The 72,089-nt window shown below is 43.0% G+C and overlaps 1 protein-coding gene across 1 annotated transcript; it reads right to left on the minus strand.

Moving 5' to 3' along the window:
- Positions 1 to 750: 750 nt before the first annotated feature.
- Positions 751 to 45,533, minus strand: JADE1 (jade family PHD finger 1). Its single transcript, XM_054514568.1, has 11 exons — positions 45,458 to 45,533; positions 36,467 to 36,544; positions 22,724 to 22,806; positions 19,211 to 19,368; positions 16,043 to 16,230; positions 11,901 to 12,112; positions 10,495 to 10,662; positions 9,214 to 9,330; positions 6,463 to 6,993; positions 4,760 to 4,877; positions 751 to 4,284 (listed from the first exon to the last, which is right to left on the minus strand). The coding sequence occupies exons 2-11, from the start codon at positions 36,516 to 36,518 to the stop codon at positions 3,380 to 3,382; spliced, it is 2,532 nt and encodes an 843-aa protein (XP_054370543.1). The 5' UTR covers positions 36,519 to 36,544; positions 45,458 to 45,533; the 3' UTR covers positions 751 to 3,379.
- Positions 45,534 to 72,089: the final 26,556 nt, after the last annotated feature.

The raw sequence follows: 72,089 nt of genomic DNA on the forward strand, positions 1-72,089 counted from the left end.
GTGGCTGTTTGCCAGAACAGGAACTGCAGGGATGACACAAAGCAAGGGGCAGCAGAGCAATTCCAGCAGGTGACAAAGGAAAAGAAAAGGTTTCTGTCTTGGTCACAAGAGGAATGTGGTGACATGAAGCTCATCATAGACCCACCAACTCCTTTATTTCCCTGAGGTGGCTAGAGGAGGCTGCTCCCAAATTGGGAGATCTGTTTTTTTCAAGATGAATTGCTCAGGGTGTCCTTTCACAGCCTTTTCTTGCTCAGCACCACGTCCATTCTGTATTTCTGCATCTGGAGTTTAGAGGAATCCTCATCTGGAAATCCTGCTGTACAAGAAAATGTTCCCTCAGTAATGCATGACCCCAGCCAGTTCAGAGTGTGAATGAACTTTCAGCCTGATTATCCCAAAGATCCACAGGTTCAAAGCTCAGGTTCCTTTTCCAGTGGAACAAGTACAGAGATCATGGACTGTGCAAGGACATCCTCTGTCTACAAATGTAAATGTTTTGAGGTAAGGAACATCTCTGTGAGGATGCCAAGGGGAAAACCACTCAGTGTGCTGCTGATGGGATGGGCACAACTGTCAGTAACTAAAAAAAACCCTTAAAAACCTTAAAAATGTACTAAATCTTGTAGCTGTAGTGTGCATGATGATACCTGTACTAATCTATAAAAGCTGTTCAGACCATTGCAGTGAAGTGGTTTTGTAAGAACCCAAATACAATTACAGGGAGGTCTACACCACTGCTGGCAAGGATACTGCAAAAATGTACAGCATTTATTCACATACAGACAAAAGGCACAATTCTACGGAATATTTTAACAAAAAATACAGCTGTTTCAACTAGGTCTTTAGAAATACTTCAAAAAAGGGAGAAAATAAATACAGGATTGGGCCATGTAATATAAAATAGTCATCTCTACATATACTTTTTTATTTCTGTTTCTCTTCATGCACCTTTTTTTTTAATTAATTTCAGCTGAATGGACACCAAAGCTAGGCACATAGTGAAAAATCTGTACAAGTTTTACAAATGTCATCACAATTGTCTCAAACTTTTGAAATCAAGATCTGTACACAACACGAACCCTTCATTTAGATCTGTGTGAGTTTATGACCTAACAAATGGCATTCCAGGCAACTCTACAGACATTCAACTAGCCTACGGTTGGACAGAACACACGGATCATATCAAAGATCTCTTGGTCAGTCAGCACAAGGAAAGGTCACACTTGGAAACAGAAATCCAGCAAATCCCAGTACATCCCAGGGGTGGGTTTGTCACTGCAGCACCTCCTGCTGAGGGCTAAGCACAGGGACAAAACGAACCTACAGAGCTGGTCGTACCACAGCCTTTTTGGTTTGGGGTCAGCTCCACTGGAAACCTCACAAAGCTTCCTGCCCTCAGTGCCAGGGGACAAAGCAGCTAAGGCATTCACTCTGCACAACACAAGTGTTCATCATATAGTGCAAATTAACAAGGTACCTCTGTCCAAGGGGGGTGAGGTTAAAGGTTTGCTCAGAATCCAAATTTAGGGCATTCCATCTATGGCTTGACAATTCCTGTGTGGTCATGAGCTTCTTCCTTACAGAAAATACCAGTGCCTGTCTGGAGAACGTTGCTGGATGTTCAGTAGAACTTACTGGCTTTTACCTTTTGTCTGTCTGCTGTTTCTATTTTGAAGACATCCCAAGAGTGGCTACGTAACCTCAGTCACCAGTGCCCTGCCTGACTTTCACCTCTGTAAATCATGTATTTATTCTTGGGACCAGCAACAGGATTTTGAAAGTGTATTATCTTACATAAAATTCCCCTTCCTCAAAAGGTTAAGACTTATGAGTTTTAAAACAGAGATGCATTCTGGTGAAATATTTAATTGATAACATTAACTTGCATAGCAAGATAGGGTGTTAAGCCTTTTTTACTTTCTGATTGAATCCTCAGTCCTATGGCAGAGGAATTCTGTGTTGTCAGTGTTCCCTCCTCGGGAGGCAAGGGTCAGGCATTCCAAGGTGAGTGGATGCCATAACAGCAGGCTGAGAGTGGGAAAGGGGAGGAGAAGGATGCCTGTCTTTATGCCTGTCTTTAACACATTGCTGCTGCTACTTTTTCACCAGTACGTACCTCTCCTACATCTATGAAAAATTCCAAAATGGACAGGCTCTTAATGCTCCACTGCAGTGTGTGCACTCAGTACAAAACAGTATCCTCACAACCTGTTCAGATTATTGCTCACAGCTTACTCATTATTGCCACTTGCAATTATTAAAAAAGTACACAGTCAGAATACAAGTTCCCTTTTCCATCAAATCTAATCCATCATAGAACGAAATAGTTTTTTCTTTGCTTGACTGTAAAGAGCTAATCACAATGTATTGCCTTTGTGTTTTATCCTATTTAAAAATATATATTTGTGTCCATTTAAAGCAACCTTTTAGTGTCATAAGCCTGACTCTCCCAGTACATATCATTAGTGCATCTGTGGTGGCCTTTGGGAAATCCTCCTAACTAGTGCCATAGAAAACTTCTGTCTGGAATTGTCATCACACTCCTGAAGGCAGGTGCCTGACCATGGGTGACAGGTTATTCCACGGAGTGCTGGAACCCCCAAAGCTGTCCCTTGCTCAGAACTGAGCCATTTGGGAACATCCTTTGTGTCAGTCCCCATCTCTCAAGCCCTGCCCTGTCCCTTTCTCCTCCTCCTCCAGTGCAACATCTGGCTGTGCCTGGTCATCACTGACATGTAAACTCTGGAGCATAGCGAGGGGTTTGAGCTGCCACCTGTGCTCAAACTGAACACAACAGAACACATCCTGCAAAGAGAGGAGAGAGAGCAGCCCCTGCCCAGGGATGGGGAGCATTTGTCATGGGACTTACCAGTGCAGTGCAGGATGGTCTAACCACCATCTTCCATTCAATACACACGAGTTAAATTAAGAGCTTGTGCTTTTCCAGAAGTCAGGGCGAGGGAGTAAAATTTTCAGTGCCTTTTAGCTAGAAGGGATGAACGCAGCCTGATTCCTCCTGCCCTCCCCCAGCCTCTTGTAAAACATTTTTTTTGAGTTGTGTGCATCCCAACTCCTGTTTTAGTAGTGATGTCACTCTCCTACTTACTCAAGAAAGTTGCACATAAGGGAGATTCAGCCTTCTCACAGAAATGGGAAGGATGAGGGGGTGTGGATGGGGCAGAAAGAAAAAAAAAAAAAACAAAACAAAATCAAAGAGCTTAAAACAGCTTTAAGTGCATGTAAACATACAACTCAGAAAAATGGGCTTTCATTTTGTCAGTCTGTAGCTCTAAGCATGCTCCTCTCTCACAGGGATGGGTAAGGTGGAGTTGGCTTGTAGGCAGTGTGACTCTGGTGACCCCATCCCCGCGTCCAGTCAGGTGGCCAGGATGCTCCTCCGGATAATGTCCGTCCTCCTGCCGATGCTGCTGCTGGGGCTGAGCCTCTGCTGCCTGCACTTCTTCTCAGCCACTTCTGGCTCCGAGTCGCTCATTTCGGCGTCGGGGACGTAACCATCGTTCTCACTGTCAGGCTTTAACTTGCTCTTTGTCCTCTCCTTGGCTGCAACTCTGCCCACGCCCAGGTAGGGGTAGCCCGAGTTCTGGCGGCAGGCCTCCTCCAGGCTCTCCCCCTGCTGCTGCCTCTCCCCCTTCTTTGGAATTCGGAATCCGCCCCAGTTTTTCCCCGGGCTCGTGGGCGTGGTAGGCACTTTAACTACTGTCTGATTAGAGTTCACTTTGACCAGACCCCCGTTACATTTAGGCACTATATCCCTCCGAGTGCCAGGCGCTGCTGACCTCCCACCGGAGTGGTTGACAGCCCTTTTGTTTTCCAGTTGCCTCTGAGAGAGTTCTGTGGGTCTCAAGGGTTTGTGGTTGTGTTTAGAAGTCTTTTCCTTCAGCTCTGCCTTCGTCCCCTCACACTGTGGGCGATTGTCCCTTCTCTTCCTGTGCTCTGCTAGAACGACGCCGTTCTTCTGCTGCGCCGACGCGATCCGCGTCTCGGCCAAGGGCTTGTCAAAACTGAAAAAGCTGCCTGGAGCTGCACCTCCTTCCCTTGGGCTGGGCTGTCCCAGCAGGGATTTGCTGTCGTTCCCAGACCTGTCTCTTACCCTGTCCCTCTTGTGGGGTTTCTTCAAGGAGTGGGCCAGAGAAGTGCCCATCTGCTTCCTGAAGAACGCAGAATGCCACTTCAGGTCCTCGATCTTGGGGGCGTCGGGGCCCAGCGACGGGCTGTTGAACAGCACCGTGCTTTCCATGGAGGAGAGTGAGGAAGGCACACCTGCATGGAAGCAAACTAAGTTCAAGTCAAGCAATCCCATAGCTGTGGGGATAAACAACAGTTTGCAGTGTACCTGTTTTAACTCTGCTCCTCATGCCTGACGTGTTCACATCAGAAATGGGGATTTGGCTGCCTGTCCTGCACTTTTAGGTGATAACTCTGTGGCTATGTCATGGTTTCATCTTCCTGTACCTGCACCTAATTACACTTGTAGCAAACACAAGTCCTAACACTCCCTGTCCTCAGAGACAGAGGCAAAAAGCAACCAGCAAGTGGATCTCCCTGGTGCTATCTAAAATATGGTTTATTAGTTACGCAACAGTTCAAGGATAATCTGGCCACTGCAGGAATTGTGAAGGTATTTATCTTTCTGAGGAATGAAATGAGAACAAATGAGGCCCTGTTTGTCCTTCACAGCCTGTAAGCAAACCTTGTCCCTGTGCTCTGACATGAGGAAGGGAACACTGAGGCATACCTGAAACTCTTTCTTGTTCCAACTGCTTTGTGTAGCTGTTGAATATCTGTTCCTGAACTTTGCAAACAGATCTCTTGATTTTTTCTCTCCGCGTCACCATGTAAGTGAGGTTACGCACCTGGAAGACAGCAAGGGCGTGGGTTTTACAGGAACTGTATTCCCAGGATACTGCCCTACCTGTGCTTTGAATTAATTCACCTGGAATACCATACACCATTTAAACAAATGGTGTACAATTGAATTTAAACCATTTCAGTTTAAACAATTTAAATGTAACTGCCTTCAACACAATTCTTAGAGAACAGTCTGTTTAACTAACAAATTATCTGTTGAATTGACAGACAATTTAATTGACAGATTATTCCACCAGATTTGGAGAACCACAGCACAGAAGTAATTCCTACAAACACCTGAGTCACAGACACACGAAATCTAGGGAAATGTTGGAAATCCTTGAAATGTACTCAGTATTTAATACTTCCCAGGTGAGGGAATGACTGAGAAGCAAGCACAGGTGGATGATTCTAAGGCTCCTCTGTCAGTGGTGCAAGGTGGTGCCCTGTGAATTACAACCTTGTGGCCTGATCTGGAGAAATGTAACAAGTGTGTTTGTTTTTGCAAAGGTCCCTTTTTTAAAATCCAAATTATCTTGAATGTACAATCAGTGGGAACAGAGTAGTCAAACATTAAAATATTACTAAAATCACATATCCTGGTTTGACATCACATTTAGAAATGAAAGGATTCACACACAATAATTTAAGATCCAGAGAACATAGTTACAAACTAATTATTTAGCTGATCAAAGAGAAGATGACAAGAAAGCTTGAGCACATGGAGCAGGAACAAAAGATCCCAGGTAACAGCTAGGATCTGGGCCATCTGAACAGCTACAGAAGGTCCTTGGGCTGGAGTTGAAACTAGGAGAAAAATCAAAAACTACAGCAATTCATTTTAAGAGTAATTAGGCATCAGGATCCTTTAGAAAGGATGCAGAACATCCATGAGAACCTGCTGTCCTGATTTAAAGATTAGACAGTATTATGAAAGAGAGGCTCTGGTTCACCTACAGGTTACTGAGGTAGGACCTCCTGAGCCGCTTTCGTCCATGGCCCACAGGAGCCACGTGCTGCAGGGACGTGAAAAACTAATTTCAGTGTTCTTTATGGCTCTAAGAGCTCCTAAATTAACCCAAAAAGAAAGGAACTCAGGATCAGATGTACTTACTGAAACACCAAACTGAGCTTATTGAACTGTTCTTCAAACATTCAAAATCTAAATAAATCAAACATCATTTACCTCCCTCCTACACTGATCATCCTACTCTGGTATGCCAAAGAGGAACAGATCTGCTGCAAAACAAGGTAAGTTTCATCATCCTTTTCACTGGGTGAAAGGAGCATGGAAAGCCCTTAAAGGCTGAAAAGGCTTCAGCTGGGGGCTGCAGTACAGTCAGAGTTAATCAGTAAAAAGGCACGGGCAAAAACACGACAGTGCAGTTGCAGGTGATTGAATGCTACACGCCAAGACCTGCTGGCCCCGTGACTGACCTCTGTGTGCAAAGGGCAATTGCTGTGCTCTGGAGAAATTTAGTGTTTAATGGCCTTGCCTGACAGCACAGCTCTGAGCCCAGCTGCACTCAGGCTGAGCACAGTCTGGGAACTCAGCTAACTGTGGCCAGCACGGGCAGTGCCGGGGCTTACCCGCTCCAGGTCCTGCCGGAGGTGTGTGAAGAGCTGCAGCCTCCTGAACAGAACATCCTGCTCCCGTTTAGCCAGATTGTCCTCCTCATCCTTCTTTGGGGTAATCAAAGGCTTATTGAAATTGGATTTCCTCTTCAGTTTCCAGTACTGGTAAAGGAATTCCACGGGCTCCTCAGGCAGCCGCAGCACTCTGGCCACTTCCAAAGACTCAACGAAGGTGTAGAACTCGTCCTCCAGCTGCTGGAGCTTCTGCTTGCGGACGCTGACCCTGTGGGCCTCCTCCTGGTTTTGATCCATGCTGTGGAAAGGGTCCATGTGGGCAGGAAGGGAGGTGTCCTGAATCCCATTCCTGTTCTCCTGAGCTGGGCTTTCACTCAGAGTCTCAGCATCCGCTTTCTTGGTGGAGCTGTGCTTGGGACAGTAGGACTTGAACTTCACCTCGTCGTTCTCTGCCAGGATGGTCTTCATCTCCAAGCCGCGGTCAAAGGCGCAGGTGACGTGAAAGGCTGTTCTGCAGTTCTTCACTGAACACTAGAGAACATGAATTACAATTAACCAAATAAATGTAGAAGTTAAGAAGCCACACTGCCTAAAACTGTCGGAGAAGTCGGGGCTGCTTTGGAAGAAGAACCCTGTCACCGCGCTCTGCTTCTAAGCTGCACGCACTTCCTTGCTCCCTTTACTTGGGGTTATGACTTAGTGCTTCCAGGATCAAGTGGCCCAGAGGGACAGGAGTGTTTAACCCCCCTCCAGCCCCACCACACTATTCCATGCACAAAAAGCCACAAGAGGAACATTCCCAGTGACACCAGAGCCACTTGTGCACAGCGCCATTACCAAAGTAAAGTGTTCCCCTTTGGAATGTGCCAGCACCAGAGGGAAGAAAAAACATTGTGGTGGCTCCAGGCCAGTCTGAGACTTTTAATTAAAAGTCTTTCCCAGCACCTGGATCCAAGCTATCCAAAAGGCCTCAACCAAAGGGAATTTTTTCCCCCATTATCCCACTTTTATAATGTCAAATATTAAATCACTGTCAACCATTACTTCATTTCACAGCCTTCACCTTGGAGAGGAGGAGAACAGGAAATTCAAATGTTGTCATTTTTCTCCTACTCAGTGAACTCGGCCATCATAGAGTGATGGGCACTAGTTCAGCTGATTTAGCACTTCATTTCCATTATATCTAATTTCCTTGTGCAAAATTCCATCACACACACCACCAGCTGAAAGGTTTAAATACGTATAAATATGTATATATACATAAACATATGTGTTTGGACACTCACACCTCTGGTGAACAGGATTTGAAGTGGAAATGAGCATTAGTGCTCCTAACTAGGAAACAAAACTATGTTTAACACAAGCCACCGACCCTGAAAGAGCAACACAGTGCACTGGGATGTTTATACAGTGCTTGTAAAGAAGCCAAATTTCTCTCCCCTCTGGGTTTTCCTGCTCAGGTTGACTCAGCAGCCAGATGGCTTATAAAGGTATGGCAGGGTTTAAACTGCACAGGTTTCAAATGAGCAGTCTTTAATAAAAGCAACATATAAAAGGAATTTAAAAATACCAAGCATCTTTTGCCCTTTCCTCTCCTACTAACAAACAGGCCAGGAGCATCCCAACTGGAACAGTGGGCAGTACACAGAGAAGTGCTTTAGCCATAATTAGCTCTTACTGCAGCTCACTTTTTGTTGGGAGAAGAGAGGAAAGGCTGTCTCACTGGGAGGAAATCTGCTGAACCTGGGGGAATAAGCAATCTTGCTTTTCCCAGCTTATTGCAGCTGCTCCCTGACCAGCCTGACACACACTTCCAGCTGCCACTTTTCCTAATTGTTGTGCACATATCAGAAAGTGGCCTGGAGAACAGACAAAACCAGCTTCAGCTAAGTAACAGCAGCCAAGAGGAAGGGGATGGCTCTGCAAGGAGGGATTATGGTTGCAAATTTATATGCTGTGGACAGATTTATTTTCTCTAGTTAACACTTACTATTTCATACATTCCTCACATGGAAGTGGCCTGTGATAGGTTTCACTGGAACTACTGCTGTGTTGCTGATTTACTGCTCTTCCTGGCAGCCTCAATCAAGTAACTTGGGGCAGAGGAGAAAAGGGAAATGGGGATAAACTCATTTCAAAGCAGTGTAGGACTTGAGCCATTTTTGTGTCCTAATGCTGGTCTGACCACTAGGCTAGCCCCAGAAGAAAAAGCTCCACTCCAGCCTCCTTATGAGACTGTAGTATCACCCCTCTCTGTCTCAGGGAGCTTCCTGAGGATTGTTTTGCTGCTGGAAGTGCTCTGAGGGTGAGGAGCATCACCACAATGGTAAATTACATCTTTCTGTCTTTTTCTACACAAACACAACACTGTTCCTAATGGGTCACCTGTCCTTACACTCCCTCATTTATTCTCAAGTAAAGGAGACCAACATCTTGTCTGTTGTCCCAGTGTCTCCTCTTTCAAAAAGCTGAGGTCTGGTAATATGTTTTCTCAGTCTTTCTAGATTTTAAAACTGTTCTTAAAAGGATTATTTAACATTTCTGAGTGGTTTTCCACTGTAAAGGGTCTACAGGTGCCTTACAGCTAACAACCCAAAATAAATATGCACATGAAACAACACTGCCCAGTGTAAAATGCTCTGGTGCAGATCAGGTCAGTTAAGTCCACAGTAACAATGAGCAAACACATTTTCCTATCTACTAAAAACTGACAGAAGAAAAGACATGTGGATATTTATGTGGTTCAATTACCTGTATAGAAGCTCCAACTTTTTCATTGCAAAGGCTGCACACCAGTGCCCACCTACTGCTGGGAATGTGGGAAACTTTTGTGATGGGTTCCATTTTTTCGGGGCTTCCGATGCTCACCTAAGAGAAAAATGGTCAAAAAACTGGAGTGACTATGACACCGTTAACTGAAAAGAAAAACAAATTTATTAAAGAAGTCAAATTCCTTGTGTATACACAACTAAGTGTGTCCCAAATTCCTCATTTTATCAGGATCTAAAACTCTTTTTTAAAAAAGATCAGTTTCTCACTTTGTGAACAAACCAACCAGTTTCAAGGTGAAGCCCATCAATTTAAGATTATCATACAGGATGAACACTTTGAATCTGACAGAATTCCTGTGGGTTCTCATAGTCAAACTTCCCTGATTCACCTTTAATGTTCTGTTTACAAAGTGAAATGCTATCTGGTGTCCTTGTTAAATGAGCTTTGCCAGCAGCAAAGGCCTCATTTTCCAAGGCCTAATTCTGACTGACAGAGGGGATTTAATTAGTTTCTTTACAGGTGAAGCATCATCCCCTGCCAGGCTTTTTACCTAACCAAGAAGCTTTTATACTACATTTTGAAATTGAATAATGCTTTAAGGAGGTTTTTTTTTCTCTCCCAGAATCCCAGGACCAGCGCCTGTGGAGTCTTTGCTTCTTTTTTTGCCAGGGTCAGGATTAAATGTGCAAGATGCTATTTCTTGTTGGGACTCAGATATTTATTTGTATTTATCTATATTACAGTCTCACAAACAGTGAGTTCTACAGTACTTCACTCTAACAAACTAAAAAATGGAGCTGTATCTCTCTTTCTACAAGGCCTGTAAGGATAAACTGTCCAATTAAGAAATGACACCTACATTATTTTTACTTTTAACCCAATAACTAATCACTCTAAGTCCACAATGCGGACTTTTCTGTCCAATTACACAAAACCACCCAAACCCATGAAGAAGAAGGTGAAGAAGAGGACCAAACCTCCATCTTGCTTTATATATATTACTATATTCTAAAACCTTAAACTCTTAAGTTTTCCACCCTGCGACATTCCACACTTCTATTCAAACTACACACCCATAATCCATGTTCCACGATTTTTACAATTCAATTTTGGAAACTTCGCCACGGCCTCAGGTCAAAAGCAGCTTTCTCTGGGGGTGAGCACAGAAAGTCTAAAACTTCTCAGCAGCCAGGCCGAGAATCAGCACAGAAAGCCTGCAATTCTCAGCATTCATGGTTCCAAGAAGCAAGCAGCACCCACCTCTGGGATCCAGAGAGCACAGCTGACGTGCACCCACTTGGTGCCACTGCGGGTGGGCTTCATGGCGCCGCCCTTCTTGGGGCACAGCAGGCACTTGGGCCGGACGCCCAGCGCGCAGGTCCGGCACAGCCAGCTGCCCTCGGGCACCTTCAGGATCCCGTAGCACGCCTGCGTCCCCACGGGCAGCGGGGCAAAGAGAGCACAGCAAACACCTCAGTGATTCTTTTACACGCAGCCTCACATATCTCTCTCCAAGTTGTTTTTACTCAGAGGGAAAAGTGCAGGATGGCAAATAATTAAGGGCAGGTTTTTCAGAAGGTCGCGTCCTTACGGAGCCCTCTATCCCCATTACCATCAGCTTTAATGCACTTAAGTTGCAGGTTTGATTTGTCAGAGAAACCCTACTGGTCTGAAAATACAACTTTGCTCAGTGTATCTTGTGGATGTATCTGTGTACCTGTCATTTGTACTTAGACCTGTCACAGGCCTAGTCCTTCATCAGAGAATCACAGAATGGTGAGGTTGGAAGAGACCTCTAAGATCATCGAGTCCAACCTATGCCCTAAGACCTCAACTATACTGTAGCACCAAGTGCCATGGCCAGTCTTTTTTTCAACACATCCAGAGATGGTGATTCTACCACCATGGGAAGAGCATTCCAGCACTTGATTATTCTTTTGGTGAAAAATTTTTTCCTAATATCCAACCTGTACCTTCCCTGATGCAGCTTGAGACTGTGTCCTCTGGTTCTGTCAGTGCTGCCTGGTGGAAGAGACTGATCCCCCCACCTGTCTACAGCTCCCTTCAGGAAGTTGGAGAGAGCAATAAGGTCACCTCTAAGCCTCCTCTTCTCCAGGCTAAACAACCCCAGCTCCTTCAAACGTTCCTCATATGGCCTGTGTTCCAAGCCCCTCACCAGCCTTGTTGCCCTTCTCTGGATGCATTAAAGCATCTCAACATCCTTCCTAAACTGAGGGGCCCAGAACAGGACACAGCACTCAAGGTGCAGCCTCGCCAGTGCCGAGCACAGGGGGAGAATGACCTCCCTGCTCCTGCTGGCCACACAATTCCTAATGCAGGCCAGGATGCCACTGGCCTTCTTGGCCACCAAGGCACATTGCTGGCTCAACCAGCAATGTTTCCAAACGCTGAATGACAACAGAAACTTGTTAAAACTGGAAAGGAAGGACAGGCTGATGGGAAGGCACCTGCCAGAGTAAGAAGTATCCATGGAAACAGGCTAAAACTGTATCTCTTATGTGAAGAAAACTTCTGAACTACCACACAAAGGTGTCACACAGCAGTGCTACCTTAGCACAGCTCTCTGGAATAAACCCCGCCTGTGTCCCTACTGATTGCCCTTTAGGAACAGTTTGCTACCACCTGACACCGTGCTGCTGCCATACCTGGTGCACACAGATATTGCATTTGTCACAGAACACCATTTCATTGCCGTCCTCTCCGTCTGGAGACTGGCAGACGTCACAGACAACGTCCTCGTCGTATTCGATGCCCAGCCCTTCCTCTGTCTCGATGGCGTGGCTCATGTTATCGTAGCAGCGCTGCTCAAACTCCTCCATCACCCTTTCCATGGTGTACTCATCCAGCTCCAGCATCCCTGAAAAACAGCAGTTGGTCACATACTTTAAGAAAAGAGCGATAAAACATCACCACGAGCAGCTCCACCTTCTTTCTGAACAGCTGAGTGGACACAGCCAATCCCCATGTAGGTGCATTCCATTCCTAGATAACCATGCCAGTTTCAGCATAAACCAGGGGAACTGCAAAAATATGGCAAAGTTGTCTTATAACTAACAAAAGTGGATGCCCAAGTCCTTCAAATTCTAAGAAAAACTTTCCAAGACTGAATCTGGCTTCCTGGTCTTGTTCTTATTTTTCCTTCTGGGACAGCACCATCCATGGCTTTTGCTCCAATTTTGCCACCCAGATGTTGACTCTTTGATGAAAGATTTGGAAGTATTTTGAACCAAAAGTGATTGAGCAGGGGGAGAAAATCAATGGCAAAATCTGCTATGATACTTGGAGGGAATCTGCAATTTCTAACAACAGTTGTTGGTTTATCACAAGTTCCAGCCCAACAGGATGCAATCCCAAATGAGGTCTCCATCAGATCCTACAACAATAAATTAATTTGTTTAAAAAAGTGAAAAATTGTACATTGAATCTGGGACAATAACTAAATGCAATATCTAATGTGAAATTTGCTCTTTTCCAACAGCATCCATCAGAAAATTATTCATGACACACAGCTACAGACCCATTATGTTGTGGCATTTTATAATTCAGATTTGTTTGGAAATTGAAAGGCCTCCCTTCTCAAGTAAGTCCCCCAGTTTATATCCTAGACATGACCATCTGTCATGGAGAATATCCCTTTAGGTCACTTTGGGTCACCTGTCCTGGCTATGCTCCCTCCCAGTTTCTTTTGCTCACCTCCTCCCTGGCAGAGCATGAAAGAAAAAAGAACAAGGGAAAAAAAAAAAAAAGCCCCTGACTTAGGATAACCACAGACCCCAAAACATCAGTGTGTTATCAACACCATTCTCATTCCAAATCCAAACCACATCACCTTGTAACAGCTACTGAGAAGAAATTAGCTCTATCCTAGCTGAAACTAGGACAAAGAGGAGATGGCAACCCCAGGATAGGTGTTTTAACAAGAAAACTCTTTCAGCTTTCCCTGTGAAAAACTGAGCCAAAAAATCCCACAAAACAAAGAATAAAAAACCTCTCTAGCTCCTCCAGATCAGAAGACCAACACTCCACAAAAGTACTTCCAGCTTCCCTTGCTGACAGGTAAATCCTTGCAGCAGGGATCAGTGCATCCCATGCTACCCAAACTGAGCAGCTGAAAAGTAGCAAGAGGGAACATTCGAAATCTGCTGATGAAGGATTTTGCCTTGCACCCAGAACTGCTGCACCAGCAAAGCAGATGATGGCAGGTTTGACACCAGCTTCCAACTGAATCCTATCTGCTCTCACTTTGTAAGTGACCCTTGGAGATGTGACTGACTGCCTGTGTGGAGTTTTTAGGGTCCCCAGGACAAGGAAAGAGATGAATCTGATTCCATGCTCTCAGAAGGCATATTCTATTCTATTCTATTCTATTCTATTCTATTCTATTCTATTCTATTCTATTCTATTCTATTCTATTCTATTCTAAAGAAAGAGAAAGGATACAGACAGAAGGCTTAACAAGAATGAATAATAAAACTCATGACTGATTCCTCAGAGTCTGACACAGCTGATGGTGGTTGGTCATTAAGTCAAAACAATTCACATGAAACCAATCAAACATGCACCTGTTGGCAAACAATGTCCAGACCACATTCCAAAGCAGCAAACACAGGAGAAGCAATCAGATAATTATTTTTGACATTTTTCTCTCAGGCTTCTCAACTTCCCAGGAGAAGAAATCCTGGCAAAGGGATTTTTCAGAAAATATGACAGTGACAGGCCTGTGCATTTGCAAGGGTTACAGAAAGGGGAGCAGGGGCTGCAGCTCCTGTTCAGATGTTCACAGTTATCCTTTTACAACAACCACTGCATGTTCTCAGTACCTGAAGCACTCCTACAGGGATCAAAGGAAACACAGGGAACTCATGGCCCCAGGGACACCATAAGGAAGTGCTCCAGGTGCAGATCAGGAAGCAGCTCACTTTCCAAATGCCCATTTGTAGTATCTGCAGTGTCTGACCAAGCACCCATGTACATGTTTCAAGACCCCCAACACTGCCTGGTACTGACATGAGCATTTCCTTCCCTCTGCATACAGCAAAACTGAGTGGGTAATGATTTAGAGCAAACAAACTCCAAGAAACTACAGCAAAACCTGAGATCCAACAAATTCTAGCTGTTCACTGTGCCATGTGCTGCATGTACTTTTAAAGGTTATGCTGGTGTAGCAGAATTGGGCTCCCTGCAGAGGTACAAATCTGCCCCTCTTGTGCTGCTCACACCCATTGTGAGCACAAGGTATAGGAGCCCTTGTCTGGTTTTGGCAAAAAGCAGATAGACTGGATAAAAGGATACCAAACAAACAATAAAAAGTACATTTTTCCCTTGAGGAAAGCCAAGGGAACTTGCTGCTGCTGTTCTCCTGAAGATAACTGGAAAGGTAACCTAAACTCTGGAATTGTAAACTGCAATCCTCTAAGCCCAACACTAAACCTGAGCAGGGCTGATGTGAGATCTGGAAAAAAGGCCTGGATAAGAGACCAGGCCAAGACATCACCTGTTTATTTCATGTGTTGGTTTAGAATGGAGAAACAGAGTTATAAATGGTCATTTTGTGGTTTACCAGCTCTTCAGCCATGCCACCAATGGGCTACAGCCAGGTAAAACATGTTTGACTAAACTGCAGCCCAAAGCAGGGAACTGCCACAGGGCCAAAACAAAAACCAAAAGTGTTCACCAACATGTCCAAACCTCTTCTAGCTGGCACAGCATTTTCCCTCTGCCAAACAATGTTTTGGAACTACAGCACACAGTCAGAGTGAGGCCTGGGAGCTCCCTCCAATAAATCAGTGCAGGAATTCCTTCCTGTCCCATTCCCTGTGCCACTCTGCTGGCACAGATTCTCTAAACCTGCCAAACAATTTGTCTTGCCTTCTCTGGACTGAACACCATGAGCTAAAATAATGAAATAGGACTGCCTGGAAAAACTACCAGAGTGGTCTCTCTGATGCTGCCTTTGAGAACCAAGATGGCAAACTGGGAACTTTGTGAGATGGAAAGCAGCAGAGAAAAAAACATGTGGCCAGATTCTGACCAGGTCTAAGCAGATAAAACACAGGAGTTATCAACATCTATCTTAGGGCTTAATCACATCAGCTCTGCTCACATGATTACTACTTGCTCATACACCTACTACTTCTTCCCACTGCTGCCTGTGGAGACCCAGGGCACTGGGAATATTTCTCTGTCTGCTCTGGAGTGGCCTGACCCCCAGGGGAGCACTGACTTTGACTCTCATTCATGGAGAAAGTTTCCTAGACTTCAAGATAGACTAAAATCCACAAAAGTGTGAAACAGATTATAGAGAGCAGTGTAAGTGCATCACTCAGTGAGAAATTTAAGTTTTGGGATTTTTAGTATGTTGTAAATAGAAGCAAGATGGAGGGCACAAGGTGTCGTCCTAAGTTTCTTCCTTCTTCTTCATGGTTTGGGCAGCATTTTATAAATGGGCAGAAAAATCCACATTGTGTGCTTCCAAAGATCAGTTCTCAGGATAAAAATGAAAATAATCTAGGTGTCAGTTCTTAATTGGATAGTTTAGTCTTAAAAGACCTTATAACAAGAGATTGTTGGCCATTTTATGCCTTCTAATGAAAAGCTGCTGAACTCACAGTAATGAGACTGTTTTACTGATGAGAAATAATAAACACTTGAGTCCAAACCCAAATTACTGTCTCGAGTGCCTTCAATCCAAACCCAAAAAAACCGACAACCGGTACCCCCTGAAATTATCCTTCAGACTTCCAGCTTTAAGAAGACACAGAAAGGCACCAAATCCCTGAGTGCTCACCCATTTCTTTGAACTCCTCATTGGCCAGCTGCAGCCACGCCACGTCCACGTCGTTGAGGTCGTAGCGGCACACGCTGTCCGCCAGGGTCCGGATGTCCACGTAGCCCAGCTCCGGCGGCTCCGCGCCCGAGGACACGATGAATTTCCTGGGCCGCGTGAAGGTGACGGCTTTTGTCTCAGACACCACTCTGAAACAGACAAGGCAGGCAGCCATGAGGAGTGCTGAGAGGCTCAGCTCCAGAGAATTCCAAAGTCTTTGCTCTAAGTGCCTAACAAGCAGCAGCGGCAGCCACCTAACTGTCCCAGCAATCACCTGGCACCACTGAGGTGGGAAAACAGCTCCATGCACTTCCAGAACTGATTGGGGGTATTGTAAGAACTTAACTGGAGTTAAGAGTTTAACTAGAGTTGTCTAGAAATCCAATTCATTGCCAGAATTCTAAATAAAATTAAATATTAGAGGACAGAGCTGTGCTTGCTCTTACCTGAAATTCACACTTGTTTAAAGCCAAAGCAGGGATGCTGTATTTACATAGTGCTGCCATATACACATACTTTAAAACTCTGGTTTAAGACTTTTTTTTTTTTTTTAAATCAATCTGTTTAACTAAAATAGTGACCACAAGAACATTCAAGGAAAAATGAAAAAAAAACATTTCTGGCTAACTCAGTAGAGTACATTGCCCTTTCTCTTAGTTAACAGCACACACTGAAATTGAGCTTGGATGAAACCCACCTCACAACACAACCCCAGTCCCTCCAGGAGCAACAGGCCACACTGCCAAATGCCTGCCTCCTGCACCACCACTGGAGGTGATTTTTTGGGGTGCTGGTGCCACAAGGGAGGAGATTGCACCACCCTGTGTTGCCACAACTCTGCTGGGAACAGCCTAAGCCCCACCAGGAGCATGACAGCCTCCATGCCCCACTCTATTCTGCCCCCAACGTGTTAACTCCTAGCAGAAACCCTGATCCTCCTGTATTTATACAAACAGATCTCTATAAATCCTCTACCTATTTCGGTCTTGCGCATCCCTCAAGCTTCCCCTTTTCTAGCTTATTTCAGGCAACGAGAAATGGTGAGCAAGAGCCAAATGCTGAATTTGAAGCTTCTGAGGTGCTGTGAAAAATACAAATGTGAATGGCCTTGCCGGCCTAGCTGCACTGCCCAGACTGTTTCTGGTCATATTGCAGTGTTCAAATGCTACAGACTTCACAATGTACTTTAAACTGGGCACTTCTCTATCATAAATTCCTTCCAGAGTCCCTCTCTGTGGAAACCATAACCTCTGGGCAGCACCTTGCCACAGCAGCGGCACAGAAGAAACAAGCATAGTGACTCTGACCTCAAAACATCTCCCTTTCCTGGCTTTATTTCTGGGCTAGAAAGAAGTAAAACAAAAAGGCAATCCTTACTACAGACTGAAAGCCATTGAGCTGAATTGTCATTCTGAGCACATGCTCACAGTGAATCTCCACACAGCCTCACTCCTGTCTCCTGCTCCTCTGCCCTCACCAGTCACTACCTTTTATTCACTGCTAAGTTCCTTACTAGCACCAGCTCCCTGTACAGCCTGGCTCCCATCCTACATCAGCTACCATCTATTGCTTATTCCATGTACAGAACCACCCCCTTCCCTCCCCAAGTCAGGCTCAGAGCTGTTCCTGCACTCCAGCAGCACCAGGGCAGAGCTCTCTGAGTGTTTTGTGAAAGAGCAAAGAAAACAAAAACCAGGCATCAAAGGGCCCCTCTGACCAGCAGGTGCACAGCAGGACTACACAAGAAAACAAGGAGTGGTGCCTGCTGTGCCAATACCTACACCTGTGATGCCTTCTTTCCCTGCCTCTCATCATCTTCAATTTGGGGCAACATCTCTATTGGCCTTTGGCAGAGAACAGCTCTCTCCCAAGTGAGTACCTGGACCTGCTATAGCCACCAAAGCCCACAGGGGCAGTGATCCCCTGGGAGGTTTTTCCTCTGCCCAAGTCCCCAGGAGGTGTGTGTAGCCCTCCCAGAGCCTTGGGAGATGCTGAACAGAGGAATCAGAGAGGAGCAGGCAGTGTGAGTGCACATGTACCATATGTGTGTGTGCTGCAGGGACTGGGATAGGTCAGTGTGGAGCAGGGAAAGGGTTCCCATCTCCTGCACTGCAGAGCAGAGGGCAAAATGCCACCTTGTCCTTGGAGCTCCAGGTGCAATCCTTCAGAAGGAGGATGGACAGGGCTTCCCTGATGTGCAGGTTAGCCCCTCCTAGTGGGGCACTCTGCAGGTGGCTGCACAGAACAAAATCAACGCTAACAAACTTTCCTGAGGCCCTCTTAATCCAAGGCTAAAGCTGGCACATACAGACCTTACAAAGAAGCAACCAGTGGTCCATCATCACAAGTTTTTTGCTGTATATCAAGGATTGAGCTGCTGTGGTCCCACCAGCACTGGTGGGATGTTTGGTAATGCCTTATGGGCCAGCCTGGACTGACTCAAAGAGATCTAGAATGATTAAATGGCAAAAATCCTTGTTCTTATTTTCTCCAACCCCTACTAAGCATAAACTGGGCTGCAGCACACTCCTGCCCTTAGGACTGCACTGTTTAATTTGAAACAGGAAATAGTATCTATGTGTAACAAACATGGTAAGGAAAATAAGGAGCTTTTGGATAAGAGCTAGAAAATCTCACATTATTTAGTTACATGAACATCTGGATGGTTTTTAAAACAGTTGAAACGTTGCACAATCAATTTCTTGGGTTAATAAAAGAAATCACAAAAAACCCCCTATGAAAACAAAATAAATGCTGTGTTTTCTCTAGCCCTTAAGCCTGGTTTGTCCAACTGTTCCTTGAAAAGAACCTATGGCTTGGAAATAAGCAGAGGGAACACCTGACAAGGGCTCTTCCAGCAATGATAAGTGAGCTCAAGTCTGGCTTAAAAATAGAAGCTATTTTTAATGTTCTCTCATCACCTCCCATTGCCAAAAACAGTTCTCTGACATTTGTGTTTCACATGGGCAGAACAGGCCTGACTCTTGACCTCTCTGACCATTCCAAAAGGTGATTCCAGGTTGCTGTTCATCTCTGAGAACCAAGACTTTCCTGTGCAACAAAGCTCAGGAAGCCAAAGCAATGCAGCACAAACATATGTGTATTTGTTCCCACTCCTCCAAATGATACCTGGCTACTGGTTCTGGGATGGTCCCTGGGCTAACTGGCACCTGAACTCCCTTTTCCCACTCCTGCCTCCAGGGATCTGCCAGCACATAGTATTCATCAGGGTTCAGCTGGAAGGAGTCATGTAACTTCATGGCAGTGATCAGGTCCGTTCTGAACACCTGCAAAGAGAGGGACCAAGAGAGAAAAAAACAGAGACACTGACATTTGATATTGAGCATTCACAGCTTCAGGGTAAGCACAGAGCACGCTGGGCAACAGGGGCACTGTACCACCAGCCCACTGCAGAAGAGGGATTGGCTTCATGGCAGGGAGAGGGGTGGCTGAGGGCACAAATACTGACAGGATCATCTCACCTAACTGCACTACACGTCCTGGAGCTCCTCCTGCACTGCACACTTGCTCTAAAAGGTGTTACTCACTTTCACCTCCATATTAGCTGCAATAAAAGCTACAGGAGCTCCAAGCAGCACAAAAAAAGAATCATTTTTGCTCCCAGGCTTTTTTGGAATTTTTTTTTTTCAATTATTGGAGCTCTGACTCATACCAAGACATTCTAGAAATTCCCTGTGGTAGAAATCAAGGCATGACTCCACCATGACCAGCCTCAAGAGGAAATTCTAAGAAGATGACTCTTTGTGCAAGTACTTATAAAAATAACCCAAAAGATAAAAAAATAAGACTCAAACTGGAATTCTGGTGGCAGCTCCACGTTCAGCACAGCTATTTATTCAATCAGCTACAGACACCTGTGTGTCACAGCTGTAATTTTCCTTTGCCTTTGCAAAGGCATCGAGCTCTAAAGCCAGCAGGATGTTTGGCAACCTGTGGGCTAGCAGCCACGAACAAGCAGCCATGCTGTCTTCAACAAGGCACAGAATGAACTAAAAAAGGGATTCACTCCTGTGGCAGGTCTGCTGTGGCAGCTTCAGCCTGCTGGCATTGCAGAAAGCCAAGTGCTGCTATCAGAGGCATCCCAACTACAAGCCTGCACTTGCTGACACGAGTTCCAGCCCTTCCCACCCCCTGCTCCCTGCAAAAGGCAAGGCCCTCCTCACCTCCACAACATTAATTGCTAACTACTCCATGCCTCATCCAAAGGAAAGGGTTTAAAAAGCAACCAGGTGACAGAAGATTAGCACCACCAGGACAAGAAGATGACAGGTAGAGCTCTCTGCAGACATCTCAGTCAGTGGTGGTCAGAAACAACATCCACAGAGCCCCACACTGCAGCTACAGCAGAAAAAACTCTGGATTTTCAGGGCAGTGCTCTTAGACTCCCTTATGAGGCTTCTAAGGGGGCAAAGTGACCCATGCTCCCAGCCCCAGAGCAATGGCCATGCTGTCACCTCAGCCCCAGCTCGCTGCTGTGTGTGGCTGAGGCAGAACCAGAGGTGCACAGAGAGCAACCCAGGCAGCCACTTCCAACACCCACCACCCACACACCTGAAAAGCCAGGATTTTTGGGAAGTATTTTAGTGTATCTGATGGCTAATTACATTTCTGAGAATGTTTTCAAGTGTGATTTGCCTTGCCACAGTGTGCATCTCAAAACCTCTCCTCCCTCCCAACACACACATACTGTCCCACTTCTGTCTACATATGTTTCTGTTTCTACACTGGTTTTGTCATTAAAATAGCACAAAATCATGACATTTTTCTTAACACTTGTCTTGACATGTTCAGAAAAAACTGCCAGCATTAAACAGTAAAGAGAAAAATTGCCATATGAAGAACAGGGTGAATGCTGGTAATGAAATATAATGAAATGTTTAAAACAATTAAATTACAAGTCCTGTGAGGCTTCAATCAAGAAATGAAAAGTAAGCCACAAAGTAAATGGGCTCACAAAACAAACAAGCACAGCTGGCCAGGGGATTCTGCACTTTTAAGTGATTTGACTTAAAGCAATCAAAAGTCAAATTAAGAGAAGACTAAAAATATAAAATGGGACGCAAACCTTGCTCAATCTCAGAGCCAAAATAACTCAGGCTCTTGGATAAATTTGTCACAAAACTCCCTCAGAAGCAAAGCTAATGCAGCACCTGACAGCCAAGAAACTCTTTTCCCAGGCCAGTGGCCCCATGACACCATTCTTTCTGCTCTAGCTGCTGATGCAATCAGAGTGCCTGGAGGAAAGCAGAGCTTACAGAAGTGCTGGCTCTCAGAAGCACTGAACACTTCAAAGCTAAAGGGTGAAACCCTGGCCACGCTGAAGTCAGTGGGAATTCTGCCACCAAGTTCAATGAGCCCAGGATTTCACCCAGGGAGTCCCCCTGAGTGTCACTTTCCTGCCAGCAGCGAGCAGGGACAGAGCAGGGGGGAGAGGCTGGGGAGCAGAGCTAAAGGGAAGCACAAGAGGAGCTCATCCAGACTGAGAAAACAGGAGAGAACAGCAAAAAATGCAGAGATTCTGACAGCAAAAGGTAAGGGAGAGGAGAAAACAGAAGCATACCAAAAAAACCAACAGCAGGACTCCTAATTATCTCAGATGATTTCTTGATAGCCTTTCACCAGGTGGTTCTCAAAAGGAGGTATAAGGGGCTACTTCTAAGAGAGGCATGGAAGGTAACTAAGGAAAACAAACCTATTGTTAACAAGAATAAATTCACCAGGGATCTCCACATTGGCAAAAAAAAAAGCTCTTTAATAGCCAACAATCAAAGGAGTTTGGAAAACACCAGTACTAGGCACAGTTCACAGTGAATGGCATTCTCCTTGTGAAAACTCTTCTCTGAGACTCAGGTACACTGTCATTAGGGAGATTAATAAAGCAGTTTTTCCTCAACACCACCCACTTAAGTGTAAGGAATACATGTCCTAGGCAAGTGCAATAAATGAGAAATTCCATTTCCCAGAGCTAATCCTTTCTTTGCAGCTTCTACAAAGTCTGCAGTGTAGTATTTTGCCTGAAGACAGGAAGATTCAGCAAGAACATCTCCAAAGAAATGGATCACATTTTGTGTGTTACTAACAGCTGATCCAACCTGGAAAGTTCAAAGATTTTTATCTCCCCTGATAGCATTTCTTCAAAGCACTAGACGAGACAGAACTGTCAGGAAGCAGATTTCTAGTTTGACAAGCACTTTAGCAAAGATCACACACACAGAGCTCCAATACAAACTATGAAATAAATGCACCTAATGTAAATTTCCACTGTTCACAAATCAAGCTGCAAATAAACCCCGATGCCTAAAATAGCACAAGAAAGACTCTGCAGCTATGCTGAATGGGTGTCAGACTACAACAAAATTCACAGATAGAAACTGGTGCTGGCAGTAGCTGTGCCAACAGCTGAACTCTCTAATCTTCAGGGCAGGGGGGAGAGGGGAAGAAGGGCTGAGGGAGGGGAGGTATGAGCCAGCCAAAATGTAGGGGGAAAAAATCTAAAAAATAAAAAAAAAAGTAAATCAGAAAAAATGGATCCATTACCAGAAAAGATAAATGATATAGATATATTGTGTGTACAGGTACTTTGAGAGATGCAACAAAATGCAAATCAAATTCCAGAAATACCTCAGAAGGTTTCCGGTCTTCATCTCTGGAGCACGAAGTCCTGCGACGCTGAGATCTGGAATGCTGGGACCAGGTAGACAGACCTAGGACAGAGAAATGATAATTTGCAGGCTTCTGTGAAAACCCCCAGGAAACTCTTTCAAAATGAGCCAGAGAATAAAAGCCACTCAATCCTGAATTTCTGTGATCACTCTCCTGGGTGTGTTTTGTTTCCCATTTCCCAGCTGAGGTGTGCCTGTCCTGGCTGCACTGCACTTACCTGCCTTCCACCCAGCATTCCAGAAAAGCCACTTCAGAACATCCTTCCCCCTGAGCATCAATAAATTACTTCCTGCAGATTAATAACTGACCAGGAGCTCTGCCAGCAGCCTGGGATGTACTCTTTGAAGCTAATGTCCTAGATACCTACACCGGTTACCTGATTTCTGCTGGCACAAGCCTCTGCAAAATGAAGCACACACACACACAGCAGAGCCCACAGAACAAGCTGTTGTTTCTTCTCCCAAGAAAATCTCCCAGTGTGGCTGCATGATTTTTGTCTGCATAATTATTCACTACATTCCAAACAAATTATACCTTTTTGCCTTGAAAGTGTTTGACAGAGTCTCTGTCAGCTTTCAGAAATATTGTAACAGGAGGAAAGGAAAAAGAGAAAGAATCTGCACTCCTTTGACAAGATAGTGCTTTGACACCAGAATGTATTATACCTGTGCAAATCAACCAATTTCAACACAGTAAGATTCACAGGTACAGCAGGTATTTTCCACTGCCAGCTACACAGCAGCAGTGAAAAAAAAAAGCCAATAAATCTTTCTGGGTTGCAGAGATGAAGGACTTGTACTAGGTCTATCTGATAGGGAAGCTAAGTCCTATGTCATTAACTCAGAATTTGCAGATCTGGACATTAATTGTAGACAAATTGAAGCAAACTGATGCAAAAGCCTTCCCACACTGCTCATTCCTTCACTGTCTGTGCATAAACATGGTAGGAGTAAAAAGGGTAAAGCTACAGTCTGTAAGAGCAGCACCACCTCACACCAGCCCACAGAAACCTCTCGAGGATCAGAAAGCACAGGATGGGATAAGTTCTCTATTAAAAATGTTAAAAAAATCATTTCAGAAGTGAAGTAGCTGTTCAGCATTTTCATTGGAAAGGTATGACTGAATACATCATGCTTTAGTTATCTGTTTGTCTTCTCTTTCCAGTTAGTGATACATTAAGAAATCTGCCCCGATAAAACCTCTCTGGAACACAGCAATGAATAACAGACATTACACAGAATATGCATAATGGTCAAAATTGAAGCAATGTTCCCAGGAAATAGCTAAAAATCTTATCTCCTGAGGTAAGAATACAGAGAGGATCCTTTTAAGCAAATATTAGTGTTTTAATATATGAGATAGTGAAGTTATTGGCACTCTTCCTTCTTTCTATGAAGGGGAAAAAAAGGAAGAAAAACAGCAACTGACTGCCATTTATTAAAAGCCAGACTTCCAAGATCATTTAACTAGCAAATGTTCCCTTGAAAACTGAAGAAGAAGCACAAGCAGGAGTACAAACTTCTTGTGAGGATCCTATCAGACCATTCCCAAACTCTGCTTAAGGTCAGAAGGGAATAAGTAAATCCATCACAAAAACTGTGAGATGTACAGCTAAAATGCATGATAAAAAAATCCAGATTTATTTCCTGTAATGCAGCAATGTAAATATTAACATTTTAACACTCAGACAGATGTGATTTCTTTTATCAACAGCCTCCCTAGAAGACACAGAGCACATACACACCCACACAGATTACTATTCAGTTCTCATGGGTTCTGATATTTTCCATTGGCAAGACATTAATATCTGACCAACTAGCTGCCACTGCAGCAGCAAGTCAGCACCTGGAAATTTCCAATTCTTTTGTGGATCTGAGTGGTTGTTTACACTGTTAGACCTGGGAGAGAGAGCCTGCTCACAAGAGAAAGAATTAGGAACAACAAGTTGTATTGGCAAGGGGTGTTTGATTCAAGTTTTGGTGAGTATTGTAAATGCAGGCAACCCCAACGAGGGGAGAGAATGATGCACCTGACTCCATCTTATCAGAAGCCAATTAATTATTGTACTATATCATATTAAAGAATACCATACTATACTAAAGAATACAGAAAGGATACTTACAGAAGGCTAAAAGGATAATAATGAAAACTCCTGACTCTCTCCGGAGTCCCAACACAGCTTGGCACTGATTGGCCAATGAGTGGAAATAACCCACATCAGAATCCAATGAAACAATCACCTGTGGATGAACAATCTCCAAACACATTCCACATGGGAGCAAAACACAGGAGAAGCAAATGAGGTAAGAATTGTTCTCCTTTCCTCTGAGGCCTCTCTCGCTGCCTTTCAGCTTCCCAGGAGAAAACCCTGGGTGAAGGAATCATGTTCAGGGAATGTGAATGCCATGGGTGAGAGATGAGTCTGGAGGTTTTAACACAGCTATTCCCAAGTAAGGCAAGCATCTGGCAAAATTACTGTAGTGGCAGTGTGATGTACTTCTGGGTCTTTACCAGTGTCCTTTACTCAGCTCTGATGTCAGCTTCTCATAAACTGAATTTAAAAAGAGTATGGGCAGCTTTTTCCAGGTCCCTCTCATGCCACAAAGAAGCTACAAAGGTGAGGAGTAAGACAATCCCTGCTGTATCACCCATCTCCATTTCCTCACTGTGTCATCTTACACATCAGAACAAGTGTCTTAAATGCACCCTTGTGTGTCCATGTACACAAGGGTTTGGTCACTGCATTCATTAACTGTTCCACGCTTCACAAAAGGTCAACTAACTCTTATCAAAACTACAGGAGCTTCACTTGAAATGATTTTTTAAGTGCTGTATGAAAGCACACTACGTAAAATTTCCATGCTTAAGAGACAAGTTAAACACAGCCAGCCTTCAGCAGGATCTATTATAATGAGGGGGTTTTTTTTTCCACTGAATAAGGGAAGAAAGTTTCTCAGGTAGTTCTGTAACAGCCTCTTCCTCACACACAGCACTGGTGAACTCACAGTGGAAACACTGGTACTGAAGGGGCTGCTGGATTTTTCTGAGCAGTGCAAACTACAAAATGCTAGGAGAAAACAGTGGGAAGAATTCCTCATGGGACTGAGGTTTTACTACACACTGCAGCTAGCAGATGACCTTTGGCAAGGGCTTCACGTCAATAGGGAAAACATTTACTCACTGAATAAACAAAGCCAGACTGTAAGCCTTGAATTCAGATTCAAACCAGCACCACTGCTTAGACAAGAAAGGAAGAAATTGAAAGAGCCAGCCAAATGACAGCAAAATATCCAGCCCATAAGAGTATTGAATCTAACTAGTTCTGAAATCCCAGACACAGTTTCAATTCTGCTTCCATCAAAGCTAATGGGAAAATGTCACTGTCTTCACCAGTGCCAAGCCCAAGTCACTGAATTTCCCAAAGCCCTCCTTAATAAGCCATCCACCCACTCTGCCTACACCAATAGAAGTACAGGAGGAAAATTCAGGATGTTATTTGTCTATTAAGCATCCTTTCCATATTTTCATACTTAATCCAGAAAAGGGACCTCACTGAAAGCAGAAATTCACAGCCCATTACACCTCCTTCAGTGGTTAATGATCTGATTTGTACATCTGAGTGCATGCAGAACCATCCCTGGATTATAGAGAAGGCAGAATCTACTCTGGTCAAAACAAAACACAGGATTTAAAAAACAGCTCTTCTGTACTACAATCAGCACATGAACCTAGCTCAGTTATTTCAGGAAGTTTCCAGACACTTCACCAAAATCATTCTCTTTCATTAAGTACCCAAAATCACTGTGTTCATCAAGTTTGATGAGTACTAGCCCTAGTCCCAAACTGGATTAGGATCACCAAGACTAGAAAAGCAACTAAAAGATCAAGACAAGAGTTAAACTCTGTTATGGTAAAATAGAATTAATTTTTTTTTTCAAAAAATCGTAAGGCAAGTCTGAATCACTGGGATTTGGAAGATATAAAAGTTGTGTAAGATACCATTATATACCTCATGGGAAGAATGAGTTTCACAGCAGATGGAAAAACAGTGAGATGTTAAGAGAGCCCATGCTACCATAAGCCATGTGAGAAACAGTAAATATGAAAAATACACAACTCCAAGGCATGAAGCCAAATACAGACATCCAAAACATGCATTTCCATCATTGTTTAGACATCAGAGATAAAAGGGATCTTATTAAGAGTTACATGAATGGATGAACACAGTAGCCTACTGAGCATCATCCCTCTGGGAGAGAGACCAAGATCATTTGGATTCTCTCACAGTTCAGATTCTTTCAGATGACCAAGGTGTTTGTGTGTTTTAAAAGGATTTCATCACTGAGAACAACAGGAGAGGGATCCCACTCCTATTACCTGCTCTTAGTTTTCCTTTTGCATTTATCTACTTAAAGAAAAAAAAGCAAAAAGGAATCCCAAAGCACAAAAAAGGTGTAATCCTCAGCAAGGGAGGCAGAGCTCTAACACACCACTGGTGCTGCAAAGGATTTCTCAGACTCAAATAGGAATTTTTTTCTGTTCCCCAAAGCTGCTATGAACACTTCACACTGTAAATACAGTGTTCTTATAATACTGCCACAGGGTGTATGTAACACACACGCCTCCTGATCACAAAAGAAAGCAATCAAGGAGTGTGCATTCTTTTTCCCCACTTGTGAAGAACACAGGCTTCCCAAAAGGAAAAACTTAATCAATTTTAACTGCATCATTTTATTAAATGATCTGTCAAGAATACGTTTTCATCCCAAGAAAAAAAAATCCAATCAAAACAGAAAATTGCTTGGAACCAATAAAACAATTCAAACCCTCAGGGAATTCTACCCCACAACTAATACACTGCTCAGCATGAGCAGAGAAGTCTCAGCTATTAGGTATCATGCACAAGGCTGTTGTAGAGCCACCTGTGAGGCACCCAGCTGTGTCCCTGGAGAACTACCTGCTGCTGCAGCCTCTGAACACTTCAAAGCCTCACTTCTTTACACTTCTCCCGCGGTAAATACAGGGCTGCTACCCTGCTCCAGCAGGCAGCACGACACAGCAAAGCAGCCCTGACACAGATCCATGTCTGCCTGTCACTTCTGCTTAGCACCAGCCCTTCCAGATGCCTGTGCTGCTCTGCAGCTCACTCTGAGACCAACGAGGTGCTGCTGCCAACGCTGTCACAAAGATCTACAGCCCAGGGAGAAAACAGAGGTGCTCAATCTCTCCATTTAGTGTCTGGCCCACAGCTCCTTACAGCTGTGTAAGGAGGATTTCTGTGCCACTTGGAAATATCTCCCTGCTTGGACTCAAATTCCAGCACAAAGCAAACATAAGCAAACTATTCTGTGGGCAGTTTCCACTACATCAGGTACAGAAAGAGCTGGCTGGGCAGACTTACCTCAGGCTTTACCACAGAGAAAGCAGCATGCAAGCAAACACCACCTAAGACAGCATTTCACAAAGCCAAATTTCCTTTCTCACTTTCCTGGTGCTGGAAGGCTTGCTCATCTATCTTCCTTATCTTTATAGCATATTATAATACAATAATCTCATCCAAGATCAGAACACAAGAAGCAATAGCCTTTTATCTCTTGTCAACAGCAATGCTCCTTGAAATTCACTATCAGTTGACGACTCCCCAGTTGCAGCTGCTGAACAATGCGTGGATCCATGAGATCTCTGCAGTGCTTTACAGCACCACAGCACAAGTGCTCAGTCTCTGACACACATAATGAGCCATCCCTGCAGCTCCCTGCCACAGCACTTTAACACAAGTTGCCACCTGTCAGCCCTTTCCTCAGCAGCACGTATTTGAGTTTTATTGTCTCACAGAACACACACATAACCACGCACAGGCACACGTCACTCCTGGAACAGTCAGGAATTCCTTGACCTCATCTTGTTTTTCAGCACAAGAGCCAAGTGCCACTCGAGCCCCAGACCAACTCCCATGGTAGCAAAGTTCTACCATGACAGTTTTAACTCAAGTTTAGTAGAGGTTATCCAAGTCAATTTGAGCACCTCCCACTCACAGGCTGATAACATGATGTTGTCAAGGCCTTGAAAGTCCAGTGGACTTAGGTGTACTCAATCTAGCAGTCTTGTAGAGAAAAATGAATGTGCCTCTCCAAAAATGAATCATGGCATCACAGAATGTGCTGAGCTGGAAGGGACCCACAAGGACCAAGGAGTCTGACTCCTGGCCCTGCACAGGACCAGTCCCAGGAGTCACACCATGAGCCTGAGAGCGTTGTTCAAATGCTTTGTGAACTCTGTCAGGTTGGTGCTGTGACACTGCCCTGGGCAGCTGTTCCAGTGCCCAAACACCCTCTGGGTGAAGAAACTTCTCCTGACATCCAACCTAAACCTCCCTGGTTCACTTCATGCCATTTCCTTGAGTCCTGTCCCTGGTCATGAGAGGGAAGAGATCTGCACCTGCCCCTCTGCTTCCCCTCACAAGGATGTTGAAGACCACAATGTCTCTCCTCAGTCTCTTCCTGTCCAAGCTGGACAGACCAAGTGACCTCAGCCACTCTTCCAGACCCTCCACCATCTTTGTGGCCCTTCTCTGGATGGCTTCTCATGGCTCAATGTCTTTTTTAAATTGTGGCACCCCAGAACTGCCCCCAGCACTGGAGGTGAGGCAGCCCCGGTGCAGAGCAGAGCAGGACAATCCCCTCCCTTGCCCAGCTGGCAGTGCTGTGCCTGATGGCCCCTAGGACACAGCTGCCCCCTTGGCTGCCAGGGCACTGCTGACTCACATTCAACTTTCCCTTGACCAGGACCTCCAGGGCCCTTTTTGTGGCACTGCTTTCCAGCCTCTTATTCCCCAGTCTCTCTGTACATCCAGGGTTGCCCCATCCCAGGTGCAGAATCTTGCACTTCTCCTTACTGTCCTTCATATAGGGATTGCTCATCACAGGGATTGCTCATCTCTCTTATCTGCTGAGGTCTTGCAGGGCCCCTTTGCCCTCAAGGGAGTTGACAGCAGCTCCCAATGAAGTGTCCTCAGCACACTCACTTAGCATTCCTTTCAGCTCCATGTCCAGGCCATTTAGGAAGATGCTGAAGAGCACAGGGTGAGGAGGGAGCCCTGCAGAGCCTGGACACCAGCTGATGTCACCCCACTCCCTGTAATCCTTTGTGCCTGACCCATGAGCCAGTGGCTCACCCATCATGTAACAGGGTTATCCAGCTGTGTGTTGGACATCTTGTCCAGAAGGATCTTATGAGACACAGTGTCCAAAGCTTTGCTCAAGTCCAAAAAGATTGCATCTACTGGCTTTCCTAGACCAACCAAGTCGGTCACTCTGTTGTAGAAGGATTCAACAAGCAGGACTTTCCCCTCACAAAGCTGTGCTGGCACAAGGCTGGTTGTGTTATCCTACAACTGTTTTTCAATACCTCCCCAAATAATCTTTTCCATGATTTTACCATGATTAAATCAATCTTTTCCATGACTAGGCACTGAAGAGACACTGACAGAACTGTAGTTTCTGGGATCTTCTTTCTCTTGAAAATTGTGACGATATTTGCCAGCTTCCAGTCAGCTGGGATGTCTCAGGATTCCTGAAACCATTCAAAAATCATAAAGAAATGTTTTTCAGTGATATCAGCTAGCTCCTTGAGGATTCTGTGATGAATCCCATCAGGCCCTATGGATTTGTAGGGATCCAGCTGCAGCAACAGATCCTGCACAAGTTCAGGGACAACTGGGAGTTGATGATTCTCACTGTCATGATCCTCCAGCTCAGGGCACTGAGACCCCCTTGGGCCACCACCAGCATTGAAGACAGGGGCAAAGAATGCATTAAACTCCTCTGCCATGTCCCTGTCCCTGTTTGTAAGGTGACCATCCTCACCCTGTAACAAGCTGATGCTATTTCAGTACTGCCTTTTGCCACTAATGTATTTAACAAAACCCTTTATTGTTCCCCACATTTCTGGCCACCTTCAACTCCACGTGAGCTTTGGCCACATGAATTCCTCCCTACAGTGGCAAGCAGCATCTCTGTGTTCTTCCCACGTCACCTGACCTTGCTGTACTCAGAATGCACCTCCCTTTTTTGGCTTACATCCAAGAGGACATCCCTGTTCAGCCCAGCCTTCTCCCTTGCGTGCTTGACTTGCAACATTCAGGAACTGCCTGCTCCTGTGCCCTTAGGAGGCAGTGTTTAAAAACTGACAAGCACTGATGGACCCCAGCAGCAGCAAAAACATTTTCCCAGGGGACTTTATTTACTAATTCCTTGAAAAGCTTTGTGGCCTGCTCTCCTTGTGTCCAGAGCTGCTGTTTTCCTGGCACTATTCCTCCAGTCAAATGATGGTGATCATTATGGGAAGCCCCTTCCTCAGAAGTGATACCCTATCAGGCAAGATAAGCCTTTCTAATCACACTTCCAGATCTCTCCAGCAACTTCAGCACAAGCCACTCTGCCCCACTCTGAGATTAACCCTCAGGTAAGGTGCTGGTTCTTACCATCTGCCATTACTCACCAACCCTTTTTGAAAGGCACACAGTGACCAGCAGCACACTTGCTGCTTTGCCCACATTCTGAGCACTGAGACTATATTACATTCTGTTGTTCAGTCACCATCCCTTACCCTCCTGGCAGGTTCAGATGAAAAAACAAAAAAACCTTCCTCGCTTCCTCTGCACAAAGCTCTGCACATGCAATTCCACAGTAAATGACACACACCCCCAAGGTTATGTACTCAGTAACCTTTGTGAAGGCACCCTGGGATCCATCTCAAACACTACAGGAATCCACTGGGATTCAAAGCCCTTTCCAAATCTAAGATCCTCGTCATTCAGTCAGCGCAATGGATATTGGCAAAATTCGTTTAACTTTAAAATAACATTTGTTTAGCAATGATACAATAAGGGTCTGCCTAAATTACAGAACTCTATTCTATAATCCATAGGTATTAAATCTTTCATTTCTCAGAACTCACATGAAACTCTGTAAATCTTGGAAGTATTTTTCATCTGCAAGTGTCTTCAGTTCTCCTCTCGGACACTCTGCATGTAGGAGTGTGATAATTTGATAACCCCTCCAAGAATTAATGAAAAAGCAAGCAAAGTCTGAATAAAATCATGCTTTGAATTCCTTGTTCATGGAATTCAAAGCATGATTGTTCATGTAACAGCACACAAATGTTGTGTGATGTTCATGTAACAGCACACAAACTTTCTTGGACACCAAGGAATGCCTGGATTTCACACAATATCCCTTATACAAATGCCCATGAGTTTCAGACCTTGCTCAAAAACAAGCTGTCCACATGTCAAACCAATTTATGCAAAAAGGAATGCCTTGAAGCTATAAATGGGAACTCCTCCACTGCACAACTCCATCTCACCAGGAAACAGCATATGGAATATTTAGCACAAACCACCTTTGCAGATTTACAGACCAATGAGACTAAAAAGCCAGGTGTCAAACACTGAGCAGGAAAGCTAAGACAGCTTCACTATCTAACATTTAATTAGAGTGAGACCCCAAACCATAAAGAGAAGGGTTAGCAACAGAGCAGCAAGCTGAAATGCAGTGTTACAAAATTTGCTTAAAAACTATCAAAGCCAGCCAGCAGAAAACAGGAGTGTAATGGATTTGAGGTGAACATTACTGATTTCCTTTCTAGAGGCTTTGAAGAAGGCAGCATGTACATCACAAGGCTTTTATGAAGGGCCTGGCTAATATGAATGCCCATTATAGCTGCTGTACTGCACTATCTGGAAGGCCACAGGAACAAACAAGCTCTGCCAGGTGAGCAAAGAAGAAAAGCTTTCAGCAGCAAAAACTCTTAGGCACTTCCCCAAGCCTCCTCTCTCAACACCATTCCTCTGTATTTAGACAAAAGTTCAAAATGCAGAGCAATGCCTGCAGTCATTTTTCATTCAATTATATTTCATGGGTAAGATGTTCAAAAGTGACCTCTAATTTCAGAAAATGAAATCCCTGAGAACATGCTCAGATATCCAGGGACTCACTTCAGAACTGCCAGGCAAAACTGGCACTGACACCTCCTGCCCAGTGCTTCAAATATGCTATTTTGGCTTTGAGTTGAAATGAGGATTTAGAATTTTGATTCTAAGGGGACACAGCTTAACAAGTTCTAGTAGTTAGGTTGAAGTACATGAAATAAATACTTTTGAGAGCTTAGCTTTAGGAAAAGAATCAAGTCTGAGGGCAAAGAAGTGATGAGGAAAGCAAGGGTGCTGACTTTAAGCTGCAAGTCTTTAAAATTCTGCAAAAAACACATAAACACCCACTCTAAAATATCTTACATGAGTCAGTAAATACATGTACATACTCCAGGACTGCAACCATGCTGTTGAGCTTTCTTCTCTGCTCTATTCTGCCCCTAAATGAAAGCCATTCTCCCTTCTTTCATCTCACAAGATGAGAGCACCTTTTCCTCCCTCTGAAGAACTACTGTATCTCCAGAATAATGTATTTTTAGCACTTGGGTATGAGCTTTGTTTCCTTGAGACTACCAAGGAAACTGATTCAGTTCAGCGATCCAATGAAAAACAACTTTTTTTTTTTTAATAAATTCCATTATTAGTGGCATCATTATTACTATTACATTCCAAATATTCAGGATCCTGAGCTCAAGAGAATAAAATGTAGATTTCAAAATATTTTCCAAGTTGCACAAGCCTAGCCCAAAAAATCACCGTCATTCAGGTTAGCCCAACCACATTTCCTCAGTGACCCTCATGATGAATTTGAGATGCCTGATCACAGCCTAGTAAAGCATGGTATGCAAAAATCAGCTGCAGAACTGCAGCAGCTGGAGGCACAACCCTCATTTAGGATGAGGGAGAGCAAGGCTGAGCCCTAAGCTCAAAAACCATGAAGCAACAAGTCCACTGGAGGGTCAAGAAACACCACTGACTGAAAGGGAAGCAGGTGTTTGCCAACAGGATTCCAAGCAGGAATTGATTCAAATTGCAGCTTTTCAATTAGATGATGTCTGTTTGAAACACCCAGAATAGTCAAATGTAATTGTTGTCCCAGAATAGTCAAATTTAATTGTTGTCAGGCTCTGGAAACTGTGAGAAGGAAAAACAGCTTGTGAAAAACTTGAAGCCTTCAATACAGACCCTAAAAAATCAGTAGAAATTTTTATATTTTTTGGGGGGGAAAAACTTGAAGCCTTTGATACATACCACAAAAAATGAAGAGAAATTTTCATATTTTTGGGGGGGCAAACTTGCTTCCCCTTCTAAGACTACTGTAAGTACAGTGGATCAGAGATACTACTGGCAAAGTAAGAATACAGAAACAAACATAGTGAAGAGTAATCAGTAATTCTACCAAAGGCAAGAGAGATCCTGTGAAGGTGAAACCTGTAAGGGGACACCCTTGACATTCAAAGATAGTTGCAAGGAACCACTGGTATCTCCTGTAACAGGAAAAGAGGAAAGGACCTAAGCTAAGTCAGTCATTCTTTTCAGGGAAGTCTGAATGACAAAAAGCCTTGGAAGTGCTGACCCCACATTAAACACTCCTCCTGAACATGTATATAGAAATAGAGTGAGTATGCAGGAACCTGTATCTTAATTCACCCAGTAACAAGAGGCAAAAAAAAAAAAAAAAAAAAAGAAAAAAACCATAATCAACATAATCAAGGAAAGAACAAGTATAATGCAAAGGAAATGGTATATGTTTCAAATAATATTTGAAAACACTGTTAAAATCTCACTACCTTTGCCATGCAATTCATTCAGTGAAGTCATTTGCAATAACCAGGCTTTAAAATAGATATATCATAAAAGGGTAGAAGGTTTCCTTTTCTTTTCCAAACTCATTTTCTTGTATCATGATCTATGGAACAGATATTGTGGAAAATATAATTCACTAAGTTGATAGCTCTATTCCAAACAGTCATACATCAAGTGACATTACAAACAAGCACTGTAATCAGCAACAGGTCAGTCAATTGTATCTATTTCAGAACTTCAATTCCAAGATTAACTGCTTCATATTTTATTTGGTAAAAGCTGTTACACAAGGCACATGAAGAGATCAAAGGCTTAAAAAAAAACAGCTAAGAGAGTGAAAATAAAGACTATTATTAATATGAAACACTGTTTTATAAAGCTGCTAGGGAATGAAAAAAGGGTAAGACTAAATTTTAATGGAAGATATCATGTTTGTTGCTACTTGTTTATCTTACAATAAAAACACAGCTTTGTTTCTGGGAAGTACCCATCACCTTTAAGGAAGTACACAGATTCAATTTTCATAACCTCAACTAAACTTCTGACCAATAAAAACATGTCTGGTTTGTTTGGGGTTTCTTCCTCCAAAATCCCCCAGCTGCAGGTAGCTCTCCAAAACCAAGCCAAATTCCTCACCTCTAACAGATCTTGCCCAATCCTTATTTGGATTAATTCCTAATCAGCCTGCTAGTTCTTACCTTCTCTAATCCCTTCACCTTTACTACTTGATTTCAGCACCAGTTTGCCCAGGGTTGTTTAGAGAGGCAGCTTTGGCCATACCTGAGCAGATCCCAGGCAGCACAGACACACCTATGAAATGCATGCAGGTGAAGCAGTCACCTACATGGAGCCACAGTGTACCACAGGGGTAAATTCTCAGAGTGAAGCTTTTCAAAAGCACCTAGGAAACCACCCCAGTCATTTTCAGACTGAAATTTTAGAAAAAAAAACCCAGGCTTGAAGATGTGCATCCAGATAGGTCAAATTAAAACCACAAAAACCTCTCTGACAACTGGCTAAGCTGCAGTATTGCCAAGTGCAATTTACATGCTCATTTGGGCAAATAAGACACCTTGGCACATTCCCTAAACTGATATTTTGTCCCTCCCCCCCCCCCACCCCTTATTTTTTCTGCTTAAATGAATGATTATCAGTGCCTGGAATCCACACACAAGACAGAGAGAGATACCACAGTGTGTGCTAGTTACAGCAGTACAAGAACAGTTAAAAACCTTAAATATGCTCTGTATCCAAATCAGTGATTTGCTGAATTCAAATTCTTGTAAGCAATTCCTCAAAGAAAATCTTCAAATGCAGTGAGGAAAAACATTTATGGTCTGTAATTCTTTTTTGCTTAAGCACTATACTTTCCCACTGTGTAAGAGGGTGTGAGAAGACCAAGGCAAATTTCAAATCCTTATGCAAACTTCTATGGGCAATGTCAGCAGATGTCTCCATGCTCACTCTGTCCTTATGATGATTAAATTATGCTGCTTGCCAAGATTTCCAAGATGACCACTGACTTTTGGTGGGACATGAATTTGTAGAGAATTTTTCAAGTTTGATAGAAGGTTTATATTTTATAGCAAATGACATTATGAACAAGCGCTGTAAGAAGTAACAGGTCAGTCAATTGTATCTATTTCAGAACTTCAGAAATTCCAAGATTAACTGCTTCATATTTTAACGGGTAAAAGCTCTTCTTTTATTTTATTCTCTAAAACTACATGTTTTAGTTTAGCTCTTGTTTTATCTTATTCACTAAGATGTCAGTTCAATGGGGGGATCCTGGATCTCCTGTCCAGCTGTGCTCAGAATGACTGGGCTCAAAACCTCAGATCCTTACAACACACATTGCTCCCAGCTCAACCAATATGCAGAATGCCTCTGGCACATGGAGCACTGCGTTAGGACACGTTTTCCAGCTCGTAACCTCCTGCACTCTACACCAAAGGAGCACTTACTGCCATTGTCGTCAGAGTCCTCACTGCTGCTAGGAAGCCGATGTCGTTTCATGATCTCCCCGGGAAACAGCAGGCAGCCTGGGAAGCAATGAGACAGCACTTAACCCCAGGTAATGACACACACTCAGCAGCTTGTGCTTCTGATGGCATGCGAGCATTTACAGCACACAAAGGAAAACAAACAACTCCAACAGCAGCTGAAAGATGAACAGGGAGCCTCTCAAGGGTGCTTAATTAGGCTGTGATCCTATGAGCAGGTGAACAGCGCTGGAGAGTGGAGAGGACAGTCCCACTGATGCTTTCCCCCCACCAAAAAGCTGAGTTTTGTCCTGAGAGGCGTTAAAATCACTCAATATCCCCAGCCAATGTGCTTAACTTCTCCTGCCTATTCTGCCACTAGATTTGCAATACAATAACGTTTTTACTGCTTGTGTCAATATTTACTTTGGCTAATATATTTTTGGAGCAATTTTGTTCCTGTTTAAAGTGGCAGATTTACGAAATCGGAGATTAAAGTCATCCACTTACACATAAAAGACAAAACATCAGCAGTAGCAAGCCCAGTTTTCCCAGATTAACTAAACGTGCATCATCTATGCCCTGGAAAGCACCGCCCTCTAAGATGAGAGTTAGTTCCTCCTGCAGGGACATTTCTAGAGCCATGCCTAACACTAACTGCTCTTTGGGAGTAAGATTATTCAGATCATTATTCAGAGGTTCCTTTGAAATGCCAGATTTCTACCAAAATACCAAATTCATGGGCACGTGGGGCTGTGATAAAAAGGCCAAAAGTTCCAAATCTTTTTAAGTGGTGTTCTCATGGCACTGACATTTTCACGTGTATTCACTGTGGAACGAAGCCAAATTCAGTAAAAACAAGGAAGCTGTAAATAGCTACTCAGTGTTTACATGTAAAAAGCTATTAAAAAGTGCAAGTTGAAGAGCAGATAAAGACATGACAAGTCCAAAAAGGCATATCTACCATAAGTTAAACTGACAAGGACTCTAGATGCACATCAAAACCCCTGAGTCTTTGCTTACCACGTATCAATCCTGGTATCAGCAAGGTCCAGGCACTCTGCTAACAGCAAATCCCTCATACCCACCTCTGCACACAGATTTGGAGATCAGATGCCAAAATATTCCTTTGCTTCTACCTAAGTGCAGAAAATCTAACCTTATTTCCATGTGAGCTCAGACTTCCTCAAACCCTCTGAACAAAACTCCTTGCATTGGTCCTTCAATGTAAGAATTAACTGCTCCAACTTCGTTCACTGAGAGCACAGCTCATTGTAAGAAATTCAGTAATGCCTTCAATTTTTATAAGGCTGATTCCCAAAATAAGAAAACCCAAAAAACCTAACAAAGCCTGACACTATTTACAATAAAGCACCAAAATATCTGCTTCCAGAGAAGTTAATACAGTTCTAAGAGCATGAGCATTGCAGGACTGCCTCCTTTTTCATATTATACCTGCAAACAGAGTTGGGGGGAAGCCTCCCTTCCACAGACTGACTTTTCAGAGTGCAATTTAATACACCTGTCATTGAAACATGTAACAGTTTTGAACCGCAAACTTTGCTCACTAAAGAGAAGCTGAATGGTTCACATCACCAAGACCTTTTGTCACCCCTTCATAAAGTAAAAGTTCACATACAGTGTCTGATGCCACAGAATAAAGAATCATCAGTGGCAGCCTCTTACAGGGCTAGAAGAATTCTCTCCAAAAATTGCTTTGAAGCAGGCCAGAACTTTGTGTGTATGGGAGATGGAAATGCTGCCAGTGGATAAATACCCACACCAGCCAGGACCATCAAAACCCAGTGAATACAGATCTGGTATAAATTTAAGAGATCCTGAGCCAAGTTCCTATACAGTCACTTAGAAAGACAGAAAGCCAATATTCAGATTCAAAACAGGCTAAGACAGAGCTGAAAAATCAATTAGTTTTTACAAGGCCAAAACTAGAGGGATGAATATCTACCTGTAAGGTACTTTTTCTATTAATTCACATATTAATAACAGCAAAGTAAAAGAAGATATTCACTTATCAAAAATCTCCCATAAACAAAGTAAAGAAAACTTGGAAGAAAATTCAGGAAATTTGTTCTGTCTCAGAAGTGTAATTTGTATATTTCTGGTTCACTTCTTGGTTTATTTCCCACATGGACTGAAAAGCACAATACACTGTTAAGCAAAACAACAGAGTTTATGTACACTAAGACACACCTGTGAACCTGCAACAAACAAGAAAATTTGGAGTTCTGCTCCTTTACATCTTTCTGGACAAGTGTATTTTGAGTTGATCTTCTCCTAACATACTTTCTGCAAATTCAAAAAAAATAAGGAAAGAGACAGAACCTTCTTCTTCCTACCACGTGTCTTTAAAAAACAAACCCAACATCTCCTTTTTGGTTGCTGTTTAAAGGAAAGACTGGTAATCACACCTCCCACAGTTTAAGCACTCTCCAGAGCTTTTCAGGAAATAATCCAGAGCAGAAGCCACTTTCCTGAGCACAGAGTATTGGATAAGGCAGCTAATTTCCTTGTCCACTCTAGTCAGGCATCTCAAGTTGGCCACACTGAAAAGCCTGTGTTCTCAATAGTATCATTAAAAGAAATATCCCATTTGATGAAGCTCCTGGGAGATTGTTTTATAGATCTGTGTGGGAAAAAAAAATTAAACTTAGAGATCTCATTTTCCCATCCTTGAGCCTAACCTGAATTTACAGGGAGCTAAATCACAGATGAGAAAAGAGCATTTGGCTTCTTAGAGCAAGACTCAAACCTCGTAAGATCAACCCCCTGGAACTTCAGTCATTAGAAGAACAGCTTTTTTTCAACCTCTAAAATAATTTTAAACTGCTACCAGCAGATGTTCATATCTAACACATGTTCTAGAGATAACACTGGAACAGCTAGCAAGATTTACAACCATGCAGATTGAAATGCTACTGGTTTCTGTCAGGTGGTGGTGACTCAAAGTCACACAAGAAACATGTTAAAAAGTGCACATTAAAAACAAACATGGGTTATGGATAGTGAGTTAGATGCAGACTGATGCTGCAAGTTTTTGCCCTGTTCCAGCAGGCAGACACCACGATCACTATGCCTGTAAGCAAAGAGAATTCCCATGTAAGCATAAAACCAGCAAAACATTTGAGGCCAGCTTTAATACCAGGAGCCAAAGCTATGCACCCCAGCCTGCAACACTTGCAGGGCAGGAAGAGACACCCAGATGACTGAGCTCAATTCCTAAGTGCCTGCAATCACATAATTGCTGTCCAGCCCTGAAGTTCCCACAAAAATCCACTGCAGCCACCCCGGCCACAGAAGGAGCTCCCAAACCCCTTCTCAGAATGAACAAAAGGATGAATGTGTCTTTCTCTGAAGAGAGGACACAGTCAGCCAAGCAGTGTTTGTGGGTGAACCCTGGGTCTTCCATCAAACATTTCTGTTTTTCCCAAATTCTAACACCAGCCCACAAGGGTGTTTGCCCAGCACACTGTTCACCTAAAGGGAAAGCCCAGCACTCCAAAAGCTGCTGCAGTCCAACAACCCTAAGCTGACAAAGGCTGCCTCACCAAGCCACACCCTCGGTCAGTTTCCAGTGACTCCTGTGAATTCCTAATAATTCAACAACTCTTATACATAAACTTTCAGTTTCATTTCCTCGAAAGAGGATTGTTCCTTTTTATAAAAGCATCCTTTCAGAAATCAGTCAGACCAAAACACAGCATGCTGATCATGTTTTCTCCTGACACTCCAGTGTAACATCCACCAATTTATTGGGGAGGAACCAAACTGAGCTCAGGCTAATGCCAGCTTTCAGCCAAACACAGCTTTTGAGAAACAGCCACGATTCTGCTGGCAATGTTACTCCAATTCCACAGGCAGCAAAGCATCCGAGAGCACTTCATGCAGTCACACCACCATGATAAATGCACCAACAGGACACAGACCATGCCTTTTCCGTCCCCAGCCACCCTCAGATGACCTGGCCACACCAGGGCAGCACTGGTGAGGCCAAGCATAGCTTACAGCATGCCCTACTCTGCTGCTCCAGAGGCTGAAGGTGCTGCTCTGCTTTACAGAAACACATCACCAGATGCTTTTCCATCCTTTTTAATCCTGCTTGCTCCGCAAGTTAAGCTCTGAGTTTTGCTCAACGATTAGATACAAACTTTAAACATAAGAATGTAACTCTGGATTTCCATGGTGCCTTTGCTCAAATTGTTTTTGAAGGCAAAATTACACCACCTGAAACCGACTTCTGTATTTTGGAGAGCGTGGGAGGCCTTTTTCAAAACACTTGTAAATGCTGCTCAAATGAAATGACTGGCCAATAATCCAATATAATCAATGTCAGGCCACACAAGAGCATTTGAATTTACATATCCTTGTGGAGCTGGGCAACAAACACCTCAATCTATACAAATAACCAGATGCAGGTAGGCATAGAGACTTGGCTGTCCACTTCCCAGTATTTGATGCCAGATGCAGTGCAATGGGTTAGACTCAGCACCCTGACACAGCACAGCAAATTCACTATTTTTAGCAGTGTCATTACCATGCTACTCCATCCTTACCTCTCCAAGAGATAAATTATCAACAAAACTCTAAGACCCCACTGGACATTGATGTCCAGTGACCTTTCCTTTTTTCTCCCACACCGGAGTGCCAGGAGTTGCACTGATAAGAGTGTAAAAAATGCAAAGAGCAGAAATCCAGACACTACCCCATGAAACTGGAACAACAGCATGCACACACACACCTCCATGTGCCAGATACCATGTGCACAGTTAAGAACCCCACATGGATCTTCACTCAGTTTGACCTCAAGTAGAGAGGCAATCAAAGAGAAAGATGTAAAGTGTGTCAGTCCTTGTTATGCAAAGCTAAGCAGAACCAGATTGTAAAAAAAAAAAATTATACGTGGGAAAATCTACATCCTCAGGTCAAAGGTTTTCCACAGCACAATTCTTAGTGAAGTATTTTCAAGGGCTGCATAAACCCCTGGGTAAAAGAGTGTATAATTCAAACTCTGACAGACAATTAACTGTAACCATGTTAACGGGTGTCACTGTAACAAACTGCACCGAACAGCTGCAGAGACAGAATGGGAAGAAAGCAGAGTTATGACAGATGTACAGCCTGAAGACAAACTGAAAAACTGCCTTTTCCTCAAAGTAACCCACTAACTGCAATGAAATGAAGACCCAATTATCTCTAGTACACAAGAAATTGCTTCAGAACACCTATTGTACAAATGGAAGTGAAGTGTGACACAGCTTAATAAAATGGGTAGAAGATGCAGCAATTTGGCTTCTGTTATTGGGCTCTTTTTAAATAGCTTATTTATAACACCACCCCTTGTTCACTGACACCTGACACCACAAGAAGCTTTTTGGCTTCTACCCTAGACCTAAAACAAAACAAAACAAAACAAAAAAAAAAAAAAAAAAAGAAGCACATCAGAAATAAGCTGCATTACTCAAATCCAGCTAAAACTTTTAAATTCCATTATGGAGCACCATCCACAGTGCAAAGAGTCACAGACCTTAAATCTGCAGGATAAAAATCTTCCAAGTCTCATGAAACAAAGAAGTACTTGGCAAACAAGGCCAACAGTTGTTCTCCACAGGGAATATTTCTACCAAATTCAGCACACCTATTCAAAATTTATCAATACATGAAAAAAGCACAATTTGGCCATATCAACCCAACACTTCTCAGGAATCCATGTGCTCATTTATGCACCTGTGCAAGCCAGCTCATAATGTCAACTTCCTACCTGAGCAGTGACAGCAAATTATTCCCAAAGTGTGGGGGAGTGAGTGCAACTGACCATCCAAAATCTTGAGCAATGCATAAACTGGGTTCCAAGAATTAATGCAACCCAACCTGCACCCTCTGCAGTTCATCTCTTCCACCTTGGTCATCTCCAGCTGAAAACAGGAGCATGAAGCAGCAGTACTAAACACATGGAGAAATCATTTGAGGAAACACTGGAAGTTTGGTTTTTTTTACTAGTTCTGTGAATTGGGAACGAAACCAGAGAAGCTGGAAGGGAAATCTGCAGCTGTGAGAGGAAAGGGGAGTTTATTATTATTATTTTATTTTAAACATATGTATTAAACATAGCTCAAAAGCAGGGAGCAAGTGGTATCTGAAGCCAGAGGGAAAATCCTGCCACTAAAACATACAGTCCTTGCTGTTTCAACAATATCCCACTGAGTGTGAGAAACCTCTAGAAATAGAATCATAACAAGCATATTTTGGCATAACTTTAATGAAGGTTTTAGGTTTCCAAGTGTGGGCAGCTTCTGACTTAGTCAAAAGACAGCACCTGCTTCAAAAGGAAATTATTCCAAATAACAGCTAAATGTTTCTCAGAAAAATGGGGCTGGCATAAAAGCATCTTCAGCCTTTGACATTAAAACGTCAACTAAGACGTGTTGCTAAATCCTGCTGGAATTTCTGATACTTCCACGGCCTGTTTCACTGGGAAGGGGTGGGGGGGCTGACAGATCTCAGGATGCCCTGGCTCTCACCTGCCGGTGAGCCTAATAAACTTTCTCAGAATAAGCCGATCAGCCGGAGAGGGCCGGCAGGAGAAGTTGGCCGGGGGGCAGGCGCTGCTCGCAGGTGCGCTGAGCCCCGGCCGCCGCGGGCTCGGAGCCGCTTCCCGCAGGCTGAGAGCAGCCGAGCCTTCGGGAGACACTTCCAAAGCCGCACTCACGCCGACCGCCGGCTGCAGCCCGGCTGGCTGCTGCTCAGGGCGGCTCTCCTCATCCTCCTCCTCCGGCAGCGATCCCATCTCGGCTCCGGCCCCGCGCCCGCCCAGGGCTGGCGGCAGCGACCCCGGAGCCACCGGGGCACGGCCGGCTGAGGTCACGGATCAGCCTCCGTCCGGGCTACACCTCCCCCGCGGGGGTGGCACCTCCCCGGCCAGCTGCACGGCCGCCGGCCTTCCAGGGGAAACAGCCCGGCTCGCCCCCTCCTTCTCCTCCCTCCCGGCTGCCGCTCCTCCCCGCCGCCGGCCGCACCAATCCGCTCGGCCACGGCTGCAAATCAAACTTGGTGCCCCCGGCTCCGCCGCCTGTGGCTCAAAGCGCTGTCACTGCCCAAAACGGCCGCGGCACCTTCCCCGCCCGCCCCCGCGGCCACGCTGCCACGGAGGGGGTGGACGGGACGGCGGATGGAGCGGCAGCTCGGAGACGAGCTCATTTTCTCTGTCCGTCTCTCCTCCCACTCCCAGACAGTTCTGGAAACTGTGTTATCACCTCTTGTCACAGGAAACCAACCAGCAGGCGGTGCAAACAAACAAACACCCTTTGCCTCCACCCTTCCCAAAATCATCCTATCGGGAACGAACGGGCGGGCGCGAACGGGAAGGGAAAAGCAAATAATAAAAAAAAATTCCGCAAATAAAACCGAAACAACAAAACATTCCCCCCTCCACACCTACCCCTCAAAAAAAAAAAAAAAAAAAAAAAACACAAACCCAAACACCACCAAAATTCTCCTGGGAGCTGGCGACTACGCGAGCCCAGGGGCGGGCAGGGTGGCTTTGTCTAAGAGGAACAAGTGGAATGATGGCTGGAGCCGCACTCACCTCCCCGGGGAGAGCGGCCCGTTACACAGCAATGCCGCAGCCCCGCTCCGTCCTGCTCGCCAGGCACCGGGCAAGAGCCGAACCGCGGAGCTGCCCCGACCGCCGCCCGAGCAAGCTGGGGCGTTCGCCGCCGCTCCCCACGCTCCCCCCGCGATGTTACGGTCGCGCCCCAACACCGCCGGCCGCCTTTCCGCTCCCTCGCCCACAAACTCCGGCGCGGCCACGCGGGTTCCCCCCTCGGCCTGCGCCGGGAGCCAGCGCCGTGAGGGGGCCGGGCCCCCCCGCGTCCTGCCCAAGTTCTGTGCGCGCCCCCCGCGCCGCAGCTCCCGCGGCCGGGCCGGGCGCGGCGGGGTCGCCGTGCACCTGCCGGCCGCTGCCCCGATGCCGCCCCGCGCATTTCCCCGCCTTTTCCCACTCTCAAACACGTGCGCTTCGGGGCTCGGGCAAGTTGCTCTCCAGCGGGAGACGCCGCGCACCCGTCTGGGGGGACGGGGCCAGCTCTGACAGCCCGGCGCTCCGCGCCTCCAGCGCCCATGGAGCGGGAGGCAGATCGGCTGCAGCTCTCCCGCTCCGAAAGGCAACTTCTCTTTAATTTCACCGATGAGCAGTTTTTAAGCTTTCCAAGCATTTTTACCCCCCCCCCCCCCCCCAGCCAAATCCAAGTGCGACTGGGGGGGGGGGGGGGAAGCAAAGCTGCTCCCTCACACCGAACACCTCCTCTCCCACGCACACCGCTCCCCGCCCGCGGCGAGAGGCGACGGCTCTCGTGGGCATCTGGGTAACACGGTGCCACACAGTGGCCATGGCTCTCTCTCCCCCACCCCCTTCCTACACATCAGTATCCGAGCAAGACTTGCGCTCTGCCATTGCCATCTGGCTACCAAGTTGCTCCAACGCTCCCTACTTTCCGCGGCGGGCGATACCCGGCGCTGCCCCCGCGGCGCAGCCTGCAGCGACGCCTGGGGCGCAGGGCCGGCGGCACGGCACGGCACGGCGCAGATCGGCACGGCACGGAACACCGGCGGCTGGCTCGCTTGGCCGCTGCACCTGGGCAGCTGCGCGGTGCAGCGGAACAAAAAGGGAGCCGGAGCCGGCACCGGGCGGCAGCGCTGCCTCCCCTCCCGCCTCCGCCCGCCACAGCCCCGCACAAGTTGCTTGTGGGATAGCGGAGCCGCAACTCGGCCGCCTCCCCTCGCCCCGTACCGAGCGGCGCGGCTCTTGGCGCCATGTTAATGACGTACTATCTTATTTCCACTAGGCAGCGACCTTCGGCACGAAACTGCTCTCCCGCCGCCTCCGGAGCGACAAAAAAACCCCATCAAATATGGCTGTGCTGGCGGCTCCGCGGCTGGCGCTGCGGCGGGCACGGTTACCTGCTGGCGGCGGCGCGGCGGCGGCGAGGGCGGGCGGCGCGGCCGGGCTCCCCCTGCGCGGAGGGCTCGGGGCCGCCGCATGAGTTCGGGCAGCGGGCACGGAGAGCGGCTCGCTGCGCCACACACACGCACAACACACACACTCTCTCTCTCTCTCTCACACACAGATTCCCTCTGACTGACGTTTGTACTTGTTATGGAGGAAGGACTCCGTGAATCAAACTCGTTTCTGGGTCACTGCTGCCACAGGGGGGAGCTGCTTTAATCCCCTGCCAAAACTGGAAGGCGAGGGGAAGGGGGGAGCAATAATAATAATAATGCAGCGCCGGCGTGGGGAGGCGGCGGCGCGGCCCCGGGGGAGCCGCCGTTAACTCTTGGCGGGCCCGGCCGCACCGTGCGGGGCTCCCGCCGCCCCTCGCCGCCGCCGGAGCCCCCGGGGGAGCGCGGCCGCCCGGCTCCCGCCGCCTCCCGCTCGTGTTCCAGCGGGCTGGAAAATGCGGATGGGCGGCTGGGAAATGATACGTGTCTGCACCCGCATCCCGCCCGCGGCACTGCTGGCCTTACCCTGCAACCATTAAGGCTTCTCTCCGAAAGATTTAAGGCGATTTCGCAAGCAGGAATTGTAACGCTGCACTGGCTCCCCGCGCAGAACGCGTGAGTCACTATTTGTCAAGCAGAGAAACTGAGGGTACCAAGAGTTAAACGCCGTGGCCACATGGGTAGCGCATAATTGCCGGGGCAAGAATAAAACTGCACGCTCCCTATTCTCAGCCCCCAGCGTTATCCCTCTGGCTCGTTAACTTTGATACTTCTCAAAGACTAGAAAGAGCCAACACAATCTGCGGTTCAGTTCACATCTCTCTAGCAGGAGAGGAAATTATCTTAAATTGGCACCAAATGACATACTAAACTTCCCATTACCTAAAAAGCGTGTTTGAATGCAGATTTCCTTATTTTTTCCACATAAATCGCTTTACCTCACGCCATACACCTGTGCTCCCTGAGTGAAAAACTCCCCCTTTCGAGCAGAATTCCTGAGCAGATACAGTCTGAGGTAATAAACACCACAGAGAAGATTCAGCATCAGCTCAGACACAGAATTAAGGCGATCTGTGTAAAGTAATCCCCATAGTATGCAAATACAAATGAATGCAGCCTCCACAGCAACATCAGCCTGCCAAGGAATCACACCTTAGCTGAGCAGAGGAATTGGGTCGTTACTCATCCCTGCAAACCGAGTCATTTATTCTGCTGTCTCACACACCCACCCACCCAATAATGGAACAGTACTTACATTGAATCTGCACATCCTAAAAAGTTGTACTTTACTACAAAAACATCCTCGCCCCGGAGATATTCTTTCGCTGGGAAAATCAGACAGTCGTGGTTTTATTCACAGAACACCCTGAAGCACCTTCAGATTCTAGAGTCTAAGACTTTGATTCCCTTGTTTTCTACTACATGAAAATACAAAAAGGCATGAATTCCCTACTTTTTTCCTGCTCTTGCCTTGGCATCCAGACCTGTAAAGATACCTGTTGGCATAGCTTTCTGTACATCAGCAGCTTAATTAGGAACATCCATGATGATCCATGCAACACACCCCATCATAGTACCTGATAATTATAATAAACTCACTGACACACCCCTGTCACCTTACCCTGAACTTCCAGGGCTGCTAATTTTCGATACTGACTGGAGTCTGAGTTGTGCTGTATTTCCTAAACCTGTTGCTGTGCCCTGGTCTAAACCCCAGAACAGAATAGGTCTGAGTTTTTCCCGAGTGGTCTGCAGGCCCCTCAGGAGCTCAGGGAGGGACTGCTTCTCCTAAGCTCATAAAGAGTAATCACAGTTAGCAAAGCTACTGTCAATTGGCATTTATTATCCAAAGGCATGCACTTCTACTGAGCTAATATGATGATGTTTCTTCTAAATAATTTTAAATAATATTGTCCATTGTAAAAGACTACAGAATCACAATAAATGCTATTTGTTCCACTTTCCTGAATTCTTTCCCAGAAGTTCAGAACAAGCTTCTGAGAAGAGCTTAAATGTGAATGGGCTCTAATTTCTCAAGAGGAATGACAGAAACTTTCCTGTCTCAAGCTCTTTGGATTTGAGACAGTAATTCTGTTTCCCTGTAATTAGTTTTCCTTTGCATATATAGCCAAGTTTGTATTATACATTGTATTTCAGGAAACATTTCTTTTGGAAGCCACATTTAAGATAACATTATTGTTTTAAGATAACATGAATATTTTCATGGTACCATGAATGATGGGCTGTGTTTTTAAAAAGTACCATCTCTATTACTGTAGAAATTTCCCCCAGTTTCTCCACAAGCAGCAAGCCCAGTCTTTACAAGAAGGTAACACAACTGGAACAAAGATGCTATTTTGTCTCTGAGTACAGTGTATCCACAGAAACTCCTCTGGAATAATACACTTCTATGTTTTAAAAGGAAATACTAAAAAAATCAAAGGGTTAGGAGCTGGAAGAATAATTTTGGAAGTGATTGGAATACAAAAAGGAAAGGCTACTGCTTCAGCACTACAGGTATGAAGTTGTATACCAGTATAGCCATGGTCAAACAAGAGAGAGTAGTCTTCTGCTACCTGCACTGACTAAATGCCAAGGTGATGAGGAAAATTCTGCTCTAAGTAGTGTCAGTAGAAGTTTTGACATCAGCCTTTGTCTCTAACAGGTATTTACCCTCTCAGCAAAGCAGGCACTTTGAGATATAATAAATAATGTCATAAGGCTCTGTGCCTCTCTCACTCATCTGTGAGTGTTATCATTTATTCCAGGAACACTCAGAGAGCATGTATCCAGCTTAGAGTTAGGCTTTGTGCTGGCACACAGAACTTCTGGTCTCTTCTCCAAGTTGTTTCATCAGATACACTCACTCATATATTAAACTTTATTTTAATTTTTTTATTTTTTGATTAGTTTCTTAATGTTTCCCTCTTGGATTGCTAAGTTTTTAGCAGATGCACAAATCCAAGGAAAGACTATGTGGCTTTTCAGCATCCTTTTGTGGAAATCTGTTGCTGTAGCAGTGGCTAAAAAAATTAATTTCCTTCCTTCCTTCCTTCTCTCTTTCTTCTTCCTTTTTTTATTTTCTATTTTGACAATACTCCTTTTACAATTGAAATCTTTTCCACTAATTCATGCAGTCCTCATACATGAAGGTGGAGCTAACAAAACTGAGTTTCTCCTCACTGTTAAATTCAGTCCAAGAGTATCACTTAAGATTCAAAACTGTTTTGCTCTTTTGGCTCCAGCTTTCAGGAACTTCCATTTTCTCTTTTTTATTTTGAACACTAGAAACTTGAGGAGAAGCACAGTACAGATCCAAATTAGCACTGTCAACACTAGATTGTACTTAAAGAGTGGGATTTTCCAGAGAGCATTCATATCTCCTGTGAGATGAGAGGTATTTTATAGAGCAGAGCCATAAGACAAATGCACAGTTGGGCCAATTCCTTTCGAGGTCCTTTTTGTCTCTAGCTGGTCTAATCACACAAGCAAGGGCAAAAAAAGATCTTTGACTCATGCATATGTAAATCTATACCACTTACAAGTTGCATAAGTGCAATATTTTTAACTCCTTGCAGAAATAAAACTTGCTCAATGCAGCTCCTGTATGGGCCATAGAGGAACACAGTTGTCACAGTTTTGTCCAACCCAAGTACATCATTTATGGCAAGGTGGCACCTGACTGCTTTACAAAATTGATTGGTGCTCTGGCTTTTTCATTCTTCTCATTATCTACAACTACCAAAATTTGGCGTGTCTGGATTAGGCAGGTCAAAAAGGCTGAGCTCAGGTAGTAAATTATTGCCTTTGACTGAAAATGAGGTTTACCAGGATTGCCTGAGTGGTTTGTTTATTCATAGGCCATACACAAAAGATGTGATTTCTCCTGTGCTCCTGATCCTCATTCTTCTGGTTTATAATTCCTTTGGTTTATTGAGATAAAGTCATGAGAGATCTCTACCTGGATGTATGGGCCAGTACCCCAGAAAGGGGAAGCTGTGCCAGTGAAGGATGAGGAGTGAAAGGGATGAAAACGGATCCTCAGAGCTGAACTTTTAATTTAGTGGGCTTGCGCAGACAGACTTGTGTACTTTTTTTAATGACAAAACTTGAGAAGTAGAAATTATTTCACTAATTTTATCTGTGGGTAGACAGGGGCCTGCAAAGGTTATATCACTCACACAAGTCACATGTTAAGTCAGCATTAAAACCAAGAATAGAAACCTGAAGCAATGCCTCTCAGTCCAAGGTTTCTAATGATTAAACCATATCCTCCCCTTTGGCCTGGTCCACAGCACAGAATACAGTACAAAGTGTACCCCCATGACATTTTGCACATAGATATTTTAAAATGTACTGCAAGTCAGACATAATCATTGCATGGATATGCAACTGCTGACACTGAAAAGGAAGCAGGGACAGGTATGCCCAATAGGTAAAATTAACTACATTCAAAAATTTAAAAGTCTAGGTACTGAAATCACGTGCTTCCAAATTGTTGTAATTGACAAGTGGAAGCTGACTGGAAACCAGTAGAACAAGAAGCTCAATGGAACACTGGAAACAGACTTGCAGGTCTGCAAGTTAAGCTGGATGAAGATGATGCATCACCTTTAAGGGAAATAACACAATTTTGTACATGATGAGAGGAGTAATTAGCAGCCGAGGTAATGCCCTAAGGATTATGAAAACCTCAGGCAAGTGAGAATTTAGCAGCAACAGATCAAATCTCAGCTGAAGTATCTACACGTGCCTATCTGGCAGCTCATCAGGCAACATTACAACAGCTCATCTAAATGAACTTCAACATTAAATTGTGTTTGTGCAGGCAGAAATCACGTAGTGAAAGAAAGGTGCTGTGACAAGACTTGTGGAAGAGTTCAAAAGAATCTGATTGCAGATTTTCTGATTGCAGAGTGCAACCTGATAACTGGTTGCTAGAAGTGGAGCAGTGGTATCAATTCATCACAGAAGTACAGAAAAAATACCTTTTTTTTTTTTTTTAAGTAACAACTTAGTGCCAAAATTACTTTGGAAAAAAAAAATTGCAACTCTGGATCTTTAGGAATCAGAGAAATATTAACTCAAAAAAAAAGATCAGGTGTTCCAATTGCTTTGAGCAGTTTGTGATAACATGTCTACAAAGAGCAGAAATCCTGGAAGTAACTTCCCATGTGGTCCTTTTGGGTACCTTTTAGTACTTGATGGAATCACCACAGAGCTGCTCCTATTTGTGGTATCTCCTGGGACAACTTCTTCCAAATGCAATGACTCCCAATTCATTGAATTTAAAGCTGTTTGCCGGCCATCAAACTGAGGTTTGCCACAAGGGCCAAGAAATCCTGCAACCTCCATGGCAAAAAGCAAACCTAGCACAATTAGCCATAAGATAGGAGCTATTCTGTTTGTCCTCAATAGGTATAAATAAGCCCCTCTCCTCAGTTTCCATGCTTGAAATCCCTCTTATGGGGATGTGGCAATCATGATTTCAACAAAGGGCAAATTTTCTCCTTAAATAGTCAGAGGTCCACTTATTTCAGATGCAGTTGTGCTGAAACCTACTTCAACTATTAGCAATTTAGCTCAGTAGTAGACAAAATAAAAGGGTGTAAAGAAGTGATCACTACTAGATAAAGGAAATCTAGTCAAATAGAGAAGTGTTTATTTCAGCTATTTTACTTTATCAATTAAATGTTTTAGAAATTAAGTTACTCAGTGTTTAACTAGTAGGAAAAAATTATTGAGAAAACTGAGTATCTTTTTCTTGTGGCAATACCAATTGCTGAGCTTTTCTATTGTGTAAATAAGCACAAAAAACCAGTTTGGGATGTTTTAATCACCATCAATGTTATAAAAGCTGCCTCATGGACTTAGATATCACTAAACCTCTGTTTGTGCTCAGAGGTTCAACAGTATCCAACAAGACTCAGAACAAGAGGTTTGGGATATTCAGCAGAAAAGAATGTTTACAGAATAGGGGAAAGTTGAGCCCTTATCTAACCCTCCACCATCTGTCACACCCTCACAAAGTAGTGGGGAGCTACTGGGATAAAGAGGGCAGTTTATGCCATATATCCATGGGCAGAAATAACCCTGCAGACCCCACAACCTTGCAGAAACTGGCCTGAGCTGACCCTGTCATAAACACATACCCAAACCAGCACAGTTCTCACTGTTACACTTCCACTTTGCTAAGAGCTTATCAGAAATACACACCCAATAAAAAATCCCCCAACATAAGAAAAGCCACAGTACCCTTATCAGGGAGAGAATTATTAGCTCTTTTGCAAATAGGATAGTAAGCCATAATTGGAAAGAGATCCAAATAAAAACTGCCCCTGGCAAAGCAAAGAGACTCGAATTCATGATTCAGCCCTAACATGTTACAGCAGACTAATCCTTCAGTGCTCTTTGAAACACACACAGCACGAGGGGGAAGCTGCCCTTAACACTGCATCTGCACACTGAGTGTGTCTAATCCCAAATTTCTGCTCCAGACTCCACGAGAGCAGTGAGGATACAGGAGGTGACACAGTTTTTAAGCATGAGGATGTCCAGAGGCAGAACCCCAAACACTTGCATGGTAAATAATTTCATACCATTTATACTAGTAATTTTGAGGTTACTTTTTTTTTTTAATGGACAAATGAGTTTATTGCTTACTTTAAAGTTACAGCATCTTTGCTCAAAGGTGAGACTGCCACAGTTATTTTTAACTAAGTACACTGAGAAGAAAAATTGGAAATCAGATCATTACTCTGGTTTCTGTTTTGCTTTACTAAGCAAAAAAAAAAAACCAAAAACAAACCAAAAAGCAAAAAGTAGTCTCTGACCTTCCAGAACAACATTAAAAAAAAAAAAGTCTGATCTGCTTATGTGGGCAGATTTTGGCACAGGGTAAACACCCATGTTTGCTTCTCAAATTGCACAAGTCAGAAAAGATTCTCTCTGTCTTTCATCCAGGACATGCTTTTAAACCATCACACATTTGTCTCTCTGACAATCTGAGGCAGGTTACTTTCTTCACATGGAAGAGTAAGAACTGGGACAAAGTAAATGTGCCAACTGCCTGTAATCTAGTGTCCCTAAAGGGACATCCTATAGTGGGCACACAAATCCTTATGTAGCTGCCAAAGCCCCAGTTCCAGCCTGCTCAGCTCCTCAAGTGTTCATCCCCAGCAGCATCTCTGCTAAAGGGGAGCCCACAGTGCCTCAGATCTCTTCTGGGAAAGGGCTACGTAAGGTAGAGCCTCAGGCCACAGCACCCAAGAGTTTACAGGAGAGAAGTTCAGGAAAGCCTGAAAGAGTGCCAGCCCCAGTGCCATGCCAGGGTACAAAGTGTGCTGGCACTCTGCTGTGGTGCTCTGGATCAATAAGGTGTGTAATAAAGCACATATTGACTGACAGCCTGGACAGACCCACAGAGACAGCAAAGGGATTTTTGCTCTCCCAGCATGTTGACAGTGGAGCTTAGAGCCTCCATTTGTCTTTACTTTTCTTTACATGTTTATCTTCTGCAAGAGCTGCTCCTGTGGGTTCTTTGGGGTCTCTCTGTTTTTAAAGAAATTAAGCATCCTTAATACCTTCCTTAATAAAATGTTGGGAGTGTGGTGCACTCAGTAGTGCCTCACACAAGGTTTAGAGATCCTGGATCACTTGTTGGCAGGAGTTTTACCTCAGTGAAGGAAGTCAGGGATAGCAAAAAGGTCCCCCACCTTGGACAAGGTAAAGAGAGCCCAAGATCACTGGTTGTGTGAGCCCTGTCAGGTGAAGCAAATGAATAAGTACTGAAAATGAGGGAGCCTCATTGACCAGCTAAGCTGGTTGTCCTTCAAAATGCAATTAACATCACCTGCTTAAATGTTTTAAATCCCCTTAAAATTGCCAAAGATCCTCTAATATCCCAAATTCCATATTTTTTTTCCATGAAAAAAAAATCAGTCCAGAAAATCAAGCTACAACATTCACACAAAATCCTTTCTTACTCCATGCACACAAGTATCTCAAAGCCTGCAGGTCTCCAAACCCAGCTAAGGAAAGAAGACACTGATGCTTTTCTTACTTTAAAAATGCACTTAGAGTTTGTAAGCAACCATTGAAACCAATAGCATGAGTTGAAAGTCTCATCTCTTTGTGAATGATGTTTATGCCACTAACATTTGAGGAGTTAGGCTTTTCCCCAGGCTTGTGTTTTATAGTTACAGAGAATTCTACATAGCGTTGAATTTCTATATCAAAATGTATGATACTTCTTAATAAACTGATGTATCACACACACAACACTTTGTGCCCTGATTGAAAACCACCATCTCAACCTCAAAATCCAGTAAGGAATTAGCTGACAAAGGGTTTAAAATGCATCTCATTTCCAACACAAGCACCAAATGCTATCCTACCTAACAAGGTGTTTGCTGATCCTAACCCTGTTCACACTTCACAGCAGAGAAATAGACACTTTCAACCCCGTGAAAAATAACACTTTTGTTCACATACTACATACATAGGACACCAGCTAAAATATCTTTTTTGTACTCCATTAATAATTCCACTACTTTCATCTTACCTTTCCTATTGAAAAAGTTTTTTGTTTCATATACAGGAAAACCTCCTGTATATTTAGGCCTCAGCTCACAAAAAGAAACAAATAATCCATTTTCTAATAGATTTGGCAGGTGGAGCAAGTTAAAACAAGGGAAAAAGACAAGACTCTAAAGTTCCAAAAGGCTCATCCCAGCAGAGCCCCATCTAATTGCCATCCTGATTGGACTCAATGATCTTAAAGGTCTTTTCCAACCCTACTGATTCTATGGTTAAGTTCCTAAAGTTTCTTATTTATGCTGCTTGACAGTGCCAAAAAAAACCACAAGAATTTCCTCAAGGGAAAAAAACCCCACTTTTGCAAACAAGTGAAGTTGCAATTTTTTTTTCTTTGCATTAAGGTTACGTCACTTATCTCTTGGGTACAGATGACATTCATAACCATGGGCCTGGACCCCAGCTAAATTATCTCCTTCCCCTAAATAGTCTGAGGGAAGTAAAACAACAAGAGTTCTGTACAGAAAATTAGGAAAGCTCAGTTTTGAGCTTAATTTTGAAAATTCTTTCAGTTGAGCCTCCAATTTATTTTTTTTTCTATGGTTTTTCATGTATGAAAGATGTATCATTTGTGCAGGCAGGCTCAGGAGCTGCAAGTGTAGCTGCCCAGCTGCAAAATGTGGGCACAGCACCTGCTGCAGAAAAGTAGCCACATTCCAGCTATTCAGTCCAAGCATTTGAAATGATCTCCACCCTTCAGGAGACCTCTTTTTACCTTTGTGGAAAATACTTTAGTGGACAGCTTCCTGCCCACCTGCATTCAGGTGCTGTTCATGATGAGAAATTCACAGCCAAATTCACAGCAGGTAGCACCAAAAGCATTCTAAGATTTCTACAGCAAAAAATGTAATGACTTCATTTTAATAGGTAAACATGATGAGCTCCACAAATGATTGCTGAGGCATTAGACATCATTAGTCCCACAGAGAAAGCTCTAAAGTCCTGCAGTATCAAATTGTTTACCACTAATTTACAGAGGCTGAATCCACAAATACATTTCTATCATGTTGCAGTTGCCTAATTAATTACATATATTAAACAAATTAAACTGAAGGATGTAGCAAGTACTCCCAGGGCAACCAATGGCTGTGTCACCAGCAATTTTACATTCATACACAATTTTCTTTTAATGGCAAAGACAATCATAAAAGGATGAAAGCAGGAATCTCACTAGTACAGCAGAAATCAAAAGAGATTTCTATTGCATTGAAATTAGTGAAACAACTCCAAGAGAAGAACTTTATAAACCTGTGCAGGAGTGAACACATGTCCAGTCCTTGAACCATGTTGTACCTTTTGTGTAAATGCATATTTTGTGTTGCACAGACAACACGAGCAATTAATGAAATACTACCCCAGTCATTTATTTAATGTACACATGTTTTTGTTAATTTTAAAATAGAGCAAATTTTCATGGTCATTCAAAATCATCTTCCAAAAAGAATTTCTGATACTTGTGGAGCTCTATTTAGATTTTAATTAAACCATTGTTGGCATTCTTTTTTCCTGTGCTACCAAGAGCACAGGACAACTGAGGAGCACAGGCCATGTCTTCTATCTCCACATACAGGAAAAAAAACCCCTCAACACACCAACCCAAAACACACCCAAATCAGAAGGAAACATACACAAGGGCAATTCCACAGCTGTTTGGTGGTAAATGATAAACCACAATGTGTCCCTTAGTGGGTGTGCAGAATGTGTGATCCAGAGTTTGGAATGTCCTCGTTTCCTGACATTTTTTTCCTTTTTTTTTTTTTATCTGTGGAAGAACTGCTGACTGCCACATTTGATAGGGATAAACAAACTTATTCTTTGATGTTTTAAGTGCCAGACTTAGGAATGACTAATTCTTCTGTTCTAGTATTACAGTAGCAATTCTGAAAGAAAGCAGACATAAAATGCCTCTACCTATCTTTCTTTTTCTTTTTTTTAGGCCAATTTTGAAACATAATTTTTAGAATCTTCTTGGGATACTCTGTGAAATCTTAAATGTGCCCCATGACACAAGGTCAAAGCCCTTCTCCAGTTATTGATACCAGCATTTGTACTTTGAATTAAAGGTCAAATAAATCAAACAAATCCTACACAACTAAAAGAACTCTTTCACTCCATGTCCTCCAGACCCTTATAGTGGTTTTACTTCAAGGTCCAAATCTATGCCATAATTACAGGTAAACCTTTGTTGAATGAACAGAAAGTCCTCTGATAAACAGCACAGGCAGTAAACTAAAGAATTCCATTGATGCAGAACATAGCAATAACATTTTCAGGAGAAAACTGGTTGTAAGATACACCAAGCTCCAACCATCTAAGAAAACAATCTGCAATTTCTTTTCTTACTTCAAAGCAGGAGATGGCTATAAAGTTTTTCTTTAAACCTAAAATCTGATGAGCCATCCCTTCCTAGGAATAGGTAATTAAAGTATAACAGAATTTCACCAAAATATTTATAATCTACATGGTCAAAGTAGATAGCACTTTTCAAAGTGTCTTTTCACCAGAAACCACAGGCTAACTCTGCCAGAACAGCCTTTATATTCCCTTAAAAGTTACTCTGCTGCAGTCAATACAAAGCTTCCCCTTCAAACTTCTATGAATTGAGGAAAACCTGTCTTGAGCCTTTTTATTAATTTTAATACTTATTTCCTCTTCTCCTGTTCCTCTTGGATATCTTTTATTTTGTTTCCATTCGTGGCAGTTGTTCCTCCCAGCAACTGCCCTGGCACTTGGACTCTGTTGGCCACTCAAAAGCATCACAATCTAGGCAGCCTGGGCTTGCTTGGATGGAACAGGCTCAAGAATCCTCTCTCTCTTTGGCATCTTTGGTACATGTCCACAGCACTCACTAGTTCCCTATCAGTCACTTTTTCATGCAATTTACCATAGCCCAATTGCTGTTCCAAATCAATCAACTTTCCCCAAAATAGGCTGTTTTCTACATCTGTGCCTCAGGACACTCCAATTTCCAGCTCATTTTTTTTTCAGGAAGCCCATGGTTACTGAAGCAAACTGATCCTTAACTCTGTGTGCAACATATCACTTGGAAATCTCCATTTTAGCAACCACACACAGTTTGCTTTTAAAAGTCTCTTAAATTCTAAATACATTCATGTGTGCACCAACCTGGTTCTCTAAAGAGTGTAAAAGACTAAGATTAAAGTCCTCTGAGTACACAATTACCCCTATTCCACACAGAGCTGCTTTCTGAAACAGGAGGCGCACCAAGCATCTCAGTGTGCTCGTTTTCACCATCCCAAATACAGCTGGAAAAAGACCTGTAAATCCAGATTTCTTCTCATGGTATTATTCATCAAAGCCTTTAAGTTCCTTCACCTGCCAGCTTAGCCATTAGCTGTTTACCTGGCAGAATGGTCAGGGTTTTGGTTTGACCACTAATTCTGCCATAAATCACATTAGACTTGTGGAACTCTTCATAGAACTAACACTTAAGCAAATTTATCCTTTGCATCCCAAAGCTGGCACTTCTCAGAGTGCATTTTCTCAATTATTGTACACTTGGTGAGAATGAACGAGAATTCACCAAGTAAATCAAGTTTGCTAATTTATCTGTAAATACTGCTGTTTATTTATACTTTGGGACTACCTCCTTGTAAAAGCCAGCTGCAGAAACAGAAAGCAGCAAGAATCAATTTTGGGTTTTTTGGTTAGTAACAAACATTCAGAGGAAAACCATAATGGTACATTTTTTGAAAGCATCCATGCCATGGTTTGAGCTGTGGCAGTGCTATCCATATTCTTGCTGTTTAGAAGAAAAAAAAATTCCATGTATAAACAAACATCTCAAATAATCAGGAAGGATTTTCTCTGGAAAAACTCTCTGGAGTTTTATGATGCCAGTGAGTGACATTCAGGTCTGCAAGTACAGTTCCATTAAAGTCATCAGCATTAAGAGATAGTCCTCCTGCACTTCACAAATGTGTTCCTTCTTACAGATAAGAGTCCCCTGAGATTATTTTAGTGGTGAAAATAAGATCTACTGCTCTTTTAATTCACCAAAGAGTATCTGTGAAAGAACTGAATTCTATTTCACTCTGGTAACCATCCACAGAATTTCCTACTGAAATTCTGTCCCATACATCTGAAGACACCAGGATTAAACAGATGCTTTAAAGACTAAGACACCAAACTACTGTACTGATGACCTGCACTTTTCAGTAGTAGCCATTTAGGAAGAGGAAAAAAAAGGCATTTGGTGCTGTTGAAAACAGCACTAAAATGCAGATATTTAAGCCTATTTTTAGGATTCACACCACACTTTTAATATTTTTCTTTCAGGTGGATGGGAATACAGCATAATTGAGGCTGTAGTTTCATTAGCAAGTTGTGCAGCACACTCAGAGCAAGTTTGAAACAGGTGTAGCTGTAAATTAAAACCTCATGCTTGCAGGTGTTACTGGAGAGAAGGAGAAATGTTTTATGCTGGCTCTGCCCTGCACTGAATGAGCATTAGCAGTTCAAGCACTAGCATATAAAGATATGGTCCTGTAACCTGCCTTTTGTTTTAGTTTCATCTCAGAGGAGCTCAGTTTGTGCTCTCCAAGACAGTTTCACAAAACAAACCAACAAAAGACAGGGAAGGTGGATAAAAATATTCCTGTCACAGAGCATCCCTTCTCAGAACTAGCACATTAACACATGGGCAACCCTGTGATGATCAGCAGAAAAACTCGAGGGAAAAATGTTTAAGAAAACCATAGAAGAATAATAGGGAAGAAAAGGATAGAGAAACAGCACGTTTTCCATGAGGGTTCTAACCCTAAAAGCTCTCCTTGATTTAATAACCTAGTAGCTTTTCAGGAATATTACAAAGCCTGCTAACTGTGGAGTAGCCATTTAGGAAGAGGAAAAAAAAAAGCCTAAATGTCCATTTAATATTAAAGCACTTGAGGAAATTTAAATGGGACAAAGGTAGAAAAAGTAAAGTTGGAATAAAAGGTTGCATTTCTCAGACATTTATTTTCTTTGAAAGAAAAGAAGTTGTTTGTAGCAGTAGCACACAGATATTTTCAAATACAGAAACAAATACAGATGCTGAGCATTAAGTGAACCTCACATCTGTATATGGGTTCTAGATTGTCTCAAGAAGAATGAGAAACAGATTCTGCTCTCCATTTCAGGAGTGCCCCTGCATCACTAAAGCACCAAGGAGTTCTCCAAGTTGTAATTCATTCACTACATCTAACTACATTACATTTCCCATTAAGTCTGACCATTCAACATTTATCTTCTCTAAATTTAAGGGATATAAGGAATCAGTGTAATTAAACAGGAATTCTGACATACTGAGCCACTGCCATCTTGTCTCTCTAAACTGAACCCAGGCCCATGGACCTAGGCCTAGTAAAGATATTAATACTCTAAGTTTTGAAACCAATAGACATTGCTACTTTTTTATGTCAATATCCATTGGCATCACTACCCATTGATGCCTATTAATTTCAAAATTGTGGTATTGACAGGCATTGATATTTGTACACATCCCTACATCTTTATATCAATAGGCACCAATACTTTTTATTTTTTAATGCCAATTTCAATATCTATTTTGATGCACTGATAGGTAAAGTTATCAGTACCTCCTAATTTTGAAAACAAATTTCAATATTAGAATGCATCAAAACCTATTTCAATATGAATTTTGATTCCAAAAGGCATTCAAAGATTAAGGTGGCTATTTAAAGGAATCAATACCCTTAAAATCAATGCCTGTCAAAATTAATCTCAATATTGGTAGGCACCCATAGCTATCTATTTCAATGTTGATTTTTATATCATTAGGTACGGATATTTACTGATATCAATAGGTATCAAAAGAAGGTAGCAATACTTACTGATATCAATAGGTATTAAAAGATAGTAATTAATACCTATCAACTTCTGTAGTGATTTTGAAACCAATAGGCATCAATAGACATTGCTAGGCATGAAAATCTATCAATTTCAAGAGCTTCATTTCAATATTCACCAATACCTAATGATTTTGATGCTGATTTTGATATCAGTAGGCACCTATACCTGTTGATATTGATACTTTTCAAAAGCAAGAGTAGTTAATATCTATAATTTTTTATACCTACTGATATTGATACAATGATTTAGATAAGAATTGATACCTATCAATATGATACTTTTTGGTAGAGATACTTATTGTTATGGCAGTCATCAGTAGACATTAATACCAACTGATAAATATCAATACCTATGAATCTGATACCAATTTACTTTCATACCCATCAATTTCAATCAATAACTGGGTATATTAAGAGGCATCAGTTCCTATGGATGTTCACATACTGGCCAAAGAGCCATGTGAAGCTTTGGTATGTAGGTTACAGGTTCTATTATTTGGTATGGAGCTTGTCCACTTCTGCTGTGCTTCCTGGAGCAAAATGTTGAAGAAAAAGCATATTAGGTGTACAAAACCCTGCATTTCAAGGTTCAGTGAGTGTGTGCCAAAATCACAGATGTGGCGTCATTTGTTAATAACTGATCCTTGATATTTAGACAGGGAAGAAATGCAGAACAGTCTTGCTATTTCATTATATCCAGGAATTCTGAGTACTTGCCTATGGCTCAAATTAATTTTCTTAGAAGTCCCTTCTCTTTAAATCAGGTTCATCTTAAGCATCTCTCAAGATATCTCAGTTTCAGCCCATGGAGATGCACTTCCTTTCTTCAGGTTTTGGAGAGTTACTAGTTCTACCTAGATTTCTCTGCACAGTTCTGGACCCTCTGCCATGCCCACTGTTTTATTTCTGAAGGCTGACAACACAGGCAGCCCTACTCTTTTTTCCTTTCAGCTGCAAACATCCTCCCTCTGTCCCACACACACCTCCAAACCCAGCAGGGAGAGACAGACACACTCCCACAGAGCTGTCTAAGAAGCTACAGTGCCACATGGAAAGACAGTTGGATTTACTGGCATTGTTTCTAACTTTCAATATTTTGTCAGCTCTGGATTTGGGGTTTAAATTTGCTTATGTGACTACAGAACAAATGATAGCTATAAAAGCTTGCTCATGTTCTCCTAGCACAGAGCAGTGCTGCAAGGGGAGTGTCAGCATGTGTGTTGTCACTGGCACCTCCTTGAAGAGGCAAACTTTCAAAGTTCACCTCTTGCCTGCTGGAGAAGGATAGGATGCCCAGACTGACACTCCTTGCTGGTGGTAAATGTCACCATACTATCACATTACCATATCTAGTTTTAAAAAGTCTGACATTTAAAAGATACCAGCTTGGAAATCTCCTCCCAGCTCCACCACGGATGCAGTACTGAGTGGCAAGGAGAAACCACTGTCTAGCAATTCAGGCCCCCTCCCTTCAGCACTTTTGGTTTTTCCAAGGGTGTTTTCCATGCAAATAGCGACTCTGCTCAATTTCTGTTACCTTAAAAACATTGAAACAATCACAAGATTGAGAAGCACAGCTGATGGCCAGTACTGAATCAGGGAATTCAGAATGGATGTAACACACTGCAGCAACACTTGCTACACCAAACCTGAGAATGGAAACTGAGAGGCCCCCAGCCCTCAGTAAAGTCTGTCAACATAAATGGGATCTCAACATCTGTGCAGCTGCTTCATTAACAGAAGAGTCGTGATGCAGGATGGAGATTTTCAATTAAAACTGGAGTCATTATAGATCCGTTAGATACAGGAAAAAAGAAAAAAAAAACAAACAAGTTGGAGGAATAAGATTAAATGGCTCAAAAGACAGGCCAGAACCTTGGCTTTTCAGTTACTTCTCATCATTTCTCAGCCTAAATTGAGGTTGGTGCTGAAACACCTCATATCTCCTTTGTACTTGGTTCAGGAGGGTCACACTGGATCACAGCCTGGCCTAAGGCCAAAGCATCTTCACAAAACTCCTCAAAACTTTCTGTAGGTCAGTCATCCCTCAGGGCTTCACTACCTAAACTAAGGGTCTCTCCAAGCACCCTCTGTCTTCTCACTTCTTACAAATACTTCAGCACCACATTAATGCACCCATGAATGCAGTGAGACACAAGGAAGAGAGAGGATCATTTGCAGCATTTGGGTGCCCATGGGTGTGGTATTCACATTTTCTGGAAAAATCCCTTTGCCCAGGATTTTTCTCCTGGGAAGCTGAGAAGCCTCAGAGAAAAGGAAAACAATAATTATCTTATTTGCTTCTCCTGTGTTTTGCTCACATGTGGAATGTGTTTGGAGATTGTTTACTCACAGGTTATTGTTCATTGGTTTCTGCTGTGAGTTATTTTCACTCATTGGCCAATTGGGGCCAAGCTGTGTCGAGACTTTGGAAAGAGTCTCAAGTTTTCATTATTATCTTTTTAGCCTTCTGTAAGTATCCTTTCTGTATTCTTTAGTATAGTTTAATATTCTTTAATAAAATATAGTATTATAAAGTAATAAATTAGCCTTCTGAGAACATGGAGTCAGAGTCATCATTCCTGCCTTTGTCTGGGTGGAACACAAACGCAGTACATGGGTACCACAGGATGGGCTACAGACCCACTGTGACACTGGACTCTTGTACTGGGCCTGTCTGGGATGGAGTTAACTTATGAGACTGTCTTGAGCTTGTTCCATGATTTTTTTTTTTTTTTTGCTTTTGGTCTTCCTAATCTCTCTCTCATCCTACTGAGGGAGGAATCAAGTGAGCTGCTATGTGGGTGCTCAGCTGCTGGCTGAAGTCAACCCACAGCAGTCATAAAGCCATATATCCTTTTATCATCAAGCTAGGAAAGGAGAGGTGAAGGAAAGCCTGACAAGAGCTGTTAAAGCAGCAACCTTAGCACAGCAGAGGGAAAATCAGTGACAGGGAATCATGCAGCAGCCCCCTTGGGTGGGAATGATAATAGCCTCCCAGCAAAAAATCCCCTCTCTTCACCCCTTTTATTGAGACATGAACTTCTGTGCTGTTTAACACCAGCCCCTCCACACATAAAACACACAGACTTTGTGTTGCCTGTGCTGTAGAGGAAGGAGGTAGAAAGTATTTCCCAAGAATAATTGATCAATGATCTCAGCACAGCAGCAGAGCAGCCTCTTTGCTAGGAATCTGCTCAATCCCTGCAGACTAGAGAGATCCAGAGAATGATGTGGGCTGCCCACTCTGGCATTTCACAAACTGGTAGTGCTGTGGTCCTGCATGAACCCAAAACCTTGTTTGGAGTAATGGCCTGACAGCACACAACAGCCAAGAGCCCTTTCTCTCTTTCCCACCCCAATTTTTCTTGTCTGTGAGCTCTTGGATGAAACTAGAAGCTCCCAGCCTCCTTAAACAAAGGGGATGACTCTGTCCTGCACAGCATTTCTGCAGAAGGACTGTCACAATTACAGATGGTCACATCCTTGTGGCTCCCCTTCAGGGTCTGACACAGAACAGGTGACAAAGCAACTCCTGATGTTGAGACATGCAGAGGAGGGAAGGGTTACTGCAATCCAGCAACACCTCAGCCAATAACTGCTCTGTATGTCAGAAAAGTGGTACTCAATCTTGTGTTTGTGATCAGGGACAAGCTCCACAAAGTTACTGCCCTGTGATCAGGCAGTGAGTGTGAGCAAGGGGCTGCATTTCAGCACAGGAACCTTGGAGAGCTGTGCTTTTGCAGCGTGCATTAAACACAGCTCCCCAACACTGGGGCTGAGCTAGGTACTCACTCAGAGTAAAGACTGGAGAAGGAATTTCTGAGATAGCTGGAATGCAGGAATTTTTCCCCAGCTGATGGCTCTCAAGGAGATGTTTTAAAAGTATCAGACCAGCAGTGTACACATCTTTGTGGCTCTGAGCCCAAAGCTGTAAGCCTACCAGAAAGGTCAGGCTCTGACTTCTGCCTCTTCCTAGAGCAACATAAAGCAGCTCACTTTGTGGGGCTGGGATCCAGGACACTGACACAAAGGCTCACTGACTCCAGCACTGGCTGGAAACTTGGAAGGAGGGATTTCATGGCCTGTCCATGCAAAAGCCTTCTATGTGGAAGTGGGATTGTGGAGCAAACTCCAGAATAGCCACTCTCTGGACTCTTCTACATGGTGCCTCTGTCAGATGTTGTTCTTGAGTCCTTTGAGGGCTCTACCTTCATTTTTTTGCTGGTTGAATTCCTCATGGCTTGCCAGTGTCCTCTTTCAACAGCCATCATGAGATTAATGACTTCCAGGTCATCAGCAGATAGATTTGATGGCACTAAAATCCCAATTCTCACACAGTTCAAAGACTGTCAGATCTTTGGGAGCCCCAAAGCTGCAGGTTTCTGAATTTCATGAGGTAAAACAGGCAGCTGTGGACTTGGCAGAAGTCTGTATAGTCTATGGCAGAAGGTGGTGAACAAAGTAGAGAAGGTATTATACAAAATGAAAACAAAGAGAAATAGGAATTCAGCAAGGGAAGACAGAAAGAGAAAGATGGAATCCTTTTAGAGAAGGAAAAGGATTTCAATTTCAAATAGATACAGATGAATGAGAAATGTTTCTTCAGGATGCTGTGAGAGCCATCAGCACTTGAGATCCTCATCTTGACCCTTCTCTATTCAGTTTTCCAAGATAACCTCATGGTGGCAAACCCCAAACTGAAGGATAGAGCCTAACAAACTCCAACACTGGAGCATATTTGGATCTGAACTTCCAGGTCAGATCCTTCCTAGAGGAATCTAGTTGTTTCTAGGTCCCTTTGATCACTGAATACATATACAGTAAATTGGGACAATCAAAGGCTTCACTTTAAAACCACTCATTTAAAATCCAGCTCCTAATATAGGCTGTTGTAGTCTTCCCATTACTGTTCTAAACCTTGGCCAGGTATTTCCTCTCTTCTGTTTTTACTTACAAACAGTTAATTATTTTCTTGTACTTAGATCTGGAAAACCCAGTATTTGACATTTACAAATGTTTTCATCCACCACTAAATGAACCACATCCATTGCCTAGCTAGGAAACTTCCCCCCTGCCCATCACCACAGGTTTCTAAATGCTTGTTTAACCTCATAGTCTAAGGATTAAATAGACACAGAATCTGATGTAAAAATCCTGGTTTCTATTGAAAGTAGCTAAAGCCTAAAATTAAGGATTATACTTCCTTTGAACTGGTCATTGGATAAATAGGGTATCCATGTCTTGCAGTTCCCAGGCTTTCAGAATAAAAAAAAAGCCTGCAATTTCTTGGGAGAGGAGGGTGGGACAAGCTAGTTTTTCACTTTGTTCTTGGAGTCAGGGTTGAAGAGAATGTATTAGGCAGTGTAAGTAAACCTGTAAAATTATTGCCTGTGCTATACTTATTTTAGATACAATTTAAGATTATTTCACCTTCTGTGGGGAAAAGAAAGTTTCATTATAAAAAACTAAAATCAATCCCTGTAAATCCTAAGGACTGTGAAGTCTAAGGTACATTCTTAGTTTTGTGAGGTTGAACTAGGAAGGGTCATATGCAATGTTTGACCTACATAGTCACACCACATATGCATACAGAAATGCTCCAAAGCTTTTCAAGGGCACAGGGTTCTGGAAAAAGAGCAAAGAAGGACCTTCCCCATAGAATTTACCTGCCAAGTACAAATCTTTCCAAAACTACATTATTGACTATAGCTCTTGAGCACAGCACACCTGAGAAAACCTTTAATTGCAAAGCACTACTGATCTTTTTGTGGATTTAGGAGCCTCTGGAAAAGGAAAACAGCAAGTTGCAATTCAGCAGCTAATAAGAACACACACACACACAAAATCATTCTCTTAATAAAGCTGAAAAGCTCACATAAATTTCAGTGTCCTTGAGATACTGTAACTGCACCTGAGGTCAGTTCCAGCTGATGTTGATCCCACAGGGAGTTTTTTAACTGCTGTTCACTAAGCTGTAGTCATTCGCACTTTTCAATGTCAATAAATCATGGGATTCATGCAATCAGCTACAACTCACTGTGGCCTGGTATCCCCATCTCATCATCATATGGGGGTCTAATTTAATTTACATAACCAGCACAGTACAGGCCAAAATGTAAGCTAAGGGAGTCTTGCCTCATTTTGTCCAGAATTTAGACTCATGCTCACTCAGTTTCAGTAAGTTAATTTTTAATACAATCCACTTCTAGATTCAAACCAGTATTTTCAAGCTCTGTTGCAAGGCAAGGAGAGATCGACCATGGTTCTAACACCTTTTCCCAACAGCTCCATTGACCTAAGCCAGTCCCAGGAATCTGAAGGAAAATGAAAGAATCAATCAAATTAAGCTTTTGGCCCTCCTGCACTCTCCCATTTGCTTACCCACTCTTAATTTGGGATCTATACATTTCTTTGCAAATACATTGCTTCCAGCACTGCTTGGGACTTGACTACTATTATTGTAACTTGCCCAGTCATCTGCATCATGTTCCTAATTGTTTGTCTTTCTTGCTGAATAACTGTTAAAGGGAAAATTCAGATTTGCACACTTAGGAAGATTCTATCTGGCAAAATGAAGTTTTTTGTCTTAGGATGCTGCATTTCTACTAAGCTCCTTCTGAAAAAAAACATTTAGAACACCACACAGGAAAAGGTATGGGACTGTAAGAGAAGCACACACACACACAAAGACAAGCCTGTATCATTTACAAACATCACAATTGTGTCATTTCTTCCAGTGATAAAACTACCACAAAGTCTGGTTTATTCTGCTGCCTCCTGAACTTTGGATGTCAAATGCCACATATTTTTACCATTTTTTCCCTAGCAATGGTCTCTGTCAAATAATCCTGAAATTAAATTTTAAAAAAAAAAACATAAAAAGACAAGATAAGGGAATAAAAAGCCCTACAAGGCACTTGTATTTTTGAAACACTGTATCTATTTAATATTAGAGTTATTTCAAATCCTGTGAGCCATCTGGAACATTATGGCTCTGTCTTGACTGCCAGAAATGGCTTTCTTTTGTTTATTCACTAGTAGGGACAGTTTCTAGTCTACAGAGAGTCTTAGTCTTATCACTAAACAAACCAGATAGTCAATCATGAACAAATGAGTACAGTGAACCCTGTCCTTAGCTGCCCCACAGCAACAGCCTGCCTGCCTCCCTTGGGATTTCACAGGAGGTGCTTCATCTATCACAGGTAGGCAGTGCCTGAAAACACGATTGCTGCTGGTAGAAATGAGTTTTCTTCTATGGAAATCCTTTCTTTCTGCAAATGCAAACCCCAGTGCTTGACAACTTGTAATTTCCAAAGAATTTTCTGGAAAAAATACAGAGCCTATGTAGAAGGAACAGGATCTCTCAGTGTAGATGTACTTCAGTGGTTGATGCAACCAAGGCCTTTTCTCTTTGCTCTCAAGAGACATCTAAAACTTTATGTTAACATAATATGATGCAAATACCTTTGTTTACATGGAATGGGTCTAACATCTCTGTTACTCACATTTATAGGAAATGAAAGAGTTCTTCAACCCCAAAACTTGTAAACTTACCACCTTTAATATTATTAGAAAACAAGCATAGAAGGAAAATTCTTTCAAAAGGAAAACAAAAACCAAATCACACCTCAAAACTATTCACCCCAAAAGTCTGGCAGAGCCCTTGAGGTACCATTGGCGAGACACAAAATGGAGCAGCCTTGTTTTACAAACCCCAGTGCTTGAGAACTTGTAATTTCCAAAGAATTTTCTGGAAAAAATACAGAGCCTATATAGAAGGAACAGGATATCTCAGTGTAGATGTACTTCAATATAAAAATGGGTCATGCAACCAAGGCCTTTTGCCTTTGCTCTCAAGAGACATCTAAAACTTTTATGTTAACATAATATGATGCAAATACCTTTGTTTGCATGGAATGGGTCTAACATCTCTGTTACTCACACTTATAGGAAATGAAAGAGTTCTTAAACTCCAGAACTCATAAACTTACCACCTTTAATATTATTAGAAAGCAAGCATAGAAGGAAAATTCTTTCAAAAGGAAAACAAAAACCAAATCACACCTCAAAACTGCCCCAAAAGTTTGGCAGAAGCCTTGAGGTACCATTGGCCAGACACAAAATGGAGCAGCCCTGTTTTACAAAACCAGTTGATGTCTGTTTGCCTAAGACAAGCCTGTCCTGTCCTGTTCTTGTGCTCTCAGCAGCCTCCTCGAGGCCTCATCTGATAACTCCTGGTGCTCAGAGGAAATCTCTCTCACACCACAGCTGCAATCATGCCATTCTCAAGCAGATGTGGGTTCTTATCACTGTTTGCTTGTAAAGCAACAAAGTCATTTACTCTTGCCTAATCAATCTCAGCTGTTAAGAGTAAACACATTTGCTTTAGACATGCTCTTTATTGTTAAGCTACTTTACTGCTTTTCTCTCTCTTTCACCTCCTTTAAGGATATAGGAATATCGCTTTACTTTCACAGTCAAAAATCACAACAATTCCCTTTTCTTTTTTCTTCCAGTAGCATCCATGCAATAAATTTTTGCACATTTATTTCCTTTTCTCTTTAACCCTCACAACTTTGTACACAGAAACCTAATAAATTACAAAATGGGAAAAAAACTGGGATATTGTATTGAATTTTAAACTTGCATCCACAGGACAGAAAAGAAGGAGCCAATGGATTTCTGGCCCAAAGCAGAAATATGGTAACAGCTACAACCTAATCAGTGTTTTGCTCTGCCATTGGACTGGCAGAGGTTACATCCTGCAGCTCTCAGCTACAATTTCTCCTTTGCAGGTGAACTATATGCCCAATTCAAAAACCACCTACAAAGTGAGGTAGCATCAGCATCCCATTTCTTTTCAAATGCATTTTTGATACTTTTTTCCACCTCTTCTGGCTATGGCATTTAAGACATTTATTTTTGCCTATTAAACTAGTAAAGTATTTCAGAAATTTGCCTTAAAAACATTTGGGTAAAGCATGCATCTACAAAAACCAAACCAAACAACAACTTCTTTGTACCAAACTGTGGGCAGCTGAGCACTAGGGCAGGAATGTCACTAAGAGACAGATGTGCCCTCTGTGCTGTCACCCCCTCCCCACCTCAGTTTGGGGACTTGCTCCCTCACCCCCTACAAACTAGATCTAGTTTTTTGACTTTTAGGGCACACTAAAAGGCCCATTTGTTCTCCCTAGCTGGGAGAAGACTAAGAGGACCCTGATGAGAGATCATAAAATTGGCTCCATTCTCACTCCTAAGAGCAGTGATTTGGATGTTAATAGGAAAACTGAGGGACAAGACTCTCCAGAGAAGCCTGTGTGTAAAACTATTCCCAAAGGGTATCAGAAACAGAGATGGACACTTAATTTCTAAACATTTATTTATTTAGAAAGAAAGAAATCCATTCTGGTGCCTAAAATAAAAAGGTTCCTTATTTTCAGAGGTGCATAGCACATACATATCACACTCACCCAGCAGTCACTTGTACAGAACATCCCATTTGCTCAACTTTTTGGATTTGACCAAAAAAGGCAGGAAAATAAAACAGGCAGTCTAACACACAACTTGGAGCCATGGGCAAATTAACACATAGATCACATAGGACACCTTCATGAATAAAAAAAAAAAGGAAACATAAATTTTATTTTTTTTAAGCAACAGCATTAAGAACCTGTGTGAAGTGAAAGTGCAGTGAAAGAAAGGAATAGGATTAACAGTGAAATAAATTTTGAGTTTGAAAACAAAGATTTTTGGAAGCTGAATTGTATACATTAAATTTTTTTCCAGTTCTTGGGACTAATCATTTTAACTATGCTTATTTGCTGCTATGTACTTGACAAAACCCTGCACATATTATGCTCTAAAGAAAGAAGAGAATAAAAGATAATTGCCACAAACTTTCATCCCAGATCAAGGTACAGTAAAGACCTTCCCTCAAGGTGGCACATCAATGAGAGCCTGCTATAAAAGGTGTGGTACTACAACAAGAACACTCATTCTGCCTTAACAAATGTCTACCAGAGTTTGCAAAGCTAGCTGTGCAGCCTTATTTAAATTAAAAATTGCAGTGGAAAGTCTTTTTTTCAGTTAAATCTGAATATAAAAGTATCCAATTTAGCAATAATTGTGATGCTTTTTGCTTTACATATAAATGCAGATTCTCTCTCCTGGGTCATCACCAAATGGAAAGGAATTGTGTCACTGGAGAAGACTATGATGAATCCACAATGATGTACTGAATAATTAGAAATGCTCAGTTGACAGCACTAAACTACAAGTATAGGAGGTTTGTAATGATTAAAGTAGATCAGCAAAATATATTTCCATTATAAACTAAACCTTTCCAAAGAGACAAAACCACGATGATAAAGAGGCCAATGTGGAATTAATCAGAGCTACAATGGCAATACCAACATTTATCTTCAAGAGACAATGGCTGAACTTGTCAAATAACAACCAGCAGAGAGTTCCTTACTGAGGGTAGATAAGTTCCACCTCTACAACCTGAATATTTTATAATCTGCTTATACAGCAGCTCATCCCTACAGCTGTCCCTTCATTTTAAATCCACCTGCTGTTTTAGCTGTGCAATAAAGTGCTGAATTCCATCTTCAGCATCTAGAAGGGTGAAAAATACACAAGCCCCTGCTCTTCTGAAACTAAAATGTAAAGCAAAATTTGCTTTTCTTTTAACTAAATGCTCTTCCTTTGTACCCCACTATAGATACCTTGTTGGAGAAAAAGAGAGGCAAATTATTTGTAGTGGACACATGATGCAATGCGCTGCATGATGTAACTACCACAGAATTCCATCTTCAGCATCTAGAAGGGTGAAAAATACACAAGCCCCTGCTCTTCTGAAACTAAAATGTAAAGCAAAATTTGCTTTTCTTTTAACTAAATGCTCTTCCTTTGTACCCCACTACAGATACCTTGTGGCAAAAAAAGAGAAAGGCAAATTATTTGTAGTGGACACATGATGCAATGCACTGCATGATGTAACTATCTCAGACATGATGCTCAAACTCTTCCCTCAAGCTTGCAAACATCTCCATGCTGACAGACCCCACTGGTATCCAGCTGGGCAGGAAGGTCAGCCTAAGAAGATCCCATTGCAGGATCTATTGTTTTGCCTGTGAACTGGGCCTTGTCCATCAAATTAGTCAATTAAAGAAATGAAACAGTTACTTGGTTAAATGACTGTGTCCCCTGGCTATTAGACAAAATATATTACATCTCCAGGCATATGATCAAATGACTGAGAATCTGACCTAAATTTACTTACTGTGCTCAACAGCCATAGGAAAATAAAAAAAAAAAAAAAATAATTATGCCTCACTGCCTACTGTCAGCCACAAAGAATATCTATCAGTCTGTAACTGCAGATGAAATGCAGTTTTGTAGTTTTCTGTGCCAGCTTTTTGGAGCAATTTCAGGTCAGGTGACAAAAGACATTTCAGAGAGTTTAGGGCTTTTTCTTGTTGTTTGGTGTTTTTCTTCCTGGAAGCTTTATGCTAACTGTTTTTGCACTTTGGAGACCTAAAATGACATGTCTTAGAGGTCTTTTGACTAAGCTTTTGTGGAATTTCCACTTGAGACAAATGCAAGATGAATCTTTACAAAAATACCAGTCTCAAATACAGCAGAAGTACAAACAGATCATAGTCTCACACATTTGCTGCACCAGACTAAAGACATGTGCACTTTTTAGAAATAAGCTTTAAATGGGAGGAGGGGGCATTCTGAAATTTCACAGATTCCCTTGATTTCCAGAGCACCTGCTCAAAGCTATTAATATGCAGCCATTTGAAAACAGGTTGAGTTCTTTTATCATTATGTCACTTAAAAGAAATCTGGCAAAAAAATATTACATTCAGTTAACAAGTCTGAATATTTCCAATTGAAATTCAAATGTTTTGGGCATCCAACTGTCTTTAATTCTTTTATAAATAGATATTCATCTTCTGGTAACAGTAGTTTTTCAGTCCATCACACCCCTGAAGAACATGTGGCTCATAGCCATTTTGAGAAGCTGCAGGTGATGAGAAAGAGGGCTAAGGGAGTGGTCTGCACCAACAAAATAGGATTTATGTGCAAAGCAGAACATGTAGATGAGTGTT

Source organism: Molothrus ater, chromosome 4 (assembly GCF_012460135.2).
Source record: "Molothrus ater isolate BHLD 08-10-18 breed brown headed cowbird chromosome 4, BPBGC_Mater_1.1, whole genome shotgun sequence".
Classification (NCBI taxonomy): Eukaryota; Metazoa; Chordata; class Aves; order Passeriformes; family Icteridae; genus Molothrus; species Molothrus ater.

What these genes read in the sequence shown, in the direction of transcription:
- JADE1 (XM_054514568.1), bottom strand. Translation starts at nt 36,518, where the DNA reads ATGAAACGACATCGGCTTCCTAGCAGCAGTGAGGACTCTGACGACAAT. An exon ending in GTGCTCTCTGGATCCCAGAG is followed by an intron (nt 9,331 to 10,494) that starts GTGGGTGCTGCT and finishes TTTTTCTCTTAG; the next exon opens with GTGAGCATCGGAAGCCCCGA. An exon ending in GGAACAAGAAAGAGTTTCAG is followed by an intron (nt 4,285 to 4,759) that starts GTATGCCTCAGT and finishes GCTTCCATGCAG; the next exon opens with GTGTGCCTTCCTCACTCTCC.